A 71821-nucleotide genomic window follows, 5' to 3' on the forward strand; every position below is an offset into this window, starting at 1 on the left:
CACATCTCAAAAATGCACGCATTCAGAACCCTTTTACCATCCAGGAGGACGTCAAGTCAGCTGGTTTTACTGGGAGATTAAAATGAACTGAATACTAAAACAGCATTTTGACATCTGAGATTGTTTTTCTTTTTTTTTTTTTTTACTTTGTTTTCCACACACAAAAAAGAAAACAATTGAAATGCATCATTTAAGGTTCCAAATTGATTTGGCATTTACAAGCCCATGGCGAAATTAAGAGACCGCTTAAAATTGTCAGTTTCTCTGATTTTACTCTTCATAAGTATATGTTTGAGTAAAATCAACATTGTTCTTTTATTCTAAGAACTGCTGACAACACGTCTCTGAAATTCAAAGCGAAGAATTTTGTATTTATTTGCAGACAATAATAATTGGTCAAAATGACGAAAAAGATGCACTACTTTCACACTTCAATGCAAAGAAAACAAGTTTATGTTCATTTAGAAACAACAACACGAATATTTTAACTCAAAGAGTTCAGAAAATAATATTTGGTGGAGTAAACATGAGTTTTTGTTTCTTTATTTTCTAGAGCCGAATATAAACCTTTCATTTATACAGTAGCTCTGTTTGGAATAATCCTGATAATGTTGCTGCATTTGCTGCTTCCAGCTCTCAGCCAGATGGGAAGTCCACTCACCACAAGAGATCCAAGATATATTTTTTGAAAAATATTCATCAATATCTTCAGAAAATTCAATTAAAAAGCAGAACTCTGGCCGTCCATTTGTAACGATATTAGCACTGGTGCTGATGCTTTGCCAGCGCTCCCATAAGAAATTATAACAATCACTATAATCCACATTGTTGGACTATCTTATTACAACATTTCCAATTTACCTGATCGTACCCTGATGTCCCACAATGTCATAAAGTCCAATTAAGTTCATTACCCCCAGAGAGGGACGGTGAGCGGCTCACAGAGTGACAGAGAGCCGCGGTAATGACGGGAGGAGAGTGTTGGAGCAGAAATGTCAATGCCATTAGAGAGCTGGAGAGACATGCTGGAGGATAAGTAGTTATCCACGCAGTCTGAGGGGAAAATAGTGAGAACTGGAGAATACAACATGGCAATAAGTGGTATAGTTGCATTAATTAAGGCCAACCTTAAATTTGCGCTTGTTGAATGTGACATTTAGTTACCAGGTGCAGGAAAATGGATTACGTAAAAGCATGTTGGCATCAATTTGGACTTAAACACTGAGGTGCACGAGGCATCTAGAAAAAATAAAAAACATCCTAATAAAAGAACAAGTATGTTGTGAGTTCTAGAGTGGAAAAAAAAACGTTCTTTTTGAGAAATATCCAGTCAGTCCTATCCTCCTGCTTTTTTTTCCACATTTTATTTTGATACAACCTCAAAGTTTACTATATTTATTGTAATGCACATAAGTTCATCTACTGATCATTCAAACATCCGCCAGTCACACTTTCAGATTTTTATTTGAAAATGACTGAAACATAAATATGCTGCACTTAGTGGCGTAATGTAATGTGAGTTTAAAAAGGTCTGTAAGAAACTATATGGGGTCCAGAAAATTCTCACAACATAGATTTGAGAATATTTTTTTTTTATTTATCCTCAGATAACACAATATTGCTATCATGACAGACACATACAGATCTGAAAATCCTTATTGCTTCCACAAAGTACAAAAAAGCTTTTCATAGACTCGGTTTTTGTCTCCACTCTTCTGACAGCAGTTACTACTACTGATGAAATCTACTGGGGGACAGAAAGCCCACATGATGTTCGAAACGACGCAGTTTTACAGTTTTTCAACACACCTCACATTTTCATTTCTCCCGAAGGAATAAAAACCTCCAACATTTGTTTTCTGAGCCATAAGCAGTTACAGCGATGGCCACCAGGGGGCGGTAAAGGTCTCCAACATGGCTCACACGCTCAGTAAAGTACACGTTTGTTATGGCTGGATAAAAATCAGTGGAGTTTCAGTCAAAAGCATACATAATAAAAGAAATATATACATACATATATTAAACAATAATGCAAATTAAAATATAGTTATTTCCAGTTATAAGCCCCTCCCACCCCCCCAAAAAAGCTGGATCACATCAAAACAATTTTATAACAAAGCAGCAATGCTCATCTTAATGAATAATTAAGGATGTCTAATAGGGATTTAGGTTAAAATGCAACTTAAACTCAAAAATGACAAACTATGGAAACCCTGAGAGGCAGGCAGACATAAAACAGCTGTTTTAAGTTGTGATACAAAATGTTAATTTTCTATCGACGCCAGATGACTCAATACAAATGATGGCATCATGTGTTAGAGAGCATTTTCTAAGGTTTTGAATTTTACACGTGGCTGAAAATGAACGCTTGAGAACATGGTGGCAGCATCAAGCTGTGCTTTTCTTCAGCAGGGATGTGGAAGTTGGTCAGAGGTGATTTAATTGTTTATAAAATACCAAATAGGGTTTAAGCATAAAAAGGATACACAGTTAGAAAGTAGATTCTTGGGGAAAACAAACTCTTTAAGTGATTTTTTGGGGGAATCCATCTTTCGCTTCAGAACTGAAGAACATGGGAGTAACTTAGAAAAAACTTTATATTAATTGACTGATTGTCAGGCGGTAGTCTTGTGGTTTTTTTTGACAATAAAAAGTTCAGTGTTAAAATCTGCAACTCCTTCACATTTCCTCAGACACGCACTCAGAAATCAAAACAGAAAGAGAAAACTGTCAACTCCAACCTGACCAGAATATAGATCTCTGTTTCATTGGCATATATATTTCTTCTGGTTAGAAGCACATAAAAATAAACAGTATTATATACGGTTTATAATAACGTGAGGAATAATACCTAGAGGAATGCTATATTTTACAGAACAGCATTAACTTTCTGCGATGTACTTATCTTTAGTACATCATTATAATAAAATTCCTCTCTATGACATCTCTAGGAAAGATTTTCTAAAATTAAAAGTGTGGCTTCGGGTGAACGCAGGCGTCCTATAGGTTGCTGAAGAGCTCGTTTTTCTTGGTCCAGTCCATGGGTGGCGCTCTCTTGTTGGAGCGTTTCTGGTGGGTGAGCTCTTTGACCTGCTGCAGCGTGAGGTTCAGAGCTGGGATGGCGTTTGTGACCAGACCCTGAGGAAGAAAACAAAGCAAAACAAAAGAAATGAACTCGTCTGTTTGAAAAGGCTCCACTTTAAGAGCTAAATCATATACGAGGAGGCTGATTATTTTCTGCAACGTACCTCGGGTGGGGTGTGTGCGGATGGGGTTGTGAGTGAGGCGTTGGACGACGCGTTGGACGGAGAAGGACTGATGGAGAGCTTTGAGTTCCTCCCTCTCTCTTTGGGTACTCTGCCATTCACCTAATCAGACAGACATTCATCAGCATTCCTTCAAAGATTCAAAGACTTTATGCAATAATATTTAAAGCAAGACAGCAGGAAGTCAAGCTTTGTTGAAGTATCTAATTTCGCCACAAGGGGGAAGAGTTGGCTTTGAAATATTTTAGAAAACTATTCAGAACTGACTCACTTTAACACTTTAATAAAATAAAGTGCGCCCCAAAAACAGGGCAAAACATTCTTATCTGAAAATTTTGTTCTAAATCTTTTATAGCATATAATTTTATTTTTACAATGATAAAATCTCTAAATTTATTTTGCAAAAACATAGTAGGAATTTGATAAAAAAAATAATAAAAAGCTGGTAAACAAAAATAAAATGAAAAGAAAAGAAATATTTGTTCCGGCTGCAAATGAATCTCAACTTGATGCTGTATCAGCAAAAACCTTTCCAGCTCATTGATCACAAACTTGTTAACATGCTACTGGTTAAACATTTTCATCCACCAATAATCCAGCATTTCACCTGACCTCTGGGTTCGTCTTCGCCCTTCGATGCTCATCAATGCGCATTACAGAAAAAGTGTGTCTGAGTTACATTCCTGAGTAACAGGAAGTGCCGGTCAGGTTTCACTCCGCATATCTGGCCCAAAGCCAGAGTCAGACTGGTCAGCGTAAAACAGAGCAGTTTCTCTTAATTCTCTGTGTGGGTGTATTCACCTAAAACAATATCACTTACATGTCGATATGGTGTTTTTACACAGAGGTGAGATATTCTAGATATCTGGCACTTCTGAGGAAAATGGCATTGAAACAACAAACACAAGTGCAAGGTTATGAGGTTTTGTTTGCATATGCAATACCTGATTTCAAAGAAAATGTTTGGCAACCGGGAAAGTTAGTGGAAAGGTAAACAGTGATTCAAAGTTTGGCTGTGCCCAAGGTCGCTAACAAAAGCAGCAACTTTTTACTATATAAATCTTTGTTAAATCTGGACAAAAAAAACGTTCCCATTTACATTGTTCAAACTTATTTAAGAGAAAAACATATTTTTTCATATACACTCTATGAAGCACACAAATCATCCAAACGTTTTGGAGAAGCGGTGGGGCGGAGACTTTAGCAGATCTCCACACAATAAAGACCAGCTTTGTCAGACAATGACAGGAAAGACTGTTCTGTAAACATCTTTGATTAATAAGTCAATTCATCAGTGAATCAATTTTCCAAAGTAGCACACCCCTTTAACAAAAAAGAAAAAAAGAAACACATTTTGCTTCTGAAAGTCATTGGTTTCAAGGAGTTCTTGAAGCAAAAACTATTCTTGTCCTCTTTCTGTTGGCAGGAAGTAGCTGGATCAGGAGAGGAAAGGCGCCTCTGCGGGAGATTGGCTATCTTTGCACACTTAAAAGTTCAAATCACACACTAAGTTTTTGTTTCAAAGCCAGCTGATGAAAAAATAAATAAAACAAATCTCTGAAAACTCGTAGATGAGTCTGTTATTGTTGGTTAATCTTACCTTTTCTTCTGTTTCTCCATTAATGACTGGCTCTGGAAGTGGACCTGAAGATCGAAGAACAAAATAAAATGTTATTTAGGGAAATGTCCCAGTGTGTCTCAGCTGGAACAGAAATTCAACAAATTTTTATAAAAAGCATGCTGGAGTTCTTTTCTTATAAACCACATGCTGAAAAGTTGAAGCTGTAGCGTTACCTTCCATCCTATTAACTCCTTTACTGCCTGAACAGACGACTTCTTATAAAAGTCTAATAAGAAATAATTATAAATTTAAATCTTCTAATGCTTATTGCCTGTGTAACTCTGTGTCCTCCTTAAAACAAGCCTCAACGCAGCCCTGGCATGAGTGGCGGCTTGTACCGGACTTTGTGGAAACCAAACAAAGTGCTGTGCAGCAAAGGCTGCTGGGAGACGTGCAGCGGTGTGCGTCGGTTTGCTGAGTGAGATCGAGTGGGCAGCGTGTGGAGAGCTGGCAGTTACCTGGGAAACACCTTCCTGAAATCTTTCCCCTGCAAAGAGGGTTATTATTTCTAATTCTGGACTGAGCAATATAATCCGTCATGGAAATAAAGAAGGTAGACATCGGTCTGTAGGAGGAAATTGATTAAAATACAACAAATTGATGGTATGCAGGTAGATGTTTGTTTTTCTTTTTCTTATTAGTTTTTTACCGTTCTGCACTTTGAGTAGACACAAATCTAACAACATGGGTAATTAGAGGGGCTATCTGCTCCGACAGCGATGCTTCTACTAACTGCTTTACAGACCAGCTACCAGGCCAAAAAGTAGACCAAACAAAAACTCAATTCCAAAATATTTAAATACAACAAAATGTATTTAAAATGGAAACTCAGCATAAAAATCAGACACTTTTTTTAGTTTTAGGTTACAGCTCCAGTTCCCAAGGTGTATGACGTGTCCTTGCTTCAACACACCTCATTCAGACAGACAGATTATCTCCTCAGGATGTCACTTTAGCTCTGCAGAGGTCTGATAACAAATAATTCACTTCATTCAAGTGCCCTGCATCTAAAATGTGCAGGAAACCACACAACTTGTGTACAATGCTAAGTCCGCACAATATTGGGCTTCTGTGGTAAAATATCCTATGATTTGTACAATTTCTCTCACTTTGGCCAATAAATGTAAACCCACAAGCACAGAAAAAATGAAAGGGAACCTGTCTGGTTCTGAATATTAATCTTTAAAGTCCAACGAGGCTTAGCTGAGGCTCAAACTGTTCAAACTATGCAGTCATTCCACCGACTTGCTTTACCTGACCTATCATTGACTAAGAAATCAACAGACCAAGAAACCTTATATGTTTAATATAAGTAGATTAAAATGTCAACTTGTTTTGGGTGCAAAATAAAAACCTGGAGTTGAGATGTAGAGTTCCTCTACTGTTGCCTTATTTACATTTAAACATCTCTGCCTGGGTGCAAAGGCGTTCATGTTTATAAAAGGAATCTTTTGGTAAAACGGTTCTCAAGGTCTTTAATAAAAAGTGAAAGCCACACACATGTTGAGTGTTTAAGGAGCAATCTTGAGTTTTCTGGGAGAGGCTTTCGCATCAGAAACAAGAATTCACTAGAGCTCCCTCTAGTGGCTTATTAGAAAAAACAGCTCAAAACAAACCTCTTCTTGAGATAAAAAGTAAATTAAAGTAGTTTGTGAACTTCACCTCACATCCTCAGATTAAACATTTAACATTTGAGAAAATTCTGTAAGATTATTCAAATGTAGTTTTTATGTATATGTGTATTTCTGGTATGTATTTGCACTGTTGGGCTCAATTTCAGAAAATCTCTTTGCCCTCAAACGTAAGCAGCGCGGCTCGTCTCTGATCCGTCGGTTCTGATGCATTTATGCTGAAAAGATTAACTTTCCCTGCAGGGCAACAACATTAGGTGGTTCGGGCAGGAAGTGGCTTAGTGTCTGTGATCCTCAACAAAAAAAAAAAAAAAAAAAGAGAGAGAGAGGGAGTGGCTTGTAGAGAAAAGAAAAAAAAACATAGCAGAAGAGAGCCAAGGAACAAGAGGGGCAAGTGAAGTGGCTATAAATACCGCCAGTGACTGACAATGAACCTGGAGGGAAACATTACGAGATAATTGCAGTCATTCAATCAATCAATCAATCAATCAATCAATCAATCGCTGCCTCACAACTGCTGCTGATGTGAGTAGGATGGTGGTGGTGGTGGGGAAGCAGTCTCCTCACCAGTTAAGTGCTCGGAGGAGGGGGTCACCCTGCATCTCTTGAAGAAGACGTCGGTGTCGGGGTCCACCACGAGCAGCCGGGTCACGTCTCCGCCCGCTTTAATGGCGCCGACCACCTCTGAATGCGTCTTCCCCTCCACAGAGACGCTGTTCACCTGAAGAAGATAAAAAGAGTTTGGATCCTTTTACGTCAACCAGACACGGTTCAGAAATAACTACAGGGTTTTTTTATATTGTTATTTTTTCTATATGTTTGCTGGCATGTATTTTATCGCCGTCTTCTTTTCTCCACAGTATCAAACAGGAAGTCCTGTGTCCACACACACACAAAGAGTGCACATTCCTCCTTGTATTTATTCTCTTTTCAGAGACTATCGTCCCTTAAGAACGGCACAATCCATCATGGGTCAGCTTTCAGATCAGATGATTATTTTGCTGTTTAAATCTCCATGGGAAAGCATGTGAGAAATGTCTCAAGCCGTGTGTGTGTGTGTGTGTGTGAGTGTGTTTAGGTCACTGGGTGGACCTCCAGGACTTCAGCCCAGTCTTGTACAGAGGAAGCTGGACAATAGCAGCTCGGCCAGTAACAGCAGCAACAATGGCTGTCCGCTCCGTCCTCAGTGGGTGGCGTGGCTGTCTGGGGCCCTCTCAGGGAGTGGAGACCTAAGCACATCCTGCAGTCCGCTTAATCCCTCTCTTCTTCCTTTCATTACCTTTTATTGTACTGCTGCTGCTTATTATCATTATTATTTATTTATTTTTTTGCAAAGAGGAGTGTACCAGACTATGCTCTATCTGCATATTATTATGAAATTTGGTTTTTATGCTGCTTTGCCTGGAAGTTTCTTATTTTTTTTTAACATTTCCACTAGAGTCATTATTTATTAGCCTGACCGGAATCTCAGCGTCTACAGATCTGCCAGGTTCAACTAAAGGTTCCAAGTATTTTAACTTCACCTTATCTTTGGAAAAGTTTCATATCACTCTGACGGTGAGCAGCTTATTTGCTTCGTTTTGGAAAATGTATTGTTCCATCATATCTGCAGATGCAGTTTAAAAATGATGTTTCCAGTTAGCAGAAACAACTTTTTTGCAAACTGCCTTTGGATATCTGACTCTGATGTTTATCTTATTTTAGGCATAGATCGACTTGTAAATCCACATTTCTGCAAACCACAGAGCCGCACTCATTGGCCCTGGTTTAATAAACACTAAAAACCCACTGAAAAGGTTTTGGCAGTTCTCTAACAGCTGGTTTTATTCTGACCTCCGCTCGCCCAGCATCATCTGTCACGCCTCCAGTTGTCTAAAACTCCAACGTTATCACTCTGACAGTAGATATTAGCCTAATATCTGCACCTAAAATATTATTGTCATGACATCAAATCAGACTGAACATTCGCTCAATTTGGTCAGTTAAGATCACCTGAATTATTTCTTTGTTTAACGGAAAGAGAAAAACTGGTTTGTATGACAAACCAGTTTGAGAGATATGGGAAAGTTTTTTAGGCTGCGTTTCTCACTCTCCTTTTTCAACTCGGCCCAAACATTTCCAGCGGTGCTGAGATCTGGGTTTAGCAAAGATTGTTCTAAACGGGGTCACAGTAAGCTTTAACATCTGCCACCAAAACACTTTAATTATAGTTTCATCAGAACAGATTTCTAAATATTATCACTCCATTGTCGTGGAGCGACAATCTTTTTTTTATATTGGATTCTCCCGTTCTGAGTGGCCTTTCAGTCCATGCTCATACTTATTTCACTGCAGATAATGCTCTATTACCAGCATCAATCAGCATCTTTACATGGTCTCCTGCTTTTTGTTTATATTTTACACCTGAACATGTTCCTCTATGACACCCAACAAAGGAATGTGGCACTTTTTAAAAGTTGCTCCCCTGGGATAGTGAAGACAATTTTCTCTACTATCTTGTCTGATATATTTATTTATTTATTCATGTCCAAAAAACAAAGAAGCCATGTTAAGGACCTGTGTCTCTAATTAACTCAAACATATTGCCAAACTGTCACAACTTAATTTAACACATTTTTAAAGGCTTAGTAAATTCGTAAACTCTGGAATTTGAAGGAAGACTTTAAATAGATGCCACAATATTTTTGACATTTAGACATTGGAAATCATCTTGCCTATTGTGTATAAATCTAATTTAACAAAGAGGAAGTGTGTCTTTATACAGGGTTTTTTAAATGTGATTTATGCCCTTTTTAAAGGCATGTTCTCATGTTTTCCCCCCCATTTTGAACAGTGACTGAAGCAGATTAGCCTCTGTCTCACTGCTTCACATCAGACTCAGTCTTGAACTTTTTAAGACTGATTCAAATTTCCAACTGAACTTTTGGAAAATTCATTTGGAATTTTCCAAAATGAACTTCCAAATGAACTTTTTAAAAATAATCTAATCTTTGCTGCAGTCAAGAACGACTGAAACTGGTTCAAACAAGCAAAAGTGAATTCATGCCCTTACGCACGCCCATCACTTGATACCTGAAACGTGAAGCCGGCGGATCACAGAAAAGCCCAGAACAGCGAACATAAAAGGCTTTCAATCTCCAACCACACTGTGGATGAGGCCTCATTACACAACACACCATTCTTCTCTATTTTTGTCCAAGAAATCCTGAGCTGACGAGAGCGGAAGTGTGCAAGACTAATCAGGATGCGCCTGTGGGAATGTTTTCTGGCCGCCTCTTAAGTTTACTTCTATATGAATATAACACAGGACTGATCCACTTCGACATCCACTTAGCTTTAATGATGTCTCTGTGGTCATTTCCCGTCCTGCACGGCTTCAAAGGACTCCAGCTCTTTGACGTTACCTCTACTATCCTGTCCTTCGGCTGCAGGCCGGCCCTCTCGGCTGGAGAGTCGTCATCCACCGCTCTGATGTACTGGCCCGGCCGCGCCCGCTCGCTGTGCAGGTTGAAGCCATATCCGTTAGACCCGCGCCGGATCACGCAGAGACGTGGCCGCAGCTCGGCGCGCTCCTCCTGTAGGACAAAACACACATGTTAGGGATCTGAGCGGCAGGAGTGAAGCAACGGGTCAGGCCCTCAGGGAGGAAAAACAATAACTAAATACCTCCACCATGGGTGTCGGTTCAGAGAGGACAAGGGGCACGAAGATGACGGAGAGCTCCTGTGACTCGTTTACCATGAATATAAAGCCGAGAGCGAACATGCAGGTGTCTGCCGCTGCATGCTGCTTTGTTGTGTGCCGTGTTTCCAACAATCAGGGGTAAACTTCAGCGGCGTTTTCTCGGCCCACGTGACTCCGAGTGCTCGCCAGGAAGGAAAGAGGTTCTGTGATTGGAGGTCCGTTGGGAAGGTTTTCTGGAGGACTTGCGAAGGGGGCTCTGAGGAAAAGGGACCGGTTCCGGAGCGGCTCTGAGGAGGACAATGGGAGCTGGGCGTTGACCTCTGACCGCCTCTCCCATCCCTGTCTCAACCAATCCTGCTCCGGGATGGCAAGGGGATGTATTGTCATCCAGGAAAAAACCTCCTGCCTGATCCCAGAGCCTCCCTTCCGCTGGTGGGATGAAACAGGTTCTAAGTTTAGAACCGGGAGGGTTGAATGGTTTTGTCATCAAAGAGGACGAGGTTAAAATAAAGAGTGAAATCCTAGAGTCGAGGCGATCTTTGTCGCTGTGGTCACACCTGACCTGACGCTCCCTCCCTTAGTCAACTCGACGCTTTCAAGGGAAATCAATGGCCAATTAAAAGCACACAAAACCATTAACTTTGCTTATTTCAATACCTGATGCAGTCTGACTCAACAATTTATCTCGCAATACAGAAACCAAAGACTGATGATTGCCACTTTGCTGTTACGTTAGCCAGCTGTTCTTACCCAACAGCCCCTCCCACATCCACCAAACTGCTCCGGTTTGCAGAAGAAAGCACCTAAAATGAAAAATCCGTGATCATGTTTAACAGAAGTACAAAAGGTTTAGAGGAAGATCCATGTTGGCAGAAAGAGAAACCGTAAGAATAAACTGGAACAGTTAGAACCAGTTTCCTGCATCCGGTTTCTACACCGGAGGACGCAAAACTGAGATTCATTTCTTATAAGTCACGTGGCGTCGTAGGTTAAAAGAGGCCACACCACTCATCACAATGTCTGTGACCCTTTGTAGGAGCCCAGCAGCTGATAGGAACTGGAAACGTGACCTCTGAGGTTAGCCTGAGTTAATTTAAGAAAACCGTCACCTCAGAAATAAGAACAGAAATTAAACGGGGCATTACATGACATTATGGTCGTCACTGTAGTCTCTGCCAACGCAACATCGCAGATACAAAGCAGTGGTTGACAGACTGTTGTCATGCCGGGCAGTGAAAATGCAGTTTCGCCATCGCAGATCTCTTCTCCTTTTGCTTTCACGCCACACAAAACATTTGAATAACATTTGTAAAATCAAATGTTTCAAAATGATGACTTCATTTATTAAACGTAAAAAACTGTCCAAGTTATCTGGGTGAAAATGTAAGTGTCCTCAATGTTAAATCATAAATTAACTGTGAGCATTTTTGGTTCAGTTTCATCAATCTCACCTAAGCCATACCTCCAAAATCCATACGTTCTAAAGCAAGATCTGTCTGAAAACATGAAATACGCTAAAAGATCTGGAAAAGAAACACATTCAGAAATTCAGAGTTAGGAAAAGGACATGCAATCTCTGTTTTAATGATGCTACTCGTGCTAACAGGACTATTTGCTAATATGCTAAAGATAGTTTAGTACACTCTGGATGTTTTTGCATCAGTAACAAGTGTAAGAAATATAATGTATGGAGGGTAGATAATTAATGTCTGAAAGAACTGCACAGCATTCCCTCAGTGTCTTCTATTTACTGAAATCATCTCTAAAAAGAAAGTAAATCAAGCTGTTAGCCTTTGAGGATCTCTTCACTTTTGCCTGCTTCCTTAATATCTGTTTGATGCAAGTTAAGGAAGAAATGATGAAAATAAATCAGTTTTGTAAACAAAAATGAGACATAATTCTGAACCTGAACCCTGAATGTGTTTTCCAATCACAAAATAAATATATTCCTATTCAATGTTGACTTTTCCAAGATTTGCATGCAGAAGTAAAAAAGTATAAGATTAATTACGCTTCTATGATGTGAAGTTTCTTTAAATGGGGACTAAAAATATTGGTGATATCGGGGTCTTATTAATGAGCTACTTTGTAATGAGAGGCGTGAGTGCGACTTTTAAATTAGCATATAAATCATCTTCATTTCTTGGATTTTGTGTGAAGCCCTTTGGACACATTGCATATGCTAAGTGCTACTACATAAAAAAAAACATACATTGCCCTCATTTATGAGGGCTCTAATTGCAAAGATGGAAGTAAAATTACAGAGGGGACAAAAAGGTGGAGTCTGGTTTTGATGCTTCATTTTGCGTCAGTGGGTCTAATTTAGTGGATCACTTCCTCTCTTATTGCTGTTCCCCAATGCTACAGAAGCACTTTGCACCATTTTCAAGCTATGTTTAACTCAGAAAAGCACCATCTCTTGTGCAACGTCGAAAACTCCTTTGATTCACCGTTTGGTGACATCTTACGCCGTACGTGCTAATCAGCGAAACCCTCTGTGCTCGTGACGGCGTGCATGTAGGACGGGTTTCGAAGCTCCTACTTGTTTTTGTGCCGATTTGTCTTTCATGTTAGGAAGTTGAGCCAACAGACGGAAGCATATTGAGGAAAGATGTGTCAACAGTTCCTGTTCTTCACTTCCTCTCTTCTCAAAGGGAAAGTTTGAGTCCCTGAAAGTGTGTTCATTTCAAAAACATTTATTTTTATTTATTTTATTTTTTTTTCCATTTCTGGGAGGAATGTTTCACAAACGCCATCTGACTTTAATCTTTCATAAAACTGCGGCAAATATTGATAAGCGGGACAAGATGGTGAGGATTATTTAGTTAGAGACAAAGAGCTTCACGCGGATGAGATGATGCTTTATTATCATGTTTCATGCTTCAAAAGGAAATTAGGGATTTTCACAGCCTCTCTGTAGGCTTTGCGTTAACCAAACAAACTCCGAACAAGCAACACAAGTCGAGGATTCATCCTTTTTCCTTCCACGTATCATATTCTTTCACATGATTTATGTTCTGGGAAGAAAGCTAAAACAAACAAAACGTCAAGGAGAAAAGTCACACCGTTCAATAAATCCGTTTTTTTAAGGATAGATTAAACACTTTCTTAAAAACTAGTTTCCTCTTAAACATTTTGTCATTTTGTACATAGTGTGCTTGTGCCATTAAAGCACTTAGCAGCTGAAGTACAATCACATTTGCCAGTGTCTTGAATTCCCGTGTGCGCAGCAGATTCCACAGATTGCCGAGCCGTGTGGAGATTCCTCGGCCCTCCGCTCCTCTGTGACACAGACCGTCCTCTGTTGTCCCGGCCAGGGTGAGCGGCGTCCTGTCCCAAGTCGCAGGGATGCCCAACGTCAGCTGGGACGCCCACCGAGCGCCCAGGAGTCCAGTAGCATGGCTGAAACACTCTGTATTTCTCTTTCCACTTGTCTTCATGGAGATTAGCATATCTAATGGCTAAGTGAGTTTAATATGAGCGCACACCATGTACAATTTAGGACATTTAAAAAAAAAAATCAGATTAGTGTAATGCATCATTCTTAATATTTTCCAACTAGCACTCCCATCAAAACTCTTCAGTGTGGAAGTCACTACCAACTGAAGATGGGTTAGCTATTCTTGGTTTAGCGAGGTGTTCGTTTTGAAGGCAGATGTAGCTCAGAGATGCAAGATGGTATTTAAAATAATTCAGTTTTGACATCAACGGTTTTCCACTGCAATTGGCAAATTTTAAACCCTCAAATTATCACTTTTCTTAACTTTTCTTTTTTGTTTTAGAATATAACTAGTCAAAGAATTTTTTTTTCTGCTTTTGGACTGCATCTTTTTTTTATATGCTGCCTTAGGTGCGTGACACTTTTGTAGAAATAAATCTTAAGCTTTAGCTCCTGCTTTGTTTTTAAGATTCACTTCACAGCTTGACGTGATCGTGTTCGAGACCCGGCCTGTTTTCCCTCAGAAAGTTCTGACAACAAATTTCAGTTTGGTTTGACAAAAATGGCGCCTAAAACTGAACGGGAGGATTAGCTTCTATTTTTGCTTTTTCGCAAAAGGGAAAAAATTACATACAATGTCAGACAGTTAAAATAGGCTTTACCTTTTATCATTTTAAGATGCTGCAAAGGACGTTTATTGTATTTTCGTAGGTTTCCAATCACATAAAGAAAGAAAGAGTTTATTTTAAACTTATTCTCGGTGCTATCACTTGTCACCAATCATTGCTGCTCTGTGGTTTGCAACAAACATTTTCTTTATTTGGACTCACTACAGATTGAACCAAGAAGCTTTCTATCACAAACCGATCAACTAAAGTCATATAATTTCCTACCCTGTAGCAGAAGTTATCAACAAGAACAATAGATGCAATAGCAGATGTGGCAAGCATAGTAGCTTTGCACAATCAACTAAACACACGCACACATAAAGCATAAGAATTTATGCTTGTGGGACAGTTTCACAAAAATCTTTCTGTTTTAGCATGGATTATGTATTTAACATAAAGGTAGCTAAGAAGATATAAGTTCAATATTGTGTCAAAAAGTAACTTTATTAATCCTATGTGGCCAGACCAAGACACATCATCACTGAAAGGGCAATTATATCTAGTTCCTTTCAGGGAAACTCTGCAAGGAGTAACAGTAAAATCAGAGGAACTTCCCCTACTCCAACCTCAGCAGACCAGAAGGCCGCCTTCATTGTCAAATCATAGCTTCCAGTTTTTTATTCAAAATTACGTTTAAACTCTCATTGTATGTATTCCTTCCTATTTGTGTGTGCTGAACATCGCCTGTTACCCAACAATATTTTTATGAACTGCTTTCTCGTCCAAATAACCAAACACACACTGCATGTCTGACGTCGCAGCTAAATGACGATCCCTCCTCTTTCCTATTTTGAAGAGTTGCTAAAGCCTCGGGTCTTGTTTATGCTGCAGAATCAATAAGTCACCAATTTCAACTTAAAAGCCTAATTTATAGAAGTAAAGCAGAAATAAAGAAATGTTTTAATTGTTCTTCCTTGTTGTGACTCGCCGTGGCAAAATAAACTTAGCAAAAATATGCGTAATGTTGGATTAATGGAAATTTCAGTATAAGATCATGCAACTACAATAAAAGTTGCACAGTCTTATAAGTGGCAGGGGTTGTGTGTAACAGGTCAATGTTTTAACCCGTTACTGACCACTGTTTAATTTTTTAACCCTTGTTAATCACAGGTATAATAAGACTAGATCATAAATGCCCTGGGAGCGTCATATCAGTTCAATTTATAATGCAAACTAATTCAAAGTGTGACGTAAAATGCCAACATTCCCAGTTCAGTGATTGTATTATTAAAAACATAACAAATGCTTAACTAACAGTCAAATTTAAAGGAGCAATTTATTACAATTCAATTTAATCCAATTCAGTGAACAAAATACCAAGTCCTAACAAGTCGTCTTCAGAAAAGTAATTTCAATTCAGTCATGATTATATTTCAAATATAATGATATTTGAAATATATATATATATATATATATATATATTGTTCGAATTAGCTAAAAAAAAGTTCTCCGACTAATGACCCAGCAGATCGCACTCAGTCATTCACATAGACAAGCATGTCGTTGTGTTGTTAGCTTTACGGCAATCTCTCCACATCACCATGCATTTACAGTGGAGAGTAAAAACTTCCCTTGAACAGGAAGTAACCTCCTGCAGAACCAGAACCTGTGTGGCCATCTGGCACTGCTCCGTTAATTATAGTTAATTATAGTTAATATTTGACTTTAGATTATATTTTAGAAATCTACCTGGTTATCTGTAAAATATTTTCGCCTGCACTGAAGAAAATGGCCAAAATCAAGTTGATGCTACAAACACACATTCTTCTAAACAAGATATTTAACTCTGACTTCCATGTAGGCTTGACTGATATGAATCTTCAGGGAGTCGCAAATGCCACAATAAATATCCATCATGTTTATCACCCGCCGCCTGAGCCAGCAGCCATTCTGCATTATCCAGTTTGTTGTGCTGATGCTGTTCAATGGAGGGGAGCTGGAGCCATAAACCACTCAGTGTCTGGCACAGAGGGAGCAATCCGAGTGTGATATTTCAGCTGCTGCAGCCCTGCCACTCAACCAGCCACTTAATTCATATTTTCCCCAATGCTTGGCCAATTTGACGAATGACCACAAACAGAAATGTACGAGAGAGCGTCCATTTAAAAAATACAGACAAGAAAATGTGCCATTCCAAAGTTTCCCATAAAACCACAGCAATGCATTTTAACAGCACATCTTTATCCAGAACAGCCAACATGCTGTGGAATCACACTTTCTGTAGATCATCAGTAACAACTGGTTATCGGCCATTTCTCTGGCAGCTCTCTGTTCAGACTTTGACCCCATTTCCCTTGTCGAGCCGATGAAGCAAGACGTCTCTCACATGGGTCTGGCCTCTTTGATCAGCATCAACAATAACCTCTGAAGTGACATGCAGCCAGGCACCGTGGTTACTCCATGACACGGGACACCGTAAGTAAGCCTTGTGGTCCTTGTGATTGTCATGAGCAGATAACAGTCTCCATATCGGCTCGATAAACGTTTGATGTAAATCCTGGTCTTTCTTAAGCATGCAAAACATGCGTGCTTCTTGCATGTTTTGAGAGAACCCTGTGAGGCAAGCTGGATCATTGGACCAGGTGGGAGGCCAGTAGAGAGGGGAACAAAGCCCCGATGGAGTCCAACACACACTGGGAACAGGCTCGACTTTGTGGCAAGAATGTGAACGCAGCTCTTGCTTTGGGCGAAGGAGGACTGGATAGCTGTTAAAACCCACAAATTTGAAGATGAATGGAGTTAAATTCTTGCTAGTGCTGTTCAAAAACCTGTTATTGGCTCCAGCCGTCCTCATCCTGGGGAAGAGGTTCACTTTCCAGTTGGACGACAATCTCAAACATGCAGCCAGTGTTAGAATGGCAGCAGACTGAAATTTTATTACCAAACTGCTCTGGTCCGACTGAGGTTGAGTTATTTTGCAAAGAAGTGACAAAAATGTCAGCTGTTACAGGAGCAAATAGCTGCTTTACAAAGTTCTGACTCAAGAAGTATGAATAAAAATGGATGGCTTTATAGTTCTTTTTCTTTGGAAAAACATAACATTTTCTTGTGCTTCTCAATTTTGTGCAACTTTGAGTTGGTCTGTTACACATTAAAGCAATAAAACACATTGAAGTTTGGGGTTGGAATGTTGTGAAGCTTTTTAAAATAAAGTTCTATGGGTGTGATTAATTTTACAAGGAACATCAGGTGAATTTTTGTATTATGTTTATTTACCCAGGATTGTTTAAAATCCAGTCAGTGGCAACGTCATCCAATCATACACCAAAAAAACAACAACACATTAGATGAAACCAGAAACATAAATGATGACATTTCTCATAAAATAAAGGATGACATGTAGAATAGAAATGGTGACATTGGGAGAAAAAAAAAGCTGAGCTGAAAACAAGCAGAGCTGATGACGTGAACTGGGCACACTCTGTTCCTGTGGCCTTACTGAGACAGTTTGAAACCACAGAACCTGGAAGCTACACGGTTCATGGCTCAGTTCTGGTACTCAATCACTTCTGAGCCTGCACTGTAAAGTTATTGTTTCAGATTTGTTCTGTTTGTATGTGGGATGGTTTGGGCCTGGAAGTGATGGATGCAAGCAGAGCTGATGATCACCATTTCTGGTTGTCCCATTCTGAACAGTTTCAGAACGTAGATGTCATTGTTATGTTTCGGAGACGGACAGTGAGTCATGTTCTGGGACAAAAGTAATTTCAGATCTATTTGAACACTCAGATTCGGGCTAATAAAAGAATTGTTGTTACATCTCATCTACTGTGTTGAACCCAGCGTACTTTGTCTCTCTTTCAGGGTATTACATCCAGTTACTGAGAAATTGACATATTTAAAACATTTATTTCCAAGATGACAAAATTTTTATCCTGGACTTCGACGTGGGAAAATTTTGAATTCAAAGAAAGCATTTGAACGAATGGTACAATAGCGAATCACAAAAAAAAGTAGCTAAAAACAACTCTCACCTGCTTTCTGTCACTTCCTCAATCGCTCATGGACACACATGGTTACACTTCGGCCCATAAATATTTAATGAATGGCAGAAAAAAGCTCGTTATGGAGGCTTTTGTTGCTCCATGTAGCAGCTTTTCATATCAACTTACCAACATCTACACCCAATAAATAGTTGACAACAACTATTGTCACTCCTCTCCTTAATGTTAGCAGTCCTTATACACATTTAACGGCTTTGTGTCATAATGTTAAATAAGAAATTTCAATCTTTGGGTTTCCCCCAGTGAATTATAAGCCTGGTGGGCCACCAGGCTTATTTATTTAAGCCTTTTGTACAGATTTTATAGTTAGTGTTCAGGTATTAATCTGTCAATCTTTCAGTGACATATAATTATCAAGTGATATTTTCAAATTTCCTGTCAACTTTAAACATTTTTTAACTCAAAAACACAACTGGATGAATGACCGCCCGAGCACACAACCATCAGGCTTGGTTTTCTGGGGGGAAACCTTGAATCTTGTAAATCTGTACCTGAGGCTCCTTCTCAGGTACAGAGGCCAACAAAACCTTTTGACAGGAAAGTTTGACAGGAAAGAGGCTAATGAGACGGGGGGAAGACATGCGGCAAATGTCGCCAGGCTGGGAGTCGAACCTGCGACCATGTGACCTGTGCAGTCACAGCTCCCCTTCTTTTTCACCCATGTATCCAGCATAATTTCTTCTACCTGGATAATGAAAACGAAGTTTGAAAGGAATGTGCCGCTGGATTTAAATAGAAAGCGGCTGAGAGCATTACGGGGTGAGGGTCGAGTCATTTCCCTCCTCCACCGCCGATAGGGCGGGGCAGAGCCTCCAGCTCATTGTCCGGCCAGGGTGGTGAACCTTTAGCATAATGAAGTGGCGACTTGGAATGTGCCATTGTGGAGTCTCTGTCCAGTATCCCATGAGACCCAGTCACCACCAAGCTCACACACCCACCCACCCACACACACACACACACACACACAAGGGTTCAGGTTCCACTCCTGACCTGGAGACAGTGGCTCTGTTGTTTGGGCACACAGTTTTCAGCAGGATAGAGTGCTAAGTCTATCCGATGATGGCACGTTATGGAGAACACTCCAGACTGATTATTTGCTATGATCCTGATTATTAAAACGATGCCGTGTTCTTCACCTAATTATCTGGAGCTAAACATTTACCAGAGGGAGCTTTTTGTTTTGAACTGTTTGACATTTAAGCAACATTAAATGGGAACATGAGCTGACGCGCACACACACACACACACACAAACACACCTACACACACACACACACACACACAAATCGCATACAGAGATGTCTGTGTTTGTTAAGGGTTAAAATGACAGGGTTCCCAGTTGAAGGCCAGCTGAGGATTTGTGTTGCCCTACCCTTGTTTCTGTCGCCTCTCATTTCCTGTCAACACTCTTTTTAGCGGATGTATATATAAAAACATATAAATATACAGTAAAAAGCTAACTCTGCTCTCTGATCGTTATTTCACCGATTAGATTGTTCTGTGTTGTGTCACGTTTCTCTATTTTCCCTCAAATATTGCACAGGACATACTTAGAAAACATTGCCAGAGGGTGTGTAGTCTTTTATGACAACACTCTGCTTATAGTGGGTTACCTCCCAGAAGCCACACGTCAGCTTTTCAAGTCGAAGCAGCAACACAAAAGAAGCCATTTTTATTGATATCCTTCTTTTATAAATCCTCAAATACCTCACGGATAAGTGAAACTGGATTATAGCACAGCCCTCTGTTACTGAGTGACCAACTCTTCAAAGTTAAATTTACAAATCACTTTAGAATCACTTAGAAAGAGAGGCATGTTTTCCACAGCATGCAGAGACATGACACTGTCCCCTGAGTACACTCTGTTGTTTAGTCAGGCTTTGAGAAAGTGAGAGAAAGACTTTAAAAGATAATAGCAAGGCTGAAGATAACACAGCAACAGTGATCTGTTTTATCTCTTGGGTTTGCTATGATGTACTGTTAAGATTTTATGTATGGAAATGTTGGCAGTGGTTTAGAAAGACCCGACTTGAGGAAAGTTCACTAGGAAGAAACTTGGTTTATGACATTAAAACTCTAATCTGTTGAGCACCTAGATTTGGGTAAAGTTACCTATTTTCAGCACTAGAAAGGTGTTTATATTGAGGTCAAATGCTGTGACAAATATTACAAGTCATTTAAATGAAAACAGTGTTTTCCACAATGTGTGTGCATTTTTTAATCCAGGTCTTGAGAAAGAGACAGAGGGCCGACCAGAGAACAGCAAACATTTCTACATTTCATATTTAGGACAAAAGTCTATGTTGTCCAGGAATACAATAGGAGACTACTGTTTTATTAATGCTAACCACAGCTAACCGCTAAAGCAAGATGCTAAAGACATTGTTAGATGTTCACTTTGTAATAATACTTCTTGCTTTAGAAATCAATTCCTTCAGAAACATGATGCGGCTTCGCTTCTACTCATTGTACACACGATTAATGGTCTCCCACAACAGGAAGGCTAGAAGAGATATTTAAAATGCTGTTATTTTCACTTCCTTTATGTAGTTCTTAAGAAAAGTTAGAACTGACTAATATTTGTATCGGTACGTCAACGATGTACAAAAATGGAAGATTGCAAATGAACCGCCATGTTCTGACGAGTGTCTTTCTACGCAAGACACACATCACCTGAAAGCAATGATGTTTATGTAACATTTGTGAATGCTAGCTGCTAGGGGGAGACTGATCTGATCCTTACAGCTTCATCATAGAAGTGCTGTATGTGTGCACTTGGTGCATTTCTTTATCTAGCTTGATAAACATGAAATTCGACTCAGCGTTTTGTTGTCGTATCTACATCTCAGGCCGAAGCTCTAATCTCTCAAAAGGGAAACATTTTGAAATCAGGAACATACAAACCTTTCAGAACGTCCAAGTCGCATAAACAAAATGGAAATTTCTCCAGAATGCACTTGCGTATGCAAACGTGCCCACCTCAATATGTGCCTGAAACACTCACAGAGGAGAAATTTAAATGCGACGGCGCCATGTTCAAGTTGGGAGTCCGCAGGTGGTCTGAATGAATCATTCAGTACATCTGATCCTGTCAGACGGCGCTTTGTTACACAAACAGGGAATAATAACCTGGCTTTGTCACAGTAGCTTTTAGAGTAGCCAGACTTTCAGAGGCAGCGAACCATCAGCTGAACAAACTGCTCACGTTTAACCAGAGCTTAGCATCCATTCTTACGCAGAAGACAACAGATAACCAAACAGACATCACCTTTTTTAATGGGATAGTATGGGTTTTTTTTAGATGAAAGATTGACTCATGAAAGATTGTTTGTCCTTGAAAGATGGGTCAGAGAGGGATCAAGCTGAAGGAAGTGGGAGAATCCTACATCAACAACAATGACAGGAAACGTCCCGAGTTCTGAACCTCCTCCTGACCATCCTGGCTCGAATAGTTGCTGTAGGTGTGCCCATTTCTGCCTCTAGTGCAAATAAATTCTCAAAGCTGACGTCGGTTCTATTATCAGCCTTATCAACCTGCTAATCCTTAAAGCAAGCCTTTCAATGTCAGTAACTTGAGTAATGGCTCAAACTATGCTGGCAAGCACACCCTATTTATACCGAATTAAATGTTTTCAATGCTTTTTCTTCCAACCACTGACTTTCACAAAAAGTCCCTTAATATGTAATCATGTCCACTTTTATGTCACAGCAGGCAAGGGAGAAAATCGGGGAGAAGTTTAAAGCAGGATTAGGTTTTGGATATCTCACAAAGCTCCGTCATCTGAAAATGGAAAGGCTACAACACAACGCACATTCATCCACCTAAATTGACAGGCGGAGCAAGGAGATTATTATTTAGAAAGCAGCCAAGATACCCACGGTAACAATAGAGGAGCTGCAGGGAGCCACAGCTGAACAAATCTTTGCTATATGGAGTGGCAAGAAAAAGAAAGCTATAGCTAAATGAAAATAGGTTCTGCTTTTTAAGATGTTAGGGGCCGAAGCAAACACTCGGCCAAATCAAGTTTATCCGTGTAGAACGTTTCAGCAACAAGGCCAACTTAAAAACAAGCGATAAGCATTGAATTTTGTCAGAAGCCATCATCAAAATCACCAAGTAAAAAAAAAAACACACCAAATATGTTGATAAATGTTCCACATAATGCTAATAAAGCAGATCAGAGGAGCTCAGAGCTGAAGGGAAAAAATTATTGATATCCACAGACGCTTAGTCAAACCATTCAGTCTGACATGCCGTCAGATCTGCAGACATATATGAGGTGAAATGCACGCCACACTTTTCAGATTTTCTCTGCTGAAAAAATTTGCAACCAATGCAAGTTTTTATTTAACTTTACATCGACACGCTGCACTGTGTTGGTCTGTTAAACAAAATCCCAATCAGACACACACAATGCCATGGCGTATAGATACTTTTGCAAAACACTTTGATGAAAATCCTTAGTCTTAAAAAAGCAGAACTTTAAGAAATTGGAAACGTGTTTGGAAGCTTTGGGGTTAAAATATTCTTCACATGTGTCACACAACCCTAGAAAACCTCACATGAATGTAATCTCTAAGGGTCATGTAATGCCATGGGCATAAAAATCTAATTAAATCTCCTCTCACAACTACTTTAAGATGAGTTCGTTGCAAAAAAAACAAGCCGTTCTTCACAGGTTCCCAAGTGAGAATAAAACTGTGTCAGGCGTGACCGGTGACACATCGGTTCCAGGCTCTTTAATAAGCAGCTTTTATAGGAATCAGATTAGAGAGAAGAAATGGCAAACAGAGGGCACTTCGACACAAACTCTACCTCGTGTGTGTGTGTGTGTGTGTGTGTGTGTGTGTGGTGTCTAGGAGCTGCAGAATCCCAAACACACACACACACACAAAGATATAAACTTAGAAACGCCTCCCTCCTTTTTGAGATTTAATCTAGGCACAGTCAATTTCATCTGACACAAGTGCTCTTCTTCTTCTGTAATTACGGTTTAAAGGCAAGCTTGTGGAAGCAGCCAGCGGTGAAGAGGGGAGCTTCCAAAATAACATATCACACCCTGTTTCTGCGATCCGAATCATAGGCACCGTTTTTATTAGAAATGGCTACATTTGGTCCAAATGTACAATTTAAAATACAATGCTGCTCATTTGGAGGATTATTTATACTGCGAATAATGACTAAAAGAAAACGCATGACTCAGCAGTCGGAAACTCATCGATTTTGCTCTAAATGACAAAAGTTAATATTTTCTCTAACCCTCGCAGGTGCAACGACCGCCTTATCAGCTCCAAGTTACATAACAAACTAAATTTACTCCCACCGGTTTTTGTGAAGCTGCTTTTCTGAAAGGAAAAAAAACAGTACTGCACACAATCGTTTGAAAACATTGTGTATTAAAGGCTGCACATAATACACCACACTATGTATTATGTGCATAGTGTATGTACACACTATGAACAGTCAAAAAGGTGTGTTGATGAAAATGTTGTCAATGAAGAATGTTTTTCTTTTTAATGTTCATTGACAAATTTCCTTTTGCATTCAGAGATGTGAAAGTATTTTGTACTAGCTCAGACTAATGTGAATGCCTGGATTCTCAAAAGATTTTATTTTGTCTAAATATGTACTATTTTAAGGTAAAAGTTTTTATGTTTACTGGTCCTTATTTTGCTCTTTTAGGCCCCCTTGATGCTCTTCAACATTAAATGCTGCTCTTTTTTATTGTTTTTAAAGGGAAATGCCAGCTGATTAGATTTATACCTTGAAAAAAGTATCTTGCAGGAATAAATTATTTATTGCATGATGATTTACATCTACTGTTAGTATTAAACCAGAGACCACCATATACCGTATAACCTCTGTTTGTAAGCATGTTCAGTTAATTAATCTTTTCAAACATTAACAACAGGCAACTTTTATCTAGAACGTACCAACATTAGATGTTTAGTGATACATATATTGAAGTTCAGACTTCAAATTAAATCCAACATTGTTTATGTTTTTCCAAAAATAAGACGAGTACCATTTACTGGTCAGACACTGACTGCTGATAAATACTCCACATGACTCCACTTCAAAAACATAAACTGCCACTTTAAGATATCAAGACTATCTAAATCTTTTCATAATGATATGTAAATTAGAGCATATTTTTGGCACCGTTAATTTCCTGGGCTGTATCCAGCAATCCTGGTCAGAATATCTCAGTTTCTGAGATGCTTTATGTTTTGTTTTGTTTTTTTTGTAACCAATCATTTATTCTTGTGCTGCGAGAATATTTTGTTGCCTAGATACACGCAGATATAAATAAATTTGGCATGAACATTCATAAAGTACCCTTAACTTTTAAGCATTTAAATAGTTGGATGTTGTGTTTGACTGCATAATTCAACTTTTGCGCTCCAATTTCTATGCATTCTACCCTCATGCCCAATATTTTTGTTAATGGCGGAGGCTACATCCTCCAGGCACGTTTCCGCCTGACGACGGAGTGAAACTTTTACAGCGTGGTAAACAGAGCAATGACCTTTGGAGCGGCCAGTGTGCTTTGGTCTGTTTTTTCCGCTCGGCGGTGACGACAGCGCACTCCGTTCTCCCGGGGCGAACTGAACGCCTCTGACCCCGCATCGCTGCTCATCCATTCTTTTCACACCTCCCTTCTCCTTACACGTTCTCACTTCCGCCTACCTCCGTCCTCGCGCGCACGTTCGCCGGGCCTGCGAGCGCTCGCGCTCGACCAGGCGTTGCCGTGGCAACCGCAAAAAAAAAAAAAAAAAAAAGCTCAGCCTCCTCAGCTTCCAGAGAGTACATGCAAAAAGTTCAGGCAGAAAAAAAAAATACATAAATGAATAAATTAAAACGAAAGGTGAGATCAGACAAGCAGAGTTCGACTGCTGGATCAAAGCGGAGTGTGCCTGGGGTGTACGCGATCAGTGTGTGTGTGTGTGTGTGTGTGTGTGTGTGTGTGTGTGTGTGTGTGTGTGTGTGTGTGTGTGTGTGTGTGTGTGTGTGGCTGAGCGACAGGGCTTGGACACAGGAATGCCAGACAGGATGCAGGAAGAGAATTCCAGAAACAGTTGAGTTAACGCAACACAAGCCTTCTAGGTGCCCTTGCAAAGCAGAGACTGGAGACTGAAAGGCGTCTCTAGGGTCCAATTTTCACCTCGACGCGCTCTGATGTCGATGGAAAATCATCTCTAACGCAAAGAAAATTCCCAACTGGGTTTGCCGCTCAACGTTATTTACTCAGGGTCTAATTTTTTTTTATTATTTGTATTGTTTTGGTTAGGTGGAGGCGATGCTGAATTAAAACCCCAGCGCTTTGAGAATGACTTTGTTGGGGAGCGCCATTGTTTGCCTCGACGCCGCTTCCCCTTCGGGTTGCGTGCCAGACTCGAGTGAACTGCCGAGGCTCCATTAGGCCATCTGTGGAGAGTATCGGGAGTAAACACAAGAACAATTGCTGTGTATTCGTAGGACAAACAACATAACCCAGCAATGCTCAAGTGTGGAGCACAAACAAGCGTGGGCAGTTGCTATTTTCATGTGAGAAGGAGAGAAAGAGAGAGAGAGAGAGAAAAATCTTTGAAATACCAGAAACATGAATCCAAATGGAAGTGCCTGCACTGGAAAACCCAAAGCTGTCATTATATTGTTGTTGCGAACTAAGACGAATGTACAGCAGCAGGGGATTCTGCTTTTAAGATTTATTCAATAAACATAATTCCATGAAACCGAGAACACAGCAGTTTCTGCGTCTTTGTTTCTGTTTTCTTTTTTAAGTTTTAAACATCTGGCAGGAGCCAAAACTTTCTCCAGTTCAACATAAAACACCAGCTAAAGTTTGCCCCAATTTATGGGGTAGGCGACTTCTAGAAATGATTTTATGCATCAAATTTTAAAAAAAAAGAAATTCTAGTCCCCTGGGGTTTTTCATGCTTTGCTGAGAAAACACACAACCTCACAGATTCACATTTTCTCTACAGTTTTATAGGGTGAGAATTGAGAGGAAAACAACCTGGAAGAGAAAAATTGGTTGATTTCTCTGCAGGATAATAATGCAACTCTCATCACTGACAGATAAATTACACAAATGAGAGAAACAGCAGATTTTAAAACAAGAGCTTTTTAAAAAAAACTGTAAATCACATGCAGGCCTCTTTAGATTTCTCTTTAATAACCTGGTAGATTGTAACATTTACAAATGTACAATCATAATGATTGTACATAATGTGCTTTTGTTCTTTTATCAATCCAAAAGAGCAAAAAGCAAATCTACTTCTTAAAATCTGAAGCGTCTTCTCAGCAAGGTGATTCCTAAGCGTCTTTTCATCGTTTCATCAGACTCCTACAGCAACAGAGGGAACCGTTTATGGCTCAGTTTGCAGAATATACAATAAAAGAAGCTATAACTGCTTTAATTTAGCGGGGGGTTTTTTTCTGCCCCTCTGAGGATGAGCGTTATTTGGACACGGACAGAAACGGCCTCGGGGGTAAACATCCAGCAAAGCTCAGCGAGGGGCCACAGCTGTCCTCGACTGGAGCGTCTTCTCAAGTGCTTCGAGTGAAACACAGCCACACACACACACACACACACACACACACACACACACACACACACACACACACACACACACACACACACACACACACACACACACACACACACAGAGAGAGAAAATAAAAGAGGACATAAACAAGTGACTGAGGAAAAAGACCATTTTCTCCCATAATGTTTAGCAGGCAAAGATGAAAGGGTGAAACAAGATCAAATAAAGGGATTCATTGTGTGAAGATTAAATAAACAGAACCAAATTATCCCCTGCTGTTTGGGGGCAGTCGACTTGCTGTAGTCGGCAGGATCCGAAGTTTTGTTTCTATTCTCCTGAACTTTACTCTGCTTGTTTTCATTTGACTCAATAATTCACCTGGATGTGTCAGAATCCAGAACATCTTTCATTTGTAGGCGATTCCTCTGTGGAATGGCAATATTTGTTGTACGGGCATTATGGCAACCACCCAGGGTGGCACATGCTCATCGTATTTGTGACCACAATGCAATGAGCATTACTTTTACATATATATTTATATATATATATATATATATGATATAAAAAATACAACTTGTCAAGTGGACCCAAATTGTTCATCACAGTTGTCTATTGGCACTAAAATTTATATCTGAACTGGATTATTTACTCTTAAAGATTCCTTAAAGCACAATTTGAATTTCATAAAATCTTTTCCTTAAGTTATGAAAAAGCTCAGATTGAGATAATGTTGATTAGATATCAACCTGATTATATGTTACTGTAAGGGGCTGGTTCCTTGTGGGGTGGGCTCGTGGGGGCTCAGAGCCATGTGGTTGCCCAAGGCGCCATTTAGGCAACAGCCGCCACTGTCAGAGTGGGTCTCTGTTTCTCAGCAGGATGGATGGAGTTTTCTAACCCTTTCTCCGCACCCCCACCTGGTTCTCACTGGATGAGAACCAGGCTCATCAAAGCTTGATAGGAACCAAGTCTTTGCAATCAGGTGTTTCCCAATTGAAGCAGCCAGCAGGTGGATGCTGTGACATGATGCAGGGACGTTTCTGTATTTGACTCACCTTCTCAGAACTGATGCTCAGCTTCTTCTCCACCTGTTGATGGACTTCTCCATTCCTGTCCGGTACCACCGGGACTGGAGTGAGCTCCCTGGGTGTCTCCTCCTCCTCCTCCTCCTGCTGCTGCTCCTGTTCAGCCTCCTCCACCTCTTCCTCCACCTCCTCCTCGTTTTCCACCTCTGCCACCTTCACATCCCCGTTTTCTGTCCCGTCTGCCTCCGTGTCCTCCTTCTCCATCACCTCCTCCATCACCTCCTCTACCTCCTTCTCTACTTCCACCGCCACCTCCTCGCCTTCCTCCTCCTCCTCCTCCTCCTCCTCCTTCTCCTCCTCCAGAGGTAAGGGGAGACCCTCGGAGACGTACTCCTTCAGACACTTCAAGTTGTGCTTCTTCAGCAGCTGCTCCGTCTCCGGGTCCACCACCACGAGCTCCAGCGGGCCCGCGGTGGCTCGTATCCGGGACACGACCTGCTGGTGGCTCTCGCTCTCCACCTCGTCGCCGTTCACGAACACCAGCCGGTCCCCGGCGCGGAGCCCCGAGGACTCGGCCGGGCTGTCGGGCTCCACCAGGCGGATGAACTGGCCCGTCTTCCCCTTCTCGCCGTGGAGGTGGAAGCCGTAGCCGTTGTCCCCCTTGTGCAGCGTGCAGAGCCGGGGGCGCAGATACTGGCTGTTGCTCTGCATGGTGAGCTCCTCGCTCCAACCTGTTGCTCCCTCTCAGTGGAAGTGGCCGAGACTTCACAGGATGCTGCCGGGGAGGGTGTGTTTGTTTTAGGCTGAGCGGTGTCCCTTAAAAACACCCGGCCCCCGTCCTGCTGGGGAGATAAGTCCGCGAGAGGGGCGGGGAGGGCGGAGGGGACAGAGAGGTGTCCCACTCTCTACTCCCCACTTTTCACACAAGTTACCGCGAGGACGCCTGGTTCGGTCCAATCTGGGATCCTGGATCCGGGTCTGGCGATCAGATCCGAGCCTGATTAAAACCCACTCAGCTGTAAAAGGCGTTTCACTGCTGCTGCAGAAGTGGAAAAGCCACTCAGGAAGAGGGAGGTGCGTTCACGGAGCAGCCCAGCTGCTGCTTTATGCAAAAGGCGGGGAGACGAGTGGACGGGTGAACGCAAACCGAGGCTTTCCAGAAACAGTGGCGGTTCATGCATGAGTGGCGCCCAGGGCAAGCCCTTCCTTTTCCGCCCTATTTGTAAAATACAATACAATATCTATCTATCTATCTATCTATCTATCTATCTATCTATCTATCTATCTATCTATCTATCTATCTATCTATCTATCTATCTATCTATCTATCTATCTATCTATCTATCTATCTATCTATCTATCTATCTATCTATCTATCTATCTATCTATCTATCTATCTATCTATCTATCTATCTATCTATCTATCTATCTATCTATCTATCTATCTATCTATCTATCTATCTATCTATCTATCTATCTATCTATCTATCTATCTATCTATCTATCTATCTATCTATCTATCTATCTATCTATCTATCTATCTATCTATCTATCTATCTATCTATCTATCTATCTATCTATCTATCTATCTATCTATCTATCGGCTAATTTATTCTGCATATTAAATGTTCTTCACCTAATGGACGAGTTATAGCTACACATGTTTACAGAAATCTTTAACAAACAATCTGTTTGAAATGTCACTAATCTACCAAAAACAACAGTTTTCAAAGTGTATAAAAACAGTAGCAGTGATATGCAAAACACTATTAGCTGAAAACTTGGGATTCAGCACATGATTAACTGAGAGATTATGCTTTTTTTCAGCCAGTGTGGGGTTGGATGATTTTTTTTGTTCTTGTTGTTATTTTTATATTTAAAACCCTGGGATGAAAGTTTGAGTTCCTGTGTGTTTTGCCTCAGATTGCTTTGGTAATCATTCAGAAACGTCCAGTCACATTAGAGTGAGCTAGCATTCAGAAAGGATCACTTCTGGGGGAACACAGCAAGTTTCTCTGCTTGCTCTCCATTCAGATAGAGCGTTAGTGCTGCTTTCTTGTGCTTATCAACTGATTCCTGTTTATTTATTGTTTTACAGAAAAGGACAGAAATGCACAAGCTAATTCCTGCATCTGCAGTGTGACTCATGCTATGGATGGATATGAGGGAGCGAGGTGGGAAGCTGAGTGCAGGTGTCAGAGAATCACACGTGTGTGTGTGTATGCGTGTGTGTGTGTGTGTACTCCACCCACTGTAACTTCAAAAACAGGAAAAAAGAAAACCAAAAGAGTAACACACAGTTAGCAAAATCACCACAATCAAAAAAAACATCATTTTAAATTATTTTCTGCTTGTTTACTATTAATTTCAGACTCAAAATTTCTATCATCTGTCCTGCGGTTGTAAATATTTCCTTATTGTGCACAGAGGAGAATTAAAGAGGGAGCTGCTGCCACACTGTGGCTCATTAACCTCAACGCACCCTGCTATTCAGGGGCGGACCCGGACTCCTGTTTCACCAACACACCCCTACACACACACACACACAAAGCGGCACAGACAAGACCGACTTCAATAAGGCAACATCACATACATTACAAAATATACTTTTTATATCTTTTGTACGATAACAAAGCACTTTAATGGCACTTTGTGATCACTGTGACACCTCCGAGGAGGGAGAGAACCAAACATTCATAATGAACAGAGTACAAAGTAATACAGAAGTGGTGCATCAACAAATACAGCTTGGCACAGCCTCGACAACAACATCCATCATTAGAAGAGACACAATAATGATTGGGGAGTTTGGGAATCTGTAGGAGTGTGGTTTTTATTATTATTATTCTTATTAGTCATATGAGGTGAAACTACAGCACCAGTAAGATGTTTGTATGCTCTAAGAAATCTATGAAAGTCCCAGTAAGCTTTCACTTTTAAGGATTTCTTTGAAGCTGTTCCTCCAGAATTGACTGACAGAACAACATGCAACTTAAGGTGGAATAGCTGAAGAATAAGTACAATTCATTTAAATTGATCGGTTTACTGACACTGACCCAGTTTTCAATCCCAGATGGTGAAATGTACAACCGAGTTGGGGTCAGGGGTCATTCCGGCCTCCTTTTCCCGCATCCAAACCCAGTTTTGCTGTGTGTTTGAGATCATTGTGCTGTTGGATCACAAGCTGTGCCCAAGTTTTAACCACATGATCCAAATTCATTAGGATGTTAATAAACAACCCAAGGAACATGGAGGCTTGAGGGCATCACTCCTCACGAGGCCTTTAGACTCTGGAGTGGACCAAGAAGGTGAACAACAAAACACAAAAACGTCAGTCTCAGTTTACTTGGAAATTGGCCCTATGGGGTTCCCGTACACTATGAATGCAACTAGGTTATCCAGTGAACAAAACGGAGGAAATTATATATGACTCAGCTATTTAAGTGATCCAAAACATTAACTCGGTCCTATGATGATGACCAGAAGAGATTTTGGACGAGCTAAAGTAAAACTTTTAACTATTTAAGTGGTGCAGGAAATAATTACGGAGGACGAACCCCAAACTCCTCAACTTTCCTTAAAAGTCAACAACTAGATGGTTCAATTTTGGTAACAGTTTGGTGTTCAAACAAGCCAATGATCCAACACTCACAATAAAACTGGGTTTTAAACAGATAAAGCTGGCTCTAATGAATGTTCTCAAATTACCTTCACCTAAGGAAGTGGCTCTACCTATTGAAAATGTTTGTGTCTCTATGTCGCGAGACACCAAACAGTACTGAACTGTACGTATTCTGATGAGAAAAGAAGACTTATGTTAAGCCAGATTTATACAGGAAGCTTATTTATGGCGCTTACGAATATTTAACCGCTAAAATCTGGATTTTCTGTCCATTTTCTAGAAGCCAATAACTTAATTAGTTCTTCCAAACTACAGGACAGCTTTCGTATTGAAAACTTACTGAAGTCTAAAATTTGACACTATCAAAATAAAGTCTTCTTTCGTGTTGAACGACCAATTCGACACCAAGTGAGTTGGAGAACGACACCGTACATTAAACTTCCAGTTCTTTTCTGAAAAATGATTGAAGTTTAATGTTGGAAAAGTGTCACACGTAGAAAAAGGACGTTCAAAAATATTGTTAAATGCCTAAATAAACGCGACATTAACATCCATGATGAGCGTATGTGAAGTTCTGACTGGATCGGTACATCTACAGCGTCTTGATATGAACGTGCAGACGGACACGAGGTTGGTAATTACCCTCAAAATATTGGCTTTATTCTACCTAACAGCAGTACAGATGAAAACAGATGGGGCCATTTAGCTACAACCTGACTGTGAGCTCTCGACTGAAGATGGAGACTGTAAGGCCAAAAGGATGGGGTTCAGTTCACACAGAGAAAATAAAACCAAATCAAATGCTATATCCACATCAACAGTCGCTTTGATGGCCCATGAAAACCTGCCGCTTGTCAAGGGAGTCCCTGCTGACGGGTATAGCATTTCAGATCGTTACTCCTGATTTGTACTCTGATACAACTGTCACCACAAAGACCACGAACGTTTCTACACATTACACAAACTATTTAAATTCACATTTCAGCAAAGGGATGGCAGTAAGTCCAGATTCGCTTCCACTCAGCCAAAAAGCTCTGCGCAGAAGAACATCCGCCTCTCGGGAGGGATTGTGGGGCGTATGGTTGCTTGGATTGGCTTTTCATAAGAGAGAGCTGACATTTCATCTTTATTCTTTTTTACCTTGACCCCATCTTCAATCCCACCCTTCCTCCCTCCCTCCTTTCTCTACCCTTTATCTCTCTGCGTGGCGTTCAGCTTCTGCTACCCGAGCCTGCAGCAGCCAGACTTGTGCTTCTGAGATTCGATGTAGTCGTGAAGCTTGAACTTGGGCTCATTTGGCAGCTGCGTTGCTCTGTGCTTCAGCTCCCTGACAGAGAAAAGGAGAGGGAGGGAGAGAGGCAGAGACAGGAAGTTAGAAGCAGAGGGGGTGGATGTGTGGGATGGAGCACAGACAGGGCGAACAAATCAAGAATATAAAAAAGAAGGAGGGAGAAAGAAAAGCAGAGGCATTGAGATTTGATCAAAATGCCTCTGGTGGAATATCATTTATCACATCTTGTTCTTCAAACTGACATCACATGGAGACGACACATCGCCTACATTTGAGCCCAAAGGTGGTTTTTAATGTCCAATAAACTCTGTCGAATCACAATCTAATGAAGCCCCACTGGAGACGAAGCTCTTGGTGTGGAATGATTCTCGTCTCCTATGCCAAACAAAACGCCGACACCAAACAACTCGGTTCAAAATGCAGACTGTACAACCGATCACTGTTGCAAGGAGAGGTGAAGTTAGCGCTCCTTAGACAGTATCTATGGTGACCAGTGGTTTGCAGAATCGGCTGGTATTTCTTCATTATAGACATTAGAAGTTATCCGTTTATTTCTCCTGTAAATGTACTAGGTGGTATTTTTTTCACTACTCTACCAAGGTTTCTTTTACATTTTAATTTCACTGTATAGTGAGAGAACCTTTTTTCACCTCATCCTCCAGTAACATGCAGATGAATCAAACATCTCTCAGCTGTAATAAAATGATGACTCATTGATTACTTTTATGGCCTTCAGTTGTGAACATAAACTAAAAACCAGACGCTACTTCTCGACTCCTTCATCTGAGACTCAGACACAAATAAACACCAAATTGCTGATACTGTTTGCATAATTAAAGACCAGAAAATATATTTGTGCATAAAAGCAAACAGGGTTTTCTGCTTTTGGTCTGTTAGGATTACCACAATTGCTTCAAATCTTTCAACAGTTTTGTCAAAGTCAGAAAGGTTCACTCGTTTGCATTGGGTAGAATTGCATTTGGATATATCTCCAAAGTGCTTTGCTGGAATTTTGACCCATTCCTCCAGTGTGAACTGGTGACAGATTCGTGCGTCGTATTTCCATACATACCTTTTCAGCCCTAAATTTTTCCCCTGGGAAAATATTGATATCAGGACTTTAAGATGGCCGCTCTAACATGTTATCCTTCTGCGAGTAATTTGCCAGCAGAGTTTTATTTATTGGCTGTCACTTCATCATTCTTGAGCGTTGGGGAGTGTGCCAGACACCAACACAACATGATACTGCCATTCCCCCGTATTTCACAGCTCTGCAGGCTTGCAAGCTCCTCTGAAGCTTCTTCCAGAAGGAGTTCATCGGGGGTTTTTTTCTTTGGTGTTCATGCTTGCACATAATTGTTTCAGCAGATGAGTGAGGCAACTTTAGGCATCTGAAAATTATGACAAAGGATGAACCAGAGCTGTGGTGGTTCAAATTTTGTTCCGATTTCTTTTATATTTCCCTGTAATGCCCAAAAATAAAAGGCTGTTCAGAGTGTTGCCTTAAAAACATCCAAAGCTGAGCTTCCAAGTGCTTAAAGATGGAGTGATCTCAAGTTTACACAAACCTCTGACTTACAGAAAAAGTAATTAATTGGGGATTTAGAAATATCGTAACACTAACTGACCTAAACCTCATTGTCACACAATAAAGAAAAAAATGGTTGTGTTTTTGTACCAGATATCTGGTTTAGACTGTATGTAGGTAGATTTTACAAGAGTAAACCATTTATAAAAATGAAAGATAGAAATAATATGTCCATACTTGCCTTGTGAGGTTTATTAGATACAGTCAAAAACAATATTCTCATACAGAGTATTGAACATGTCCCGTGGATGAGGAGGACTGGACTGCGCTGGTTTAAATCACATTTGACAGATTGCAGTTTTGTCTTGTTCTAGATAAATCTGATTCACCCAGCAGAGTAACAGTGTTGTGATGAAGCGTCTGCTCCTTACAGATTTCTTCTCTTTTAGATTTTTTTTGTCACACTCAGATGTAAAAAATGATCAAATAACCTTTTATTATCAGACAACAACAACCAGAGTAAATCTAAATTTTAGTTCTAAGATAACAAAGAGGAAATAGTTTTAAAATAAATAATTTAATAAATTTTCAAAATAAATATTATGAAAAAATATTAGTACATAATAAAAAAGCAAATATTAGTATTATATTAATGTTATAATTTTTAAAATAAGTAAATGATTTTAAAATCATTTTAACATTTTAAAATAATCTACAAAGAGGAAAACTGATCCAAACCAACATGACTTTATGCAAAAACATATTTGCCCTCTTGTCAATTAAGAAATTGCTTTGATTGATCGCATATTTGGAATGGTGAATTAAACGTTAAAAGAATCCAGAACAATATCTAAGCACTGCATATTCAACATGTTATCTTTGCTGATCTGCATTTTATTGCCAAGATTTAAATAATTTTTTCTAAATAAATAAATATTTCAAAACAAAGCGCCGTCTTTCTTAGCCATCTATATTGTTTGATGAATAAAAACCCCCCGCAATAAATCAAAATTTTTATTGGTCTGAATGACATTTCCAAACTGAACATGATGTTGTTATGCAGCAAGAGCGAACTGGCTTCGAAACGGAAAAGCGAAGAAAAAATGAGAAATTATTTCATGCCTTTCAGTTTGAAGGACATACACCCAAAGAATAGAAATGACACCATAAACGTCTGACACCAGGTGAGAGTCTCAAACACACACAATCCCGTTAATAGGAGAAACAGCGGCCGACGGCAAGTTAGCTAAGAACCATTACGCTGGATTAGACGATGCTGGAGTCAGACAGGGACGAGACGGCGTCCGCGCACGAAATGCAACAATGAGAATCCCCGCAAGGAACAGCGAGGTCAACTCAGAGAAGGTCAGCCGCGGGCACGAGCGAGATTAAAATACAAATCCCCTAATGCGGAACATGGTCGTCTGACCCACATGAAAAATGATTCTCCATCCATTTAACTTTCATTTTTCCATTATGTGCAGTGAAAGGTGCAAAATTTTTGTGCAATCTGTGGGCAGATTAACTTTGTGACCGCGGGTCATGATGTCGTTCGGAGCTAATGAGGCTTTTGAAGTGAGAAATGCTTCATCTGGTGATAATAAAACAATTTAAAGTCTCCTCAATGATATGCTTTTAATGGAGATTTTTTTATTAGTACTTTAAACAGGGAACCAGGCAGCTTGATTACCTAATCTCATATGATTTCAAGGTTTTATTTCTCATAAGGGTTTTCTGAAACCCCGACCAATTGACTAAATAAAAATAAAAACAAAAAAAATTATACATTTGTAGAACATTTAGCAGTAGATCAGCCATCAAGAAGATCAGATATATATATAATATAATATAGTGTGATGCATCTGACGTGTAGCTTGCAGTAGAAAAGCTCAAGAACAGTAGAAACATTTGATTGTTAAGCGTCTTATCTGAGACCGTTTCCAACTTTAAAAGCAGCCGAGTCCGCAAACGGTGATTCTAATCTCCGACTTAGACTTGGAGCCGCACCGCCTGAGTAAATCCTCTCACTTTTAGTTTTTGCCGTCATGATTTTTAATGCCTCAACTTCGGAAAGTTTTTTGTCACCACTTGATGGCAGCACAGCAAGCTGATTAAGAGAGGGGCGTAATCACTCTTTCAGCAATCACAGAACAAAGGAACAAAATGAGAAACGAGCAGATCTGCTCCTCGTCAGAAACGACACTTTAAACCCAAGACGTTTCTTGGTGGGATTTAGGACTTACTTTGCTATTGCGAGGAAAGCCAGCTCAACGTTGACCCCCGTCTTCGCACTGGTCTCCATGAACGGGACTCCATATTCCTAAAACGGGGAAAAAAAATCATGAGAAGAGCACCGACAGAGTGTTTTCCATGGGAATGTAAGAATTTAGAGGACATCTTCATTACCTTGGCCAGCTTCTCTCCTTCCTCTGTCTTCACCACCCTCTCTGCAGCCATGTCTGACTGTGTGTGAGAGAGAGAGAGAGAAACATGTCGGGGGGTCACAGATTCACCAGAAAATTAGCCACAGTGATGCACCGTCCTGTCAGCCCGCTTATCTGGCTGCAGGGCTGCCTGAGCCGCGGCTCCATCAGGAGTGATGGGATGTCAGCGGCTCCACCCCCAGCAGAAGAGCAGCGCTCGCACAGACCGACGCCGCCAGTCCTGCTGCTTTCAATCTGGGCTGCTGCTATGTGACACCCACGACCCTTTGATGAATCCTCTCTGAACCACCAGAGGGAGCTTTTTAGATAAATTAGCAATGACTGCTGGTTGGGAAGAGAATTTTTCATCTTTAAAGCGATTTTTTCCCCCCTCGCTCTGGGCCGAAGTTATCGCAGAGGTTTAAAGCAAAAGGGGAAAATGCTGAGGGGGCAAGTTATAGAGGCCGTTATGAAGTCATGTTTTTGCTTTTTTATCACACTTTAATGTGTGATGTCAGACAAAGATAACCTGCTTGGATTAAAGAAAGGAGTTTTGAAAACAATGATTGTATTTATTAAGGGGAAATGCCAACCCAAACTAACGTTGGCCTCTGTGATAAAGAAATTGTTTCGATGGTTGTGCCATCCTTCGATGGATTGACTTCCACCAAGTGTTTGTGAGAGTGGAGGAATCATAGCCCACATCTCTTGGCAGAACTGATTTCAATCGTCCACATCTTGAGCATCAGCATTTTGCTTAAGGTCCCACCTCAACGTTTCTATCAGATTCACATCCAGACTTTGACTAGACCACTCCAAACCTTTCTCTTCGGAGGCAATGAAAAGGTTATGGGTTTGATTCCAGTTTCCTCCTCGCTACCATATCCTAAGTTCCCAACTGATCTGTGTCCTGTGTCTAAGCGTGAGTGAATAAAGCACTTTGAGTTGTTAGCATAAACAGAAAAGCATCTTATGAATTTAATCCATTCTCTGTTGAGGTCTCTTAAACAATTCGGTGGACTTGTTGATGTGTTTTGGATGATTGTCTTGCGATATAAACCAAGAAGCTTTGCTGAAAAACTTGTCCTTTCTGGTTCTGACAGCAACAGAACCAGAACCTCACAATGCCTCCATCGTACTTCACGATCAAAATGACTCTGTTAATATGAAAAGGTGCGTTTGTTTTACGTCTGGAGTTTTGGGACGCAAACCGTCCAAAAACATCCACTTTTCTCTCTCCTTGAATACTTTCTAGAAAATCTTGGGAAACATCAGGAAGTTTATAGCAACTAAATATTTGATGTTCACCTTTGAATGCAGATTTTTGCTCAGTCTGTTGTTGCTGACCCATGAACTCTGACCTTACCTGGGGCAGGTGACGCCTGCAGTGCCATGGGTCGTTGCTGTGGATTCTTTAGCCACTCCCTTGATGAGTCGTCGATCCGTCATGGAGTAATTTTGGAAAAGCGGCTTCACCACTGGGAGATGATTTGGTTCCATTTATATGTAACAAACCGAAACCTTGAAAATGGCTTATTGACCCTTTGTTGATTTCTGTTAAATTATTACTCATTTGATCTTAAATGTCTTTATATTGGGGCATGGTGTGTCGCTCTGAGAGTCATCAGACATGAGTCTGATGAGTGAAAATGAACCAAAGAAATGTGTCTGATCACAGCCAATGATATAATAAAGGAAGCAAGTACGTTTTCACAAAGGGCAAAGTATTAATGGTTCGCTTTAATCCCTTAACAAATGAAATTATCCTTGAATATAGTTTTTGATCATTTTTTGTCTGATGTAAACCCGTGTGTTATGAAATGCTTTGTCACAGAGCTGTATTATTGAGAACATTTTCCATGTTTCCCCATGTTTGTGTTGGAATAAGCAAACCACAGTTTGCCTTTATGCATTCATGTCACACTGGAAATATTTTCCACCTTTTAAGGCGTTCACATGTCTGCCTGAATGTGATAAGAGTGTGTTAAAACTGAGCTAAAGAAACCAGTATCCTTCCCATTGTCTAGAAAACACACGCAAAAAAAAAAAAAAAAAAAAAAAAAAAAAGAAAACGAAGCTTTGCTCACCTTGTTGCCGAGCAACATGATGACCACATCCTTCTGGGCATAGTCGAATATTTCAGTCAACCAAGCCTTCGAAAGTACAGAAAGAAAAGGAGATGTAACCAAAACAAACAGGGACCACTTGAAGAATACGCTTTCTTCTTCTTCTCCTCCGGAGCTGTGTTGCGTCGTGAGCTCGCTCTTATCAATCATGCCGACACTGAGTCATTCTTATCCTTGAGCGCTTTTATTGCTTTTCATTACTGAAACTGGGGAGCATGTAGCCAGGCAGACGACAGCGTCGTGTCATTTCTAAATAGGTCTGAGAGGAGAAGTTACAGGCCCAGGTGAGGAGAGATGGAATCGTTCAGCTTGAGATTTAGGAGCAGGAGGAAAAAAATAAAAAATAAGAACAGAGAGGGAAGGATGATAAGGAAAGAAGGTGGAAGGGGCGTCTTACCCTGATGTTATCAAAAGATGGCTTGTTGGTGATATCGTAAAGTAGAAGTAACGCTGCAAAAGATGAGAACAGCAGATTTTACCGTCAGCGCAGGCCTTCATTCATGCGTGAATTTCGGCTGCTCCATCACCGACACGCACACACACACTCTGCATGGAGAAGTGAAATATAAACAGCAAAGGTTACCCTGGGCATCTCTGTAGTAGGCGTGCGTTACGCTGCGGAATCTCTCCTGACCAGCTGTGTCCCAGATCTGCAGAACAAGCGGCACAATTACACAGCGTCCGACACGGAAAGACCTCCCAGCTAATCCCAACCAGCCCACGGACGAAGCAGCACCATGGAATATTAATGAACTACAAACACAGTACAAAGACAGCACGGATTATAGTCTGAGGATATTGTTTTTTACTAAATATAATCTGACCTGCAGACTGCTGAATAAAAATACCACATAAAGGGTTTCTTAACTTTGGCGTAGTGCTTAGCAGAAGTTTTTATGCCCCTTGATTTTTTTTTTTTTTAAATCATTACCACAAGCCTCAGCAGTCTTTGTGTTTGGAAAGATTCTCAATTACATTTCAGTCTGAACTTTGACTAGACCATTTCAAAAGTAGAATATTCTTTGATTTAAACCATCTGACGACTGCTGGAACATAAAACATGTAACTCCCTAATAGTTTGTCATTTCTAATATCTGAAGTTTTACCTGTAGATGTATTTTCTTTTCACCATCTAATATTTTTTGCTTATTTCCCATGTATTCAAGTGTATGGGAAAAAAGCATATTCCACTAAATAACATCATTTAAGGTGAAACTGAACTTGAACGTAAAAGCACGCACAAATGTTGCAATACGTCAAATATGTCTGAAAAAGAAAACGGGATTTTCTGCCAAGTTAATAATTACTTTCAAACTAAAGAATTGATTTCTAAAAATTTAATTTGTGAGATTCCGCAATGAAAGATAATTTGTTTTATGGTTTGTAGATCAAAAGTAAACTTCATCCTGAAATATTAATTCAGTCTGAATGTTTCAGTAAGAGGAATTCTAGCTGACTAATCCAAATAAAATAAACATTTATTTAATTTATTCCTTAATCTGTTTGAGAATAGCCACCAAGGCTGCCTGACAGTAAACAAAACAAAACGCAACTTGAAATGTTCAAACCGCAGCAAGATAAAATATTTAGTAAAAATAAATAGTTTAGCAGATTAAACTCTAAAACTTTGGTTGGAAATTGAACAAATGAACAAAAGTGACTGTACTGCAGTGATTCATGCATTTTTTGAATCTTCCTCAATGACCCGACCAAGAGATTTTCACAAAGATTAGTGTTAGTGTTTCATAAAGCGGAAGAAATTATAAAACTACTCAAAAAGAAGTTTAAGAAATACCACTGTTTCAAATATAACTTTGAAACATGGTGCCCTTCCTCTTCATTTGACAGACAAGATGAAATGCAGCTTTCATAAAATTAACATGATCTCAGACTTAAAATGTCAGACATTTTATTCTAGCTTTATTTTTTAAAAACAACATTTTAATAGATATCTTTTCTTTTTTTTTTTTTACCTAAACCACAGCTGTTATTAATACCAATACCATTATTTAATGGTAAAATGAATGTATCTAAAGTATTTAAAGTTTTCCAAAATAAACTTTACATTGTACATTAAGCATTAGTGATTTATCACTTCTAGTTTCACTTCGGTATGAATAAAGAGAAACTACAGAGGCCTTTTTTTTTAATTTCTTCAAAATGGGAAATAGAAGAGAACATTCCATTCAAATGATCAAATTACTCACAGGAAAGGAAATTCAGCCTCATTAGAAATTAAAAAGTCAAAGAAAATCTGCGATAAAGAATGAATGAGGAAAATGCCTTTCTGCTAAAATGTGAAGGATTATTTTCATTACATTCTGCTTCCCTGTCCGTCTAAATGATAACACAGGCTTCTTAAGTCTCACTTCCCTTTTGTTCTGCTAAATTTACTGTCAGAATCTATTTATTACCACGCAGAGCAGATACTATGTCATGTGAAAAACGTGTGGAAGAGAAACTGATGATTTTCAGGAGCTACTGAAGGGAGTCTAATTTTGTCACCTCCCACTCAGTGTTGAATGAACGGGTCATGATGAAAAGGGGGGGAGAGTATGCGCCTTGGGTGGAATGGATTAAAAATGGCAGCCGGGCGAACGAGTCTAAAGCACATTTCACCCCGAACTGTTTATTTAGCTCCTGAAACACCTACTGGATGAGTGTTCAGCTTAGGTCACAAATCTATCAGTAAGATGATCTGATAGGAACTGAAAGGTGCAAAAGGATAACAGCGCTCTCACCTGCAGCTTGACTTTCAGGTTGTCAACATCCACCACTTTATTCTGCGGAAACAGGAGGGAGCGGGAGTGAAAGACAATCCGGCATATGTGTGAAAAATGGCACGGAAGCGGCTGACGGGCAGTCACGGCGGGCTAAAAAAGCACAGCGATTCAGCGTGAGGTAGGAGAGACAAGGCAGCTAAAAGTGGCTTTGAATACTGGCAGAGAAAGTAATTTGCAACACCCACACAATAACAAGGTCCCAGGATTAGACTTAATTACAGCAGAGTGAGAAAGGCGGCTGGCAGCATAACAATGGACTCCCCCGTTAATTTCCTGCAGCCCTGTAGGGGTGCCCTCTGATTTCCTGCTGACCCAGGGCAAGTCTGGAAAAGTGTACGACGGCCAAACTGTTGCGGACAGGTGCTTTGAGGAGAGCGGGGATATTCTTAAGCTTGAGGATCTTGTATTATTGTATAGAACCATGGAAATGTTTCACACCCCTTGTGATTTTTCAGGTTTTGTTTAATCACAAACACAAACCTCGATGCATTCTGTTGAGGTTTTATAGACTGGACCAGCCTGTGGTTTTCACTGTTGCTAATACAAGTTGTACAAAACAGTATGGACTTTGACTAGGCCACATGATCTGGATGGTGAACTTCTGTCCCAGCCTCAAATCTTTTAAAGCATCTAAAAATGTTATTTTTCCAAGATCTTCCTGTATTTCACTTTAAACATCTTTCCAGTCACCAGTTTCACTGCAGACATGACAAATGGCCGCCGTGATGGTAGCTTTCTGTCACATGTAGTTTTGGATGTAGGCAAACAGGCCCCAAATCTGGGTGTAGTGATGCACTCAGACATGAACGTTCAGAGACATATAAAGACAGTTACAAAGTCAGCCTTTTAAGTGTCTTTATGTGAAAGGACACATTAAAGGACTAATGTCCCAACAGGATCTAGAGAAACTAAACCACATATTTATCTTTAGTAGCATTGATTATTGCAACAGTGTCTTTGCGGGTGTGTATACAGATACAGCTGAACCAGAACGCTGCTGCTCGGGTTCTGACTAAAACTAGGAAGATAGAGCACATCAGGTGGATTCTAAAGTCCTTAGACTTTAAAATACTTCTGTTAGTTCATAAATCACTGAACGGCTTAGAACCAAAGTACATTATAGACCGGGAGTCACTGTGTCAGCATTTCAGACAACGCTGGTTTTCTGGTTAAGTCTACTCTGCTTCCCCTTTACCAGAATCAAACACGGTAAAGCAGCATTTAGTTTCTATGCCACAAATCTCCTATAAACGTCCAATAAACCTCCAAAAATGATAACGCACCAATTCATTTAAATCAAGATTAAAATCCCACCAGATTAGACTCGCCTGATTAATAACTAGAGCATCAAAAACGTTTCCGTCTTTCCACCTGCCATCGTTCTCCCTTACTCTTTTTCTTGTTTTATTTTCCTCCTAATCACATGAAGCACCTTGTGGCTGAAAACGTGTCATACAAAACCAAACTTCCTTTCCTGCATCTCCTCTAGAGTTATCAAGTGTGGCGCTCCAATCAAGTGTGGATTGCTGTATTTGTCTTTTTGCCTAACTCCTTTCACATTTGTTCAAAGCTTGCGATGTCGCTTTGTAACCCGGCTCTTCTTTAACTTTCTCCCTGACCTGCCTGCTGTGCTCCTTGGTCTTCCTGATGTTGTTTGTTCTCTGCTGTTCTCTAACAAACCCCCGAGGTCTTCAACGAACAGCTGCATCCTTTTACTAATTACATTACTTCTGATTGCATCGCTTTGAACTGGATTTCGTTTAGCTATCTCAGATTAAAACAGGTTTTAGTGATTTTTATGTGCGACAATTTAAAAAAAAACAAAACATCACAATCAGATTTTAACTGGTGTTGGGTTACCGCAGAAAATCTCGTGAAAAAAAGTGATATAGCTCACGGGTGTGAATTCTTTGTGCGGCGCTGTAAACACACCACGGTTTAGATGCAAACGCTCTGCGCTTTCTCTCAGTCGTCATGACCTCCTGCTACAGTCATGAAACCGGCTGCAGCCAAGAAGCAAAGCAAAAACCACAACAGAAAAAATTATTGCTTACAAGGAGGAAGTGAGGCAAGAAAAATGCACTTCCTGGAGCACCTTATCAGTGACAGGTCATGACTAACAGCCCACAGAAAAAAACCAAAAAAAACCAAACATCCACTTGCTCAACAAGGAACCGCAGCAACAAACTTCCTCAATGACAACGTCGAGCCTAAGTGTGAGCGCCACCACCAGCTGAAGCCTCAGCCTTGGCAGCGGGAACGCAGTTCAACCCTTGCATTAGTTGCCATGGGTTTCCTTTTTTTTCCCCCCTCTTCCTCCCCCAAATTATGACGTGAGAGCAGCCTGCATGCTGAGAAACTGCTACAAGGAAGCGGGCCTAAAATAGACCGGCATGTAAAAGCTGCCAGCCTTGCCTGCCTAACCATGCAAAGAGGACATCCTCAACATATTGACTCAACTGTTTATCTCAAATTGCTTTGTTACCAAGCGGCTTCAGAGCCCTGCTTGTGAACGAGCATGGAGACAGAAAGGTAATTACGCCCTCAGCCACTTTTTTCTCAATGAACGGTGTCGAATAATTATGGTTTTTAATGAATGTAAGCCAGCATCTTTTCCCTCCTCGTCGTCGGAGCGTTTCAGCGGAAACTTGTTGCTTTTGTACAAGCAAAAGTGACATTTTGAGGCATTAAACAGAAAAAAAAGTCAGACACGGACAATGTTCTTTTGTGTCAGCTGAGAGACTAAGCGTCACTTTGGCTAATGCAACACACTTTCCTCTCAGACCGAACACCCCTATACTCGACTTGCCATCATTGCACATGTTTTTCTTTGACAGGAGGCGAAGGAAAGCTTGAGGCCCAGGCGCCTATTTGTCCCCCCCCACTCTTGCACAGACGAGGATGATGCACAGTAGTCATTTGCTTGAAATCCACCACCAGCCGCTGCCTTTGTTCGTATGTGTGGCGTGTCTCTTTGTGCAACAGATGCGTGTGACGAGGTAGGAGCTCAACCGACAGCAGGGTGACTCCTCCAGGGGCCAAGCTGAGCCACGGCCAATCTTTCCAGGAGACAGAGACGTGGGCAGGCATCTGCCAAGACATTTACGAAGCCGTCCAAAGCTCCTAGCAGCACAAGTGGTCTGTGAACTTGACTGATTGGCGAGAGGATTTGTACATTTGGTGCTATCGTCGCAGAGTGACGAAGCATTCCGCATGAAAACAGGCGCTAATTGGGCCGATGGCACTCTTGCCAGGGGATCACTTTTTGTTTTTGTTGATTTTATTAAAGAAAGAAAAATTACCTCATTAAACTTAAAGGTGGAAGCACACACACACAAAAATAACGAGATGGTTCACACAAGTCAGATGTATCGTTTCTCACCCTGAAGTCTATTCCAACGGTGGCTATAAAGTTTCCTCCCAGAAACGCCCCGTCTTTAAAGCGCACCAAGACGCACGTCTTCCCCACCGCAGAGTCTCCGAGCAGCATCACCTAGAGACACCCCGCCAGCAGAGGAGAAGGGTCACAGGTCACATCTGGTCAGTGGAATAAATGTTAGGACACCAGGTTCACATTATCTAAACAGAATCTGAAGCAACTGTGTGGGAAAAAAAAACCCTAAATTGCACAAGTTGGTTTATAACGTCTGGGAGCAGGCATGGGTCAGTTACTGCGATCAAATTATATCAGTGCCTTAAGTAGAGATGCACCGATCTATAGACCGAAGTTTGAAATCAATCAAGTTTTTCTTACACAGCTCTGAAAGGTTAAGATTAAATAGTGAAGAATTTGGATCCTCCCCCCCCCTAGCTATTAAATAAATCCAAACAAAAAACTCACTAATTTTGGTGGAGATGCAATGATCAATCACTCAGATCCATCAGCCAACAGCATGCACTTTGATGCAAGCTTAATAAATAAAATCCGATAACGCTCAGGAACCTGCACTTTGAGGCATTGTTATTCCTTTAGTCAGATTAAAGCTCTTATAAAGAACATAAAGCGGCATTCGAGTACAATAACCCCAGAAAAAATGGTCTGAATCAGCAGGTTTGACCCTAATATTTATCAGATCTTTAAAAAACTTTAAAAATGGGCATCAAAGAGCGTGCTGAGATGAGGTCTGAATAGTGGGAGTTTTTTTTTGGTTGGTGTATTTAACAAGAAAAAAAATATTTTCATTAGTTAGCCTAGTAGCTCAGCAAACTGGCAAGATTTCATCTGTGGTTAATTGATTGGTGCCAAGCAAAAATATCTGTACTTTCAGATAGAAATCAAGAAGACATAGCAACTTTCTAAAATATCCTCTTTCATCCCTTAAAGTTCTTAGAATAAAATACATAGTTTTTGGCCAATAAGGCCATTACAGAAAATAAGGCCATTTTCATCATGTTTTATGATAAAAAGTAACCAGCTGCGCGTCCATTCATCAGTCAGCTGCAAGCTACATGTGCAGATAGCTCGACTAATTAACCATTTTAAACAGGAATTAAATTTCAAGAACTTTAATGCTGATGATACCCACAGCTCAACTAATATTAACATCCATGTTCAAATATCTTTGTAGTAAACAACGTGAACATTTTTATAGTTTACAATCACAAGATAACATCAGTCATGCAGCAATCAATTAGTGAAAAGGTGGAGCAAATACTTCTGAAATATATCTCTGTATTTGAGCCACAGATTTGCCTGAGTGTGGATGACATATTGATATAAAAATGTCTGATCTGAATAATTTTATTTTGGTTCTGATTGAATGGGCTTCCCTGTCCCTGCTGAGGAAAAAGCTTTCCACAGGATGATTCTGCCACCACTGAGCTTCACTGGATGGGTGGTGTGTTCAGGGTGACGTCCTCCACACACAGCATTTTGGATGGAGAAAATGACAACATCCTTTAACATGTTTGTTGTGTCGATCTGAAAGGGGAATTCTTATGACTTTCTAGCAAGAACTACATTGATTATGCCTCTTTTGCACTGAAGTGAGCCGTGAAGTGCGGATCTCTGTAGCTTCCTCAAAGTTACCATGACATCTCTGGGTAAGAAGCCATATATGTCCTGATGCCAATTTGAAACCCGGCTAATTCTTTCTAACAGTGCCTGCCTGGTTTTGCACACGTCGGTGGTTTTAGCTCAACGCGAATTTCCAAAGCTTTGGACATTCTGCTTTCCAAAGCAGAAATTCCTGTAGGCGGCCAAACATGTTTGTTAGATCTACTCGACAACAAGATCTAACAAACATGTTGGACCCCTTGGAGCAAGATAGCTACTACAAAACAAGTTCATGCAGCGTTTACATGTCAAATTTTACATTTAAGGTATCGCAAATTTTGCTTTTGCGCAATTATCATACATGTGTCAGACTAAGAAAGAAATACTTTTGTAAACTTGACTTGATTGAGAATTCTAGTACTCTCGGGCTCCCCCTGTCGGTGTGGAGGGCAGCTGTTCTGTTTGTTAATGCCTCAGCAGCAAAAATAAGTCCTTTTCAGACCATTTTTGCTTCTGTAATTTTTGAGTGAAAAATCAAATAAAAATCAATCAACACGTAAATGTCACAACGAACACGTTGTGTTATTTCAGCAGCATTAGGAAGAAAGCTTTGTTTGTTTGTTTGTTTTTTTTTAACTCTTTGCAATACATATTTTTAAAAATATTTGTGTGATTGTGCAGTGAGAATCTAACACCGATCCATGCCCACAAACTGCCCGCTTTCTAATAAATAATTAGAGAAAATGATGGTATAGCATGCATCTCTCAAAAAACAAAACAAAAACCAACTAATCAACAATAATTGCAACAGCAGGATGAGCCATTATGCAATCATTTCAGTTACATTTGATTAAAATATCACACGTCAGATGAGAGATGCAGAAAGAGATCTCCCACTTGTCTGCTCGAGTCTCCAAGCAAATATCCAGGAGAGAAGCAACAAGTACACCCTTGGAAAATATTTGAATCAGTAAGATTTCCCAACCATCTGCTGGCTGACTTAGTGTTAACGAAGGCAATGATGACAAAAGGGAAACCAATCAGCTGGTAGTTTAAGGTCCCCAGGACTAGCGCACATTCTCCTAAAGCCTGTTTTATTGCGGCGTCAACACCCAGAAAAAAACCCATGCAGAGAAACGACACACTTAAAACGGAAATACGCACCTTGAAGGCAACATCGTAGTACTCGTTAATAGAGGCGCATCTCTCCAACACATATTTTGACGTGCCGTTTTTAGCTTGCTTGTCCGTCAACGACGTCTTTCGCGTGGACATGGCACTTAACCGAGGAGAGCCGGAGCGGCGGCTCCTGTACCTCCGAGACGCGTCCGAGGAAGAGGAAGAGGCGCGCGGTGTCAGAGAGCGATCAGTCCCGGGCTGCGCCGACCTCCGGCCCCTCTGCTCGCATAGTAATGTACAGCACGGACACTTCCTGCAGGGGCGGCGAGATGGGAGAAGAGGAGAAGCGGGGAGAAGGTCACACCTGAACTGTGTCGGGGGCGCACGGCGGAGAAACTTGCGCGGCGGGCGAGCTGAGGCGGCGGCGCGTCTGCATCCAGCAGTCGAGAGCGCGGTAATGACAAGCAGGCGGAAACATTTCTCTGCTTTGGCGAAGCGGCGCGGCGCGGCGCATCCTGGCGTGGGCAGATAATTAGAGCTGTGGCCACAGATGCACTGAAGGACGTCGACGGGTTCGCTTATTTGCGCCGCGTCTCTCTCCCTCTCCCTCCTTTCTTTTCGTTATTGTTGACGCGGAGTTGAGGACGAGAGAGGGGTCAGATTCATCCGACCTGCTACAGGTGGAAAGGTCACAGGGTCACACAACCACCAGAGGGGACGCAGGAAGAGGAGGTGAGAGTTTAACAGCTCAGAGCGCGTGTCTGACCCCCACGGAGCATTTCACTGACTGGACGAGAAAATCTCCTGCCATCAAGTGACTCTCATCTGGACTTCTACCTTTTTTTTTTGGGTCACAGCAGGCAGATGACCGATTACCCCACCTCTTCACTTCACACACATCTGAAATGGTCTCACAGACTCAATTTCCTCAAAGAAGCCCGTGAATGAATCTTTTTTTTTTTTTTTCATGCAGTGTTTGTCTCCCCCTATGGGCGCAATCAGACACCCCGCTGTCCCTTTCTCCTTTTGTGTTAATGACACAGGAGCAGAGATCATTAAAGTTACATAACTAGCATGTATGTGAGCCCCTGACGCCCTGCACGGTCTGAGCCGGCCCCAGGGATAAGCAGAATATGCGGCTGAAAGTCAAGAGCTAAAGTTTCGCAGTCATGTCAGGAAACCAGAGGCTACTTCTCCTGCCTCCACACAACCAAACATCAACCTGATGAAGTCAGAACATTAATGAAAGGACGAAGAGTTCAAGAGCATAGGGGCTTTGTCCAATTTTAGTCTTAGTTCTTGATTGTGGTCCAAACCCTGATGAGTCAACCTCAAAGTCATACAAGTTGAAAAACGTGACAGCTCTTCACCAAACGGAGGCTTCAAAAATGTACATTTTGTTAATTTTGTGCTGAAAACCAGAGCAGAGAAATAATAATAAAACAAAAGAAACAAAAGGACTGGGAGCTGCGTCAGATGTGCAGAATAACCAAAAGCTGCATTTAAACATCTGAACAAGAAAACGTCATTCGAGGCCCTGAGGAGAGCTGGCGAGATCTTTAAAATATGTAGGAACCTGCTTAAGTCACTGAGCAGTTAATTACTAAAATTTATGCTGCACTAAAATGAAATATGATTTACATCGGTAATGACTTGATCTCCTGACACTTGAAATATCGTTTCCTTTCAAATATTGCGTCCTTCCTTTGTAATTTCAACACCTGAAATTGGGATGGCGATTATAATTTTATATACCAGAGAGTAACGCAGATTTTACATTACATGCTCATACATTTTCATTGCACATTCTGTAAAAAAATACTAACAAAACACTTAATAGAAAAAAAAGTTCTCTTCAACTTTAAGGGCAGTTGCCCAGGGCGGTACTCGAAGAGGGAGGCGCTATTCAAGCAAGAACCACTGCTGTATAAAGTCCACCAAACTGGAGAAAAAAGAGCAAACATGGAGACAGAAAAGGTCTGAAATGTTAAAGATGAGAAGAGTTTTGAAGCAGAGAAAAGCGGGAATCAGCCATGGATGAGTGTTTTTTTTTTTTTTTGACTGTGCTGTGAATCAAAAATGACACCTGATGGCTTCACAATAAATGTGATCAAACTCTTCTTCGCCAGCTCTGACTCTAAATCCAACTGGATTAAACACATCAAAGTGTCTTAATTCCCACAACCCCGCCCCTCTTTCTCTTTCTCTGCCAGACAGTTTTTTTTTCCTCACAAACCTTGAATCGCGCACGCTCTTACTGTAAATGCATAAACATATGCTAATACAAAATGGCAAACCAATTTCACAGCACCTCGCTGATTCCTTTCCCTTTCGTTTGTGACGGTCACAGATTTTTCAGTGTCACAGCAGATTAATAACTCCTCAAATACACCCCCACCCCCACACACACACACACCTCTGCCTCGCCCATCAGCTCCCACCTAAAATCTTGTCACAGAGCATAAAATCAGCCCCGTCTGGCACAGCTTTGTTACACGTCTCCCGCAGCTCGCAGCTCGGTGGCATTCATTAGATGCGCTTTCTTGCCAGTGATTTAATCGCAGCACTGAGATTGTTGACCATAATAATTCTCCTCTAACGAACTGTTAAGGAGGGTAATCAATGCAGTGAGAAAAAAAAAAGAAGAAGAAGAAGTGGCATCCCACTCAGGAGAGCGCCACTGATTCATTCAGAGAGGATCTGCTCGGCCGTGCTGTTATGTCACAACTTAAGTACAAACAGCCCAGCGGAGTGACATGTCCTTCTCACTGGGATGGAGTCAACAACATAACAGGAAGGAGGAAAAACACAGACGGTGGGAGTGGAGGGAGGTTGTGTGTGTGTGTTGACTTAAATGCCCACAGTGGAAGTGAATGACCCCGGGATGAACTTGCCCTGGTCAAACTGAACCAGCAGAAAGGTCTTGCCCACGCCGTTGTCTCCCACCAGGATGGTCTGCAGATTGAGTCACACACACAAACACACACCCCCCCACACACACACAGGAGATGTCATGTTCTGCAGCCTCGCGCTGTTTTAATCGCCCGAGGCCGCAGCGCTGTGTGGGCACGCCGAATGGGTTATTGTACGAGTTCGTCATGTGTTGCTCAGTGCGCTGCCCGCCGCTGTCTGATGCTTTGTGACAGCTGGAGGTTGGCTCGGTGTCTTCAGGAGGGAAGGTCGGCGCTGCCGCGAAGGCTGGACCTGCTTCGCAGCGAGCTGGAAGGTCAGAAAGAAGGAAATCTCCCCGAGGGGAAAATGGAGAAGTTCTCCTCCGTTATCCTTCTGCTCTGTGCAAAAGTTTCACAGATCTATGATTTTCTTCCAAACTTTCTGGGACAATCATAGAAGTGATCTTTTAGAGTGCTTCCTTCCTGTTTGGCTTCCAGCTCCCAACAATGTTCAGAGGAATTATTATTTTTTTATTGATTTGTAAAGCCAAATAACTCATTAGGCTCCCAAACAGAGAGGAATATGTGTGTTGCCCCCCAGCCCCTTTTTCCACTGTTACAGGTAGATTTTATTTCTTTGATCTCAACTTGTTCAGTTCCATCATTTTCACACACACACACACACACACACACACACACACACACACACACACACACACACACACACACACCCACACACACACACACACACACACACACACACACACACACACACACACACACACACACACACACACCCACACACACACACACATGCCGTTTTGATTTAGGTCAGGACTTGAGCAGAAAATGATTGAAAAGCTCCCAAGGTCCAAGAAAAATAAAAGAACTGTTCTTCAGTAATCTTATTAAAACTAAGCAGAATAAAAGGTAGAAGTTCACACTGCTACAGTTACAATAGGATGGTTTAATTTAAAGCAGGGACTAATGTCAAAGTGCAGATTAACAATCTGTAACAAGACTTCTGCCTCCTCTTGAGCTACTTTGCAAATGAGTCTGATGTGGTGAAAAACAAACAGCTGAAAACCACATGCAGCTGTATTGACAGCAAAGGAGGTTATGGGAGCACAGATTCAGGCCACTGAATATAAATTCATAACACATTTTACTTTTCTATTCAATGCTTTTCTATAAACATTCTGCTTGACATTCATCGGGTTGGCCTTTGATATTAATCTCCATCCAGCTCAGATTCAGGTCTGAAAGTTCCAGGTTTATTCCAGGTTTCCTCCTCAGCACTGCAGAAAGACTTTTAAAAGTCTTAAAGTCATATAAAGGTTTAGTCCATTTACCAATACTTCATGGATGAATACTTTTGCAAGACTCTGTGTAAAAATGCCTGTCCGCTAATGAACCACGTAAAGCTTAACAATTTGTAAAATATTACAGCTAATTAAAATGTGGGGCTAATGAAAAAGATTTTTTTATTAGACTCTGAGCAATGAATCCTGTCCTCTTCCTCCACCACTTCCTCTGAAAGCCAGCCTCAAACACATTTAGCGGTCCGCAGATCTGAAAGCGCTGCTCCGGATGTGGGCATCAGCTGACCTTTTATCTCTGGTTATTGCCTCTCTCAAGAGCCGGAGCCCCAATAGAGCTACTTGGCAGCAGATGTTTACTTTTATTGTGGAAATTTATCACCTTACAGCCACAGTATTCTCTCTCTCTCTCTCTCTCTTTTTCACCCCACATGCAGGAAGCCTGAGTCTTCTCCTGCTTCTTATCTGCTGCCTGCAAGAGCAAATGTACAGCAGAGACTGACAGCATGCCGGGCTCCACTGCTGGTAATACGCTCGCTTTAATCATCCTCGTGCATGTACGACACGTCGGCTTTGATGTTCCATTAAAAACGGACAAGCTGGCGAAGGTTGGAGTGGATCTAAATTTATTCATTCCATGGGAGTCGCATTCTGCTCGCCTCTTCACTTGCACTTGGGCAATAGAGCGAGAGGCCGTTCATCAAATGCAGAAAGAGGCCGGGAAGATGAATTCATCAGTCAAGACTAAAATGTTGCTAAGTGGACAACAACATCTCCACAAAGAGCTGCAACTTGACCACACTCAAGTAAATGAAGAAATAACAACAACTGGATAATTAATATCATGACATGTCAACAAGCGCACGCACCGCCTCTCAAATGTCTGCGCAGTCCTGTTCAAAATGCCGGGAGACTTTGATACACAATGCCTTTACTTTTTCCACATAAACACTGGCAAGAAGCAAGATGCAACGTCCAAGTTTGCAGAGTGAATTAAATATTTCAAGAGTACCTCATTTTGCAAAGATATCAGTCAGGAGAAGGATAAAAACAAATCCGTCATAATATATAAATACCGCGAGGCACAGTGAAACCTGGTGAATTAAGTTTTTATAGCTGAACATAAGTAAACAATGTCAAAAATGTGTGTATTTAATCAGAAAATGAACGCTTTTACAAAGTCTAAATCAATTTTTTTTATTTGCAGTCTACAGGTCGACATCATTTAGTAGAAGGCAATGGAAAAAAACACCCAAAACCCAAGGCCTTTCAACTTCTAACATTTACACGACGAGCAACATACCTGCACAAAGGAAACATGTGTAGCTATATACTTTGTGCACCAGGAACACTAACTACGATTATTGTTTGTTTGCAGAAATACAAACTAAACTTACTTCTTCATGTGCAGTGGAGATGCTCTGTCAGCTCTGCAGCCGCTTTGCGTTGCAAGCAGCTCAGTCACAGAACCTGCTGCTGCTGAATGAGAGCAGGAAATTGTGATTCCTCCTGAACTACTGCCATTGTTAAAAATGAAAAATGTACCTTTTGTCTACAGCGACACGGAGGAATGGCCTTGTTGTCAGGATACAATCTGTGCAGCGTTATTTACAGACACTTCCTCTGAGCCTAATGGTATTTTTTTTGGTTTATCTGACACCGTTTAGATCTAACTGTGGATAAAATATCCATCTGTAAGTGAGGAGGATTGCTGTGAGTGTTGCCATTGATAATTACTGAAACTCAAAATTTTCCTAAACTTGATGAATAGATAAGACTGAAACTGTCCAGAGAGCCAACAAAGATGGCAGCAGCACCCACATTGCGCTCTGCATGGGGAAACTTTCTGTGTCCTCTTTACGCCTGGACTGAACAGCAAGCAACCGGATGCTTGTATCCGGAGAAACGACCGCGCATGTGAACATCTGCTACAGCCTGCGTGTTTTAAACCGTCTGTGTCCTTGGACTCCTTGTTCCATCATCCCTCCTTGGAAACGGCGGGCTTCTCTTCCTGAATGGCTCCGCTCTGAGAGAAGTGGTGCAGGCCGAACCCGAACCTGGAGAGCAAACGATGCAAAGCAGAGGGGAGGCTGATGAGTCAGAGCGAGGGGGATGAGCCGTGCCGGGTTTCAGAGGCCTTAGTGAAATCAGAGTATTACCATTTCATCGCTCCCGCATTAAAGACTGATTCAGACATGTTAGCATTTTGATGATGGGAGCAAAGCAGCAAAAAATATCCATGGATAATGGTTTGTGGGGGTGATAATAAGACATTAAGTTTTCACTTTTTGGTGATGTATACCGATGGTGGAAAAAAAAGTATGCTGCAGTGAATTAGATGTTAAATCCACCTTCTGTCGGGAATTATGGCCTTTATAAATTACTAGCTATATTTTCATAAACCAGCCCCTTAATTAAAGTCTCAGTGGACATCTCCTTTAAAATGCCAGATTTGTGTGTCACAAAACCTCACACCATGATACTGTCACTTCCACGTTTCACTAAATGTGATGTTATTTTTCAAGTTTTTATAAATGTTTTCTGAAGAAGGAAGGCGTCAAACATCTGATTGCTGCCATACGGGGAATACTGAATAACACATCTTCCTGCAGCCTCCTGTCAAATTATAAAATGCTTTGGATGGTTTTTTTTGTAATCTGACTGATTTCTTTGCAGAAGGAAAAAGAATCTATGCACAAATGTGTAATTGCTTATTTTTATTTGCTTGAAATTCACAGTAGGAGTTTTGTATATTTTGTATTTTTCTTTTTCTCTAGAAGCTAATTTCTCCCCGGCATTTTTAGAAAGCATCCAAAGCTACATTTGAATCAGCTGTTCCAACTGGCTCAGCTGCCAGCAACATAAAAATAAAAAAGATTTAAAATTTTTTTTTTAAAAAAAGCAAGAAAGCCTGAGTCATCTAAGTGCGGCGCCTTTTGTTGTTTCTGACTGGGCAAAGCAACAAATACAAGCTGAAATTTAATCAGCGGAGAGGCAGCAGTTCCATCTCAGCTCGCCACAAAGTAATACTTGTTTCAACATCCAGTAATGACAATCTCAGATATCCTCTAATCCCGTTAGCTGCGTGCTGCTGCAGCGAAAGCCTCAATCTGTGTGATAGAAGAGAGCTTTAACCTGCCAGACCAATCATTTGAAAATCTGGATGCGTTATCGAGACAAAAGCTCAGCAGAGAGAAGCAGAGCTGTCATCTGTGAACATGAAAAATAAAATTGAAAATACTATTATTGGTTTATTAGCTTGTAGCCATAAATAAACCAATAATTGAACAAGTAGAAGCAAAATAGCATAAAATCCTTAGCTTATCTTGTGTTTTAGCTCTTCATCATAGGGTGTCTGAATGTCCTCCATGTCAATCACAGATGATCCAGACAGGTTGTCCATTGTCTCCTGCGTCTCCGTCTCGCACATGTCAGATCTCTGAACTCAACCCAGAGACCTTCCACTCCTCACTCCGTTGAAGTCGAGTTTACAGCCTGCTGTCCCCAACACCTGGTCCTCCTTCTCCGCAGGTCTCCTTTTTCTCCATGTGGTTCACATCCAGTGCAGAGGAGAAAACCGCCTGGAACTGTGCACTTGAACCGAAAAACACTTATTTATCCGGGGAAGCTCGGAAATGTTGCTTACAGTATTTATGAAGGAAGGAAGCTTCACCATCCCGGAGAGTGTTTACATCCTTTATATAATCCAGTCTTATTCATTCTTGACTCTTTTTTCATATTTTGTCACATTAAATTGTGATGTCTGTGGATTTCATCAAAGTAGCTGAAGTACAACTGTCATAAATCATTCATTCATAGATCACCACAAACACACCATGAAAGGCTGAGGGAACGTTTTCCTCTCAGCAGGGGCAGAAAAGGTGGATGAAGCAGATGAAGCTGAACTGAAATGCATGCCACACCTTTCAGATTATTCAGTTAGATTATTTGAAATTCACAAATCAAGCTAGCAATGGTATTTTAGCATCTGGTCACCGGCAGCATCAACTGCTTGAAGACACAGAATGCAATAAAGGCATCTCTGCAAGAGCTGGAAAAGTAACGTAAGAAAAAAAGACTAATGACTAAATAGTCATAAAACAAAATTTAAGACTTGTGATTTAAGGCCAGTATAAATATATATTTTTAATGAATTTAAGATATTTTCAGGCCTGAATTTCAGATATTTACATTTCAGGATGTGCGATACTTTGGCAGTATGTTGTCTGTTGCATAAAATCCTAATAAAAATACATTGCATGTCAAGTTTTATCAGTTTAAATTCATTGAGAATTCAGGACTTAATGTGCACAAAAGTCTGATCCTAGCAAGGACAACTCCCGTTCAAAGTGAGCTGTTTTAAAAACACTTGATTAAATCCAGACAAGTTACAAGGTACAAACAAGTGTAGCAACAAAAGCTGGAATATAGTCATCTATTTATTGAATTTTCAGAGAGACTGTCTGATCTTCTCCACAGCAGCGACGGGCTCCTGTTCCCTACAGATCGGAGCGACGGAGCCGAGGATGAGTCACCATCCGGGCTGCTCCCGACCGTCACAACAGCACCGACAGAAATCTCAACCTCCCAAAACCCAGAGGAGCCGCTTCATGCGACACCGAACAGGTGGACTGTTGAATGTGACACAATTAGAGAGCAGTTTTAACAGCTCAGGGAGCCAAGAGACGAACAGACAGCGTACAGCTTCCCTCCGACAGGATAGAAAAATAACATTTGCAAAGATCCATTAATCTGCTTATTCTCTCAATAAAACCGGGGCTTCACTGAAGCGACTGTACTGTGCAAGCTAAACAAGGCCACTTAAAAACAACGTACGTGTTGGCCGGTCATTATTTCAGAACACAAAAGTACAAAAATTAAAATAAAACCTAAAGTAAAAACACTCGTTTCTGTAAGCTATTCTGCAAACGTCAACCTTTTTCCACATAAAAGGCAGCTTAGATTCTTCCTGATCAAACTAAAACAATTAGCGTAAAAAAAAACAAACTAAAAAACACAGTGAACTATTTAAAATTTAAAGAGTAAAACTACTCAAATAAAACAGCATGAGAACAGATATGTAAAAATAATCACAAACAGGCATGACAGTACAGCATCTGCACAGGCAAACAGGAGGTATAACAATCTGTTGTTTCAATGCCTACCATAAAATGTAAAAGAATAAAACTATTAGTGGACATATGTAGCTTTAAGCCCGATTGCTTTAAAAAGACAGAATCTGAACATTTAACACTGTGTGTTCAAAAGGATCGGAAAAAAATGAGCTTTAAAGTTCCCTGATGGATGTAGAGACGTTGATTTTGCAAGCAAGGTAACGTGACATGTTGTTTCTCAGCAAAACTGAATAACAAATGTGGTTTTTAAAACCATTTTCATTGTAGTGTTTAGAGTAATTCTATAAATCTCAGTTTAAAGTTTCATCTTTGATAATTAAAATAACTGCAGCTCATGTTGATCTTTCAGCTCAGGTGATTGGGTTACGATTCTCAGTTTGATTTGAATGCAAAAGAAAAACAAAAAACAACCAAACAAACGAAAACCCTCAGAGGAATTTTGCAACACAAAAACTATTTAAAACTCACACTGACTGAGATTAAAAAAATACTAGAGATATATATTTTTTAACAAAAGTGCCTCGCAAAAGTATTGACACCCTTCAATGTTTTTCACATTTTGTTGCATTACAACCTTTTAGTTTAAATCATTAGATAAGCATCAAGTTGGAAAAAACGTTTTCTTCTATCATATTGATGCCACCAAACAAAATCAAATGCAATCGATGCATTTTATACTGGGGTATCGAAGTTAAAGAGGTTGAACGCACCACAACTGTAAACTATCTCATGTTAGTTTCCTATAAAAAATGTGTGTTTACAACCTGGCAAAACGTAAAAGGTAAATAATATAAGGGGTGTAAATACTTTTGAATAACAGTTATTTCCTCTAACATGTCCTTGTATTTAGTGATGTGTTGGTGCAAAAAAATATGTGACCCTGCAATTTAAAACGTCCCAACGTCCCGCCGTAACCAACGACAACATCCTGCAGTAAAGTGCACTTCATGCATCTCTCCTATGCTTCAAAATAAGCACATTAGTAAGAGCCAGAGGTTCTACTCTCCCTTGAAATGAAGGGAAACAGCTGCTTGAAGGGGAGAACCGAACGACGACCCTTGCATTTCCACTGAGACAGTTGTGTGACTGAAAATGTGTGCGGCAGCTAAAATCATACCGAAACATGTGGGGTTTCACGTCCCCGTTCAGCAAAATATGATAAGTTTGTCTTTTTTTTTGCGCGTTTGCAGTCAATGTGCAAATCTTCTGCAGTCCTCCCGTCGCTCCTGCCTGTGGTAGCAGCAGCTCCACGGTGCGTGTGCAGATAATATCGGGTTCATTCAGGCTCTCCAGCAGTGTTTTGTGTGTTCAGTGTTTCTACTCGCGCTACCTGATCCGCCCGTCGCTTTTGACCGGGCCCAGTTCGGACTTTGGATCAGGGGAGAGGGAGCTCCAGGAAGTTTTGCTGCACAGTCCCACAGCCGGGCAGGAGGAGGACTTGGCGGAGCAGAGGTCGCCTATCACCCAGAACGCCCCGACGAGGCTGTCCACCCAGGCGTCCAGGGCCCGGCCCGTCAGCTGAGAGGCGCGCCGGGCCGCCTGCATGGCAGGCTCCTGAGGAGGCAGCTTCAACACAGAGTTCAGCTGCTGGAAGCTCTGATCCAGGTACAGGTTACCAGGAGGACCCGAATGCAGCCAGCTGTCCTCCTCTGGAACAGAAAAAAAATGAATAAAAGACAAAAATTAGTCTGTAAAACAACATTTTCTCTGAATATTTATAGATTAGAGGGATCACACTCTTTCCCCCAGTAAAATTCAAGCACTTTGCAGACAAACACAATACAAATCAACTGAAAAAAATCCTTTTAATTTACCATTGCAAGATGTCATTTATTAGAGTTGTTAATATTGTTTTCTATATCACATAGCACAGAAAAGGTCATCTAAAATATTACCTTTTTTTGACATTTTAAAACATTTTATGTTATGAAATGTCACTTGCATGCCTTAGTTTGAGCATAAAACATTAATAAAAATAAAAGGAAGAAAAAAAAACAACAACCCAGTTTTGATAACTCTGAACATACAAAACAGAAGACAAATAATAAGTCACTGAGCCATTAGGAATAATGAATATTCATTACAGGTAAATGACCTTCCCACTCAAATTGTATACATTTTATACAAATTATCAAAGAAGTAAATTTAGTAGTTCTAGCAAACATAAAACATTAAATGTTTAGTTTGATTAAACTTTCAGACAATGAAAGAAAAAAGTGTCTTTTTTTTATTAGTTGTATGAAAACATCTGGTTTCAACCCTGAATGAAATTTTCCAAATTTTGGCTTTTAATCAAGATTGCACTTTATTACAAAACTGCTCAGTGTGAATAACAAGCACTTTCAAGGACTTTACACAGAAACCAATTACTTTCCAAACCTTGAAAACACCTTGATTGAAATTCAAGGATTTCAAGCATGTGTACGAATATAATCTGTTTTAGAAAAATAATTCGTAGCCCTTCACCTTTTTCCTCAATACTTCATTGAGTTTTGTTAGAGTTATTAGAGTAAACGTACCTCTGCGCAGTGGCTCTTTATTATTAAAAGTCAGCGGCATCACGAGGAATCGAACCTCCGCCACACGCTTCCACTGTTTCAACACCCGCACCGTCCAGGCGCCAGGCCGAAGGGGGTGCTGTAGGGGCGGTTTGTACTGCGTGTACTCTGCGTCCATCTCCACTGTGATGTCATAGGACGCTGCCACCACCTGCGCCGGGTCGATCCAGACGATGGTGGCCGTGAGGTTGGGCCCGCGGGCCCACTTCTGGACCGCCAGCGGCTCGTCCAACGGGCCCATGACGCCGCCGAAGTTACGGAAGATCCTTTCTTTGGGATCCCAGTCTGTCCCGATCTGTTACCGAGAAACACCCGTCAGTTAAATGAGCAATTTCTGGAATCTGGGTTTTTAATTTTTAGAGAACATTTTGGTTTAGGGGTGGTCGATGTTAAAAAGTTGCAGTGAAAACCTCCAGATTCTTGAGCCTCTCGAACTCTTTGAGGTTCGTCTCGAAGACGAGCGTCGCTTGAGGCATGGCCCACAGCTCCAGCGTCTCCCTGCGCTTCGACTCCACGCCGCGCACTTCCTGGCGAACGAGGTAGCCTTGGAAACGGTCGTCGTAGAAGTACAAATGGACGGACAGAGGGTCACCTGCTGGTTCAAACCTTCAAAACAAGAAGTTCCTTGTAACAACTTCCTGTTACCAGTCAGAGAATATTCAAAGAGGACACAGGAAATGAACCTGCAGGCTTCTGTCTGGCTCTGAGAGGTCGTCAGACCCTTAAGGGTCAGGCGAAAGAACGAGGTGTAAGCCGTGAGCGCCACGTCGCTCAGGGAGCCGACGCCGTCCAGCTGCTCGTACACGCTCTCCCAGTACGCCTTGACGGCGACGGTTCCCGGGGCGTACTGGCCGTACAGGTGGGTGTCCAGGATGTCTATGGCCTCCTGGTTCACCATCGACTCAAACTTTCGGGCGAAAAACGTTGGACGAGTCAATTGCTGTGGATTTTAAAAAAATAAATAAAATAGTTTTATAAATATAATAAATCTAATAGATAAAACACCAGTCAGGATTTTATTCTGAGGGAATCTGAATACTTTTGCAAGGCAATGTAATCTCAGAAGGACGAGACACTGCCCTCTTGTGGTGAACTCACCTGAATCCGAATCAGGTCTTGTGGTTTGAAGTCGTTGGGGGAGCAGCCGCACCAGTCCACGATGTGCTTGTACTGGCATTTACAGCCCAGCTTACGGTTCCAGTTGGTGACGCGCAGGTTGTTGTCCACCAGGGTGTCACACATCTGACTGTTACCAAGCACTGTGTGGAAAAACGACTGGGAGCGAGAGGAAAGGAGAAAGAGAGGGAGACAGACTTTTAAAAACTCATTTGTTCAACATTAGTGACCCATATAAAGAGTCAACTCAAATCAACACATTCATAGAGAAAAGTTCAGAATACTTTTATAATTTTGAAAAACATCCAGTTCATTCATTAATAAAATATTTTTTCTGACATCACTCTTGCTTTAATTATACACTGAAAAAGACTTACAAATTCAGAAATTTGTTGATTAATCTTTTCTGCTCAAGTGAATTCCAAAGAAAAATTCAACGACCATTCTTTTTTTACCTCTTGAGTGAAAGAAAGACCAGATAGAATAAAAACAAGGAAAAGAGAAAACAAGAAAGAAAAGAGAATAACAAAAAACAGAAAAAAGAGGGACAAAAGAAAATGACAAAGAAAAACAAAAACAAGACATAGAAAGATCAGCAAAATATAGCAGACGCAGACCGCTCTCTTACCTCGGCTGGCAGCAGTGCGTAGGTGTAGAACTGCTTCAGACCCAACACCAGCTGGTCCCGGGAGCCGACCACGTAGTCCACGAAGCGGCGGGTCAGAGCGAACCAGTCGGAGCCGCCGGAGACCTCCAGGCCTTCTGGGATGCTGCGCTCACCGAGACGCCACATGTGGTTGTCACACTCGTGGAAAAGCCGGTCGAGGCCCTGCTTCTTGATGAACCTGGTAGAAAGAGAACCGACCAAAGCGTTGTTGGGAGTTCTGGTAGGGGGTCCACCTTTAAGATGAGCACGCTCACCTTGCATTTTCTCTCCCATGTGACTTGAGGAAGTTCTTGTCTCGGTGCATCGACAGAAACATCACCAGTTCATCGTTGGTCCTACATGAATTTGATATGATGAGAGGAAAAGACAGACATTTTGTTGAATATAAAGGAGCTGGAGTAATAAACTACTTTGGAAAAGATTTAGGACCAGCAACTGAGCCTCTCTGGGGACAATCCAGGTGGACAATCAACTACTTTGATTAGGACTCACTTAAAGCAGTTGGCTGCCCCAAAAACCCAGCTGGAGACTGTTTACCACCGGCTCTGTGACTAATTGACCAGAACGGTTTATTAACCACGATGTTGCAAAACAGATTAATGTTTCCATCAGGAGAAATGCTACGGCTGCCACTTTCTAAAGATGCTGGGGTCAGATAGAGACCAAAACAGGAAGAGACCCTTAAAATGAAGTAATTACTGCAGAACTGGGCATTAGCTAGTTATAGGTGAAGGTGTTTTTAAAACTTGCTAATGTTTATTCCGCTGATTTTTCACACTGACTTGGAGCTCAGAGTGATGCTTTATTTCAAACACAGTTCAAAAACTGAAATCCATGTATAGATCATTAAACACAGAGTGATGCATTGTTAAGTGTTTATTCGTCTAATTCTGGTAATAATAGGTTAGAGTTACCAAAACTCCAAAGTTTAGTTTCTCAAAAAATTATGACATAAAAGAAAAATTTTTAATAGAGAAATATCACAGTATGAATGACAAAAATCACTAAACCAAACTACTGACTTGACAGTTGTCCAGCAGACACTAATTAGCACCGCCTGCAATTAAGCTTGTCACAATAAGCAATCAATGACTCGATTAATCCCATAATAAATTAAAATGAACTTGAGAATTTACATATTGACAATTAATATTTTTTGATAGAAAATTGTGCTTACAAAGAAATCATAATTCATTTTATTTATGGTTTTGAATTCATGTGTTTTTTATTTGCGTTTTATGTATCGTTTTTGGTTGTTGTGTTTGATTTTGGACATTTAAAATGTCTTCCAGTTTTAAGTGTTCTTTACAAAATTGAAGTTTATTACTCTTTGAGAGGGTGAACTTGTATTATTAGGGCATTACCGATATATTGCTTGAAAATGGCCAAATAACAACATTAAAAAAAGTTTGTTTTTGTTCCAGACCTATCTACAATTAGGTGTTCTACAAAAGGTCAGTGTTATAGAAGTTGGCTGCTCAGATGTACCCAAGCATATTCATAGAAAGTTTAGTGGAAGAAAACAGTGTGCTAAAAAAGCACCATAATTGTAATAAATAACATATTATGTTTGGAAAAATATTGCTACTTTTCAGTTTTAAATAAAAGCAGTTTGGCGATATTATTTGTGTTTTGCGATCTTAGACCAGCCTCTTTCTACAAACAGCCATCACTTTATTCATTATTTTGCTCCGTTTCTGTTCACGAAACTAACCTGGTCGGGAAGTCTGTGGCGCTGAGGTTGATGAAAAAGTCCCATTTCCACTCCTGCATGGCGAGCAGGTCCTGCATGCTCCGCAGGTAGGCTTTCAGGAGGCTGGCCCCTCCCCAGATGGTGACCATCCGCCAGGGAGTGGCGCGCACGTTGGGGTACTGCTCGGCTATCTGCAGCACCTCCCGATGCATGTAGCCGGACCGCTGCAGGAAACGGAGCAGATCTGAAAACGCTGGCTCAGCGTCATAACGTTTCACCACAAAAAATAAAAACACAAACGCTGAACGCTGGTTTCTGCCGTGGCTCATCAAAATAATGACAAAAGGGAATTGAAAACGGTTGTTTATCATCTAAAAGGAAATGTTGAACTTAAGAGAGCTAAATTGTGGACTCCAAATAGGAGGAAATAAAAGCTCTTATTTATTCCTTGGAGATCAATTAGATTTGTTATAAACAGCTTGTTTAAAAAAAAAGGTTGTGGAGCGATAAATGGGCAGTTCAAGGGAAACGGACGCCTTAAAATAGATTGTCCAGGGACATAAAGTCCAATTTTGTTAAGAGAAGAACAAATGGCCTGTAATGAATCTGCTCTGAGAAACCGATCGAGGTCAGCAGAAGTGGGAAAGAACTTTAACGGGATTCGACAAGATTAAGCAGCTTTCCTCCTGGTGTTTAGAAATAAGGCCAAATGAAAGAAAAAGGCAAAAGGAGCAGCCAAAACTCACAGCCTTCAGCTGCAGAGCTAGAGGCTGAGTGATGAAGCACAGAGCTGGAGACTCACATATAACCCCAACTGTTCAGCTCAAGCAGGAGTTTTCACAGAAACTAACGGTTTCTCTCTGTGAAAACCGGCCGCCGTCTGTTGGCAGCAGAACAGAGGAAGTGACCAGGTGTCTGCCTACAACAGCAGTCCTGCTTTCAGGAACCTAACCTGCTCTCTGCTCAACAGATTCGCCATCTGCTTTCTTTTCGAACACAACAGCAAGTTTTCTAGCAAAAAACGGGTTCCTGAAGAGTAACCGTCACATCCTCATTTTACTGCAGCGAGAGGAGAGCAGGGTAAAGGCGAGCTCTGAGACAGAGGGAGAGCTGGTCATTTTAAGCTCAAGGTAAGAAAAACAATCCTAACAGTGTTAATGTAAACAGGAAGTGATTCAGGTGTGTGCAAACCTTTTGCCTTGAGGGACAAAATTGCTAATATGAAACTCAGAAAAAATCTTTTTTTTCTCTTTTGAAGTCTTCAAATAAATTTCTTGAGACTTATTTATTGCACCTGGTCAATAATAAACCAAATATGCAAGACTACTTTCAATCAAACAAAACATACTTTTGTAAAAAAAAAAGGATCTGTAAATCATTGCATTCGGAGAATGTTTAACTGTTAATAATAAACCGACACATCGTTTCTTGATTTTCTCGGTTAAGATTAATGCAGAAGCCTGGTTAATAAATTTGAAATTATGTTTACTGTTCTGGAAGGGCAGATTTGTTTCACACCAGCTTTGTGGTCAGGGGTCCGTTCATGTTGAGAGATTCCCGGGTTCAAATCCCGGACAAGCCCCCAATTAGGTATGGTTTGGCACTAGAATCATAACAAATAAAGGGATGCAAAGCAAAGGATAACTTAAGATTAGATCTAACAAAAATCATGACTGGCTGGAGAAACGGGAGAGAAGGTGAGTGAGAGACAGTGGTGCATCTCAAGCTGGATCTCAAATTGTTCTGAAGACACTGGCTAACTGCCTCCATTTCCAAAAAGGACTAATTAGGAGCTCTGAAACAAAGATGTTAGTAAGACCCAGAGAAAAGGCCCTGGGCGCAACAAGTTGCAAAAAATCTTCCAGAGGGCCACAAATGGCTCACGGGTCACACTTTGGACACCCCTGACCTACAAAGAACAGTGTAGTGGTTCATCTACTGGCTGTACCTTGTCTACATGGATGTAATAGTAATGATCTCTGTGGTATATGGCCTTGATGAGACGCTTGAGCTGCCGTACGGCTCGGCCGTGGACCATCAGCACGAATGCCACCCTGACCGGGTTCTCCACCTTGGACAAGCTGAGCTCCACGTCGCCAGCAGCCTGCACCGGCTGAGACACACCTGGCCACAGAATCCAGATGCAGGTTAGAAAATTATGATCATACACTGTAAACAATTTAATAAGGTAAAGAAGGGCTGAAATGATTCATCAGATTAATCATGGTGAATTGATCATTGACATACCTGTCAACTAATTCAGTAATCGATTAATCGTAAATTGAAGTATGCAAACAAAAAAAAAGACAATGGCTGAAAGAACAACACTGTCAGAACTATAATCAGATCAAAATTGAACAAAACAAATACATTTTGCATATAAGGAAAAAAAAAACGTCGGTAAATACATTCAACGTAAAACACATAAAGTGATAGTTTTAGCTTCACCTTGTTCAAATTCTGTTAAAAAAAACTCCTTTTAAGCAGTTGTTGCTGTTCTACTATTAATCAGTTGGCCCAAAAAATTGTCAACAGATCAGCCTATCACTATATTGATGCCTGGTCCAGCCGAAATGCCTGATCTCTGTACATGTTGATGTTCAAAGTACTTTTTATCTCCACATGAATCCTTTACTACAAAAGGTCAAGCTTACAGTCAAAGAATGTTAACCTAAAAAGTAAAGGAATTGTTTACAATAAAAAATCTGCACATTGTGTCAGTTTGTTTTATCCAATCGATCGATTCACTGATAACTAAAAATCTCGATAGTTGCAGCCATACAGTAAAGTCCTGTGAGTGCAGCTTGGAGCTCACCGAGTTGAGGGCAGAACTGGGGCAGCGCTTCTGGCATGAGCTGCCCCGCCTGATGTTGGCACACGATGTTGGCGATCTCCTGCCGGCACTGCTGAGACCCGGCGCGGTGCAGAGCCGACAGTGCGTCCTTGCCCACGATGTCACATTTAGGCATGAAGTCACCGTTGAGCGCCTGGTGCGCGCCGTCCACGCTCCCGGGCTCTCCAGGGATCCCGGCGGCTTGCATCTTCGCCGCTCCGTCAAGGCTGAAGTTGCGGCGGCTGCTCGACAGATCGTGAGAGACCACGCCGTCCAGCCCTGCCGCCGTCATCCCCCGCTCCTGGGGGGTCTTCTGTCTGACACCGGGCTTCACAGCTCGCCGGTTGCCCCCTTTCCTCTGCGGGAGGGTTGCCGTTCCCCTCTGCCTCTCAAACCTGGTGCTCCATCTGCCCCTGTTCTGCCCAGACAAAGAATTAGCTTTGTCTCTCTTGGAGTCCTGGCTGTTGGGGTCGGGCAGCTTGGACCGTCTTGTTTTTCCCTGAAAAATGAGACCAGAAAAAAAATCATGACACATTTGTAATCCTGTAATAGAGGCTGACTCATACTCTGACTGACATAAGGTACACAAAGATGGCCACTGAGGCATCAGCAGAAAACTCAAGAGACGACAATGTGTTTACTTGGTTCTTACTTTTTTGGGGGGGGGCTTCTTCCTATTTCTTTCATCTGGGTTATTTTTTGTGGAGAGTCACAAACAATCTCGTGATTCACCACGCAGACCAACAAAACCCACTTGCCTCTTTCTGGCAGGCAAACTCCACACTTGTGAAATTTGGGTCAGGTGTGTGCAACATTAAAATACAAACAGATTGTGTGTGTGAGGATTATTTTGGTACAGCAGTGACTGGAGCGAAGGAGCTGTGTGTTTTATTCAGACATAAACTGCTAAAGTGCCGTAATGAGAGTTCCTGCATGTTGGAACCAATGAGGGGAACCAATTAGGACTTGGACTGAGGTTCATTTTCCAATCTACTGTGCAAGACTTAAGGTAGAAATAAAAAAGAATCAGAAGCACAAAGCATACAATTTAACAAAATCCTTTGAAAGGACAAGAAAGAGAAAACTGAATCAAACCCGTCTTTAAATCCCCAGCATCACAGTATTGGCACACTGCAACGGCTTTTTAAAAATATCCACAAAAAAAAAAAGTAGTGAGTAGGCAGAAAGCTTTCAAACGCTTCAACCCAATATAGTAGAACGAAGGCTCGCTCGCCTCCCACCGCTGGCATGCAGACTGCGGGGGGATGCTGGGAAACGGAGGCAGGCCGGCAGCTCTGTGGTCGGATCGGGAGCCAGATGATCCCCGGCCAACAGGAAAGCAGCTGCCAGCCGATGCAGGACGGTCAGCTGCTGCCGGCCGACGGCGGCCGCTGGATCGTCGGCGAGGTGTCCGCAGGGCGGATCCAAACATTCACAACATACCTCAACTGTTTTATACAAAGACAAGTTTGCGCAGTTTCTCTCAGGAATGTTGTGAAACACTCAGTTTGAATGTTTTATTCATCGTACTAGGGCCCGTCACGATACATTTTCAGAAGTTACTGTGGTAAATGACAATACTGCTGTTTTACGAGACCATTTCCAACCAACATAATGCAAATATGCCCTCTCAAAGGTCAAGTGTTGAACACTGGACCTTTTTAATTAAATATTCACCATATATAACCAAAGCAACAAATACAATAGTCAGTTGAGACCAATACACCAGGTTGAAGTACTTCGTCATCCAGCCATTTTTTTTGATGTCAATGAAATACATAGAAATTTGAAGTGTCAACGTGACAAAATCTGGGAAAGATATTGCTTCGAATGGTGGCTTAGCATAAATCAGCATTCTTCAATAACAGCAAAAATGTAATTATGATTCACTTCCAAGTGCAAATTGCAGCAAAACGTTGACAATTTGCTACAACCGTGATTTCTGCTTTTAGAAGCAACTCATAATAATCCTTGTCTGGATTTCATTTTTGCAGAAGTTTCTTCTTCTTTTTTTTCCAGCAACGAGAGAAAATCTCGTACATCCAGCACGCATGACCAGGCTGAAGTTTCAATTATCCTTATCAACTGGCTTTCACTGCTTTTAATTAAAAAAAAAAAATCATTGTTTCAGAAAGAAAAAACAAAAACGCATGGGCTGAGAAGCAGGCGAGGCAGAGCCTTTATTTCCCAATTAAAAGTGGAGGGAGAACGAATCAGAGTCACCATCTGCTGGAGCGGGACTCAACAACGAAGGAGACGGGGGGATGAGGATGAGGAAGACTCCGGTTTTCGTCTGTCCCTTCTCTCTCGAGCAACAAAGGGGCTTAGTGAAACGCATGTGACTGAGTGTGTTCGCTCAGGGCCGATGGTCTTTTAGCGTTCTGCATCGGGCGCACACAGACTTGGTGCTGACATCTGCATAGCTGTCTGCCAACACAGTGGAATATATGGCTGACCTCCGCACTAAGGAGAGCGCTCTCTGCCTCCAGCTAGGCCTTACAGGGGGTTACGGCAAACTGATTCACCCTTCCTTTAAGTCAATAAAACAAAGGACGAGTGTTTGATATTTAAATGCAGGCGTTTCGTTGTTTGAAGATGCCAGATTTTATCCTGACTAAATGGAGAGGAGCCAAGGCTACGGCCAATTGAGCCTTGAGCTTTCTGATGAGCTTAGGGGTTTAAACGGAAATGATCTGCAGCACTAATCTCCTCTGAAGACCTGGGAAGTCGGTTGTCTACCTTTATCTGAGACAAAGGTCACGCAACCCATCAAACCCTCAAAGCTCCGCCCACAAATCTACCCTCCACACTTTTCAGGTCATCACATCCTCAGGTTTCAACGTGGTGAAGCACTCCCAAGTTTTTTTTTTTCTTTTCTTTTTTGTACAAGCACAACCTGAGCAGGTTGAGCCTATTTTCAACTTCAGCTCGTATCCAGGTCATGTTCTTTATAAACAAATAAAGCAGCAGATTCTGATGAAAAGGGAGGTAAAAACTAAACTAGAAAGCACTCTGGGTATTCTACGAGTTAAATGAACTTCCAGGCTCACAGCTCCAGGGTTATTAATTCATTTTCAGACCATTTTATAATGATATGAGAAGGGTGAATTTATTTCTTGGATCAGTGAGTGCCTGTGAGCCTGAAGGACTGTGTGTCCAACCAGGTGGTCAGCAGCGCAGGAGCACCACAGGGCGCTGTACTCTCACCATTACTTTTCACTCTGTACACTTCAGACTGGCAGCATAAGTACAGAAATACTCAGATGAGACTGAGGTGTATCACTGATGGACTAGAAGCTGAGTTGAGAGAGCTGATGGATCACTTTGTCACGTGAAAACAATTATCTCATCTCGAATGTAAACAAAATAAAGAAGGTGACTGTAGACTTTGTGAGAAACGGGGTTGAACCGGACCCTATTTCCATTTTGAGAAAAGAAGTAGAGGTGGATGAGGAATACAGACACATCAGTGTTCATCTGGACAACAGATTGGACTGGAGATGCAACAGTGAAGTCGTCTATAAGAAAGGATAGAGTAGACTTTGATTCTTGAGGAAACTAAGATCCCTCAATGTGTGCTGCAGATCTCCTATAAGTCTTTTTCTGCCAGTACAATCATCTGTTTGGTTAATAGCGTCAGAACCAAACTTTAAACAAAGGAAGATAAAGAAAGGCTGATTCTGTTCTGGGGACCACTGTGGAGGACTAGGAGATGACGATGCCAAGAGCAAGTTTAGAAAAAGTTACAACAATAACTTCAGTCAGAAGCTTCATCAGAGCTCGTGTAACACAGATTGCTACAGGACATCCTTCCAGCCCAAAGTCGTCAGCATCTACAAGAACTCTTTGAACAACCTTGACTAACATAACAAGTTCGAAATTCAAGCATCTTCGAACTTAATTCAATTTAGACGAAGTGTCAGTGTGGACTTAAAATCGCGTTTCAATTTTAAGGTTTTCTTTTTCCAGAATTTTTAAAACCTGGAAAATTGAGCTTATGAATATGAACATTTCATATTTTCCTCTGCCTGGACCTGAACTCTGGCTATCAACAGAGCCTCAGATTGATAGTTTACTTCCTATCAAGGGTCTTAATCGCGTAACTCAGACTTACGCAGACTAACTGAATTACTTAATAAACGACTTCCCTATTAGATGTTTTTTTTCTGTCTCCTGTCTTTGATTGCCATTTTCTCTAGTTGGAGGAGCCAGATGAAACAGCATGACAACAAGCAGCACAGAGCCCCACTGTTGCTTCTGAAACAACTTCGTTTTCATTCAGCTTTCCACAGTGAGAGCCAAAAAAATGTACAGTTAAAACAAGAACACTCTACTCTCTTGTTTCCCTTGAGCGTTTGTGATAAATGACAACAGAGGCAAGGCTGGTCCAGCATCAGTAACATGTTTCTGCTAAGCGCTAACATAAGCTATCGTTACAGTTAATAACTCACAGAGAGCTGAGCTAAACGCCAACGGCTAATCCGAACAAAATCAGAGCCATGTCTATAAAATAGTCAGTGGGACAGTTTCTCACCTCTGGTGGGCCTTCTTCCAAGCTCCTAAGACTCCAAACCACAAGTCCCTGGATCAGGAGGATCATTAAAGCAGCGGAAATCACTAGTTTATACCGTCGAAGCAGCTTTTGGACTCGCACGCTGGCCACCATTTTTCCAGCACGGCACGTTCTGAGCGGAGCGTCCACGCGGGGTCGCTCTGTGCTCAGGGTGAGAGTTCCGGTTCGTTTTGGGGATTCGACCGATTTGGCTCCGCTTACGAGCAAGAATCGGCTCTTCTGCTTCTCAAACGGTTCTTCACTCTTAGAGCTGCATTAATATTAAGTAACTGGTTGGGTTTTGTTATGTTTCTGTGTACTTCTTAGGGGACTGCTTTCCCCCTGTCTAAACTTAAATCATACAGCATGTTCTCTCAGTCTTTCTTCACAAATATATAGAGTTGCCAACTTTTAAAGACAAGTGGGGCGATTAAAAAAAATTGGACAAATAAATTTAAGACGCAGTGGCACTGTACATCTGTTCCTGACAATCAATTGTTTGTAATCACATGTTTTGGCTTAGTTTGCTATAGTTAAAGTTTTATTACAAAAGTATTTCAAGTTAAAAATGATCTAGTTATTAGTACAGTTTCACTTGAAAACATACAGCCAGTGTTCAGTGGACCAAACTTATTAGGGACAAGCCAGTGTTTTTTATTTTTATAATGGTTTGCAAAACAAATGTAGAAAGTAAAAAATGAGGGAAATATTTTATTGTTTGAAATATTAAAAGAGACACAGACCCAAAGAGGCACTTAAGGCTCTGGAACTGCATCTAGCAGATGGAAACTGTGATCCCATCTCAATCGGGCAGAAGCTGGAAGTGCAACTCATCAATTTTTTATTCATTTTTAAAGTAAAACTGAAACAACTGCAACAAAGAGGAAGACATTTGTAAAGGGCCAACACTTTTTTAAAGCAGTGCTTATAAAGTTGTCCTATCAACAGTCTTGACAAAGCTGTGGACCTTTTTACATGTCAAGTCATACCTGAAAGCTATTGTTTGCTCTGGATTTTATCTTGGAGTGTGAGTGTAAAAGATTCTTACAATATTTCAGTCCTATTTTTCTTTTCAGTTGCAACTTTGAAAACTGTGCATTTTAGCTGCTGGTTCAAAATCATTATAATTATTTTATTAAGTAGTGTGATTCAAAGTCAAGATAAGTCATTTTTGCAAGGCACTGCACATTAAATAATTTGATATCTATTCAGAAGTCTGTGAACACACCCCACTTCCTCCATAACCTTTAATTTGTTGATCTGTCAGCAGATCAAATCT

General features: G+C 41.1%; 3 protein-coding genes across 3 annotated transcripts; all 3 read right to left on the reverse strand.

The window, feature by feature from the left end:
• Nucleotides 1–1445: 1445 nt before the first annotated feature.
• On the reverse strand, nucleotides 1446–28964 carry LOC129363337 (Na(+)/H(+) exchange regulatory cofactor NHE-RF1-like). The gene is made up of 6 exons (XM_055035384.1): nucleotides 27921–28964; nucleotides 9923–10093; nucleotides 7086–7239; nucleotides 4867–4910; nucleotides 3249–3368; nucleotides 1446–3138 (listed from the first exon to the last, which is right to left on the reverse strand). The coding sequence occupies exons 1-6, from the start codon at nucleotides 28599–28601 to the stop codon at nucleotides 3001–3003; spliced, it is 1308 nt and encodes a 435-aa protein (XP_054891359.1). The 5' UTR covers nucleotides 28602–28964; the 3' UTR covers nucleotides 1446–3000.
• Nucleotides 28965–30480: 1516 nt separating this feature from the next.
• LOC129363338 (ras-related protein Rab-37-like) lies at nucleotides 30481–48534 on the reverse strand. Its single transcript, XM_055035385.1, has 9 exons — nucleotides 47824–48534; nucleotides 45046–45156; nucleotides 41622–41663; nucleotides 39464–39530; nucleotides 39278–39330; nucleotides 38842–38907; nucleotides 36738–36794; nucleotides 36575–36651; nucleotides 30481–32839 (listed from the first exon to the last, which is right to left on the reverse strand). Exons 1-9 carry the CDS (start codon nucleotides 47932–47934, stop codon nucleotides 32734–32736), a joined length of 690 nt encoding a protein of 229 aa, XP_054891360.1. The 5' UTR covers nucleotides 47935–48534; the 3' UTR covers nucleotides 30481–32733.
• Nucleotides 48535–56409: 7875 nt separating this feature from the next.
• Nucleotides 56410–70658, reverse strand: xylt2 (xylosyltransferase II). The gene is made up of 11 exons (XM_055036043.1): nucleotides 70525–70658; nucleotides 65973–66489; nucleotides 65106–65281; nucleotides 63179–63381; nucleotides 61719–61799; nucleotides 61426–61642; nucleotides 60780–60956; nucleotides 60365–60621; nucleotides 60092–60287; nucleotides 59643–59976; nucleotides 56410–58772 (listed from the first exon to the last, which is right to left on the reverse strand). Exons 1-11 carry the CDS (start codon nucleotides 70654–70656, stop codon nucleotides 58450–58452), a joined length of 2613 nt encoding a protein of 870 aa, XP_054892018.1. The 5' UTR covers nucleotides 70657–70658; the 3' UTR covers nucleotides 56410–58449.
• Between the last annotated feature and the right edge of the window lie 1163 nt (nucleotides 70659–71821).

This window comes from Poeciliopsis prolifica, unplaced genomic scaffold (assembly GCF_027474105.1).
Source record: "Poeciliopsis prolifica strain line A6 unplaced genomic scaffold, Auburn_PproV2 SCAFFOLD010, whole genome shotgun sequence".
NCBI classification, from domain to species: domain Eukaryota; kingdom Metazoa; phylum Chordata; class Actinopteri; order Cyprinodontiformes; family Poeciliidae; genus Poeciliopsis; species Poeciliopsis prolifica.

Bases quoted from the DNA above. Each gene is read 5' to 3' on its own strand.
- LOC129363337 (XM_055035384.1), bottom strand. From the start codon at position 28,601: ATGCAGAGCAACAGCCAGTATCTGCGCCCCCGGCTCTGCACGCTGCAC. The intron at 10,094-27,920 runs GTGAGTCAAATA...TTTGTCCTACAG, and splicing joins TGAGCATCAGTTCTGAGAAG to GAGGAGCGCGCCGAGCTGCG. The intron at 3,369-4,866 runs GTAAGATTAACC...CTGTCTGATTAG, and splicing joins ATGGAGAAACAGAAGAAAAG to GTGAATGGCAGAGTACCCAA.
- LOC129363338 (XM_055035385.1), bottom strand. From the start codon at position 47,934: ATGTCCACGCGAAAGACGTCGTTGACGGACAAGCAAGCTAAAAACGGC. The intron at 45,157-47,823 runs GTGCGTATTTCC...GGGTGTCTCTAG, and splicing joins ACTACGATGTTGCCTTCAAG to GTGATGCTGCTCGGAGACTC. The intron at 36,795-38,841 runs GTGAGCAAAGCT...TCTCACACACAG, and splicing joins TCATGTTGCTCGGCAACAAG to TCAGACATGGCTGCAGAGAG.
- xylt2 (XM_055036043.1), bottom strand. From the start codon at position 70,656: ATGGTGGCCAGCGTGCGAGTCCAAAAGCTGCTTCGACGGTATAAACTA. The intron at 61,800-63,178 runs GTTAGTTTCGTG...AAATTCATGTAG, and splicing joins GCCACAGACTTCCCGACCAG to GACCAACGATGAACTGGTGA. The intron at 61,643-61,718 runs GTGAGCGTGCTC...TCTTTCTACCAG, and splicing joins CATGGGAGAGAAAATGCAAG to GTTCATCAAGAAGCAGGGCC.